General features: G+C 36.0%; 3 protein-coding genes across 3 annotated transcripts; 1 reads left to right on the top strand and 2 right to left on the bottom strand.

Annotated features, from left to right (window-relative positions):
- Positions 1 to 16,108: 16,108 nt before the first annotated feature.
- On the bottom strand, positions 16,109 to 23,853 carry MEPE (matrix extracellular phosphoglycoprotein; the record flags this gene model as incomplete). The annotated part of the gene is made up of 2 exons (XM_081304817.1): positions 23,770 to 23,853; positions 16,109 to 17,587 (listed from the first exon to the last, which is right to left on the bottom strand). Exon 2 carries the CDS (start codon positions 17,363 to 17,365, stop codon positions 16,109 to 16,111), a length of 1,257 nt encoding a protein of 418 aa, XP_081160943.1. The 5' UTR covers positions 17,366 to 17,587; positions 23,770 to 23,853.
- A 15,293-nt stretch (positions 23,854 to 39,146) lies between these two features.
- LOC308655013 (mitotic checkpoint protein BUB3-like) lies at positions 39,147 to 41,082 on the top strand (the record flags this gene model as incomplete). Its single annotated transcript, XM_081304784.1, has 1 exon — positions 39,147 to 41,082. The coding sequence occupies one exon, from the start codon at positions 39,147 to 39,149 to the stop codon at positions 40,125 to 40,127; it is 981 nt and encodes a 326-aa protein (XP_081160910.1). The 3' UTR covers positions 40,128 to 41,082.
- An 8,507-nt stretch (positions 41,083 to 49,589) lies between these two features.
- Positions 49,590 to 56,686, bottom strand: IBSP (integrin binding sialoprotein; the record flags this gene model as incomplete). The annotated part of the gene is made up of 6 exons (XM_081304706.1): positions 49,590 to 50,126; positions 50,686 to 50,850; positions 52,589 to 52,654; positions 56,321 to 56,398; positions 56,490 to 56,540; positions 56,633 to 56,686. The coding sequence occupies 6 exons, from the start codon at positions 56,684 to 56,686 to the stop codon at positions 49,590 to 49,592; spliced, it is 951 nt and encodes a 316-aa protein (XP_081160832.1).
- Positions 56,687 to 72,089: the final 15,403 nt, after the last annotated feature.

Genomic DNA, 72,089 nt, shown 5'->3' with positions numbered 1-72,089 from the left:
CATTTTTATTTGGACCAGGTTTCATTAAGTATGTAGCTTATTCTATCTCTTTGTAGATCCTTATAGTTTTTTATTCTACTAATAACAGCATTCCTATACTAGTCATGATTCTCCAAAACGCATAAACCATAGGTCTATATAGATCTATATAGATCTATGATATATTGATTGATCTATAGATAGATAGATATAGGTATACAGATATATATATATATATATATATATATATATATATATATATATATATATAAAGATCTAATAGATAGGTCTACATAGATACATGACAAAATGTATTACCAGATTTGACTCACATAATTATAGAGGTTGAGAAGTCCCACAGTATGCTATCTCCAAGCCAGACAACCAGGAAAGCTGGTGTTAACCCATCCAAATCCAAAGGCCTGAGACTTGTGGGGATGCTATGTAAGTTCCATAACCTGAAAATAAGGAAAACTAAAGTCCAGGCCACAGGAAGACAGATACCCTAATTCAAGCAGAGAGATAATTTTAGTCCTTCTTTTCCCTTTTTGTTCTATTTTGTCCCTCAACAGATTGAATGACACACATCCACAATGGTAAGAGTAATTTTATTTATTTTATTGATTTAAATTATAATGTCTCCCAGAAATACCCTCACAGACCCATTCAGAAATAATGTTTACAAACTATATGGGCATCTTTTATCTCTGCCAAGTTGATTCATAAAATTAATCGCCATAAGACTTTTTGAGAGTTTCTCCTCTGAACAGTTCTCCTCTGAACTGGTCATATTAATCTATTAAACTTGTATTATAATGTTGTATTGTAAAGATTCTTGGGGCTGGTCTGTATGAGGCAGTTTATGAAAATTATAAAATGGTGTTTATTATTAATGTCAGCATTAGTGATTCTAAAATTGAGACTACCTAAGAGATGAAGTTACCATGGATTCTGTCAAATGAAGTTACCATGGATTCTGAAGGAATTTCTAAAAGATTTCAAAAAATGTAGCAGAGAGAGCTGGGGAGGTGGTTCAAGCGGTATGGCACTTGCCTGGCATGCGCGGGATGCTGGGTTCAATCCTCAGCACCACATACAAATAAAATAAAGATGCTGTGTCCACTGAAAACTAAAAAATAAATATTAAAAATCTCTCTCTCTCTCTCTCTCTCTCGAAAAAAAAAAAAATGTAGCATACAGTTTCCCAAGATGACTATATCAAAGAGATTTCTCTTGGAAACATAAATATTGGTAATAAGGAAAGCCAATCTTGTTAGTATATAATCATAATTACCAAAACAAAGTCTATAGAACCTAGGTAAAGCAGAAGTCTTGCTAACTGATTTTACATCTTAAAAAAATAATTAAATTTCTCACAGACCTGTTTGGAGTCAATAATCTAACTGAAGAATGTGCAACCTCTAATGACAAACATTATCAGCTTGGATTAACATCAGGTCCAGGAGAGATGTTTTGAAATAGTCAATACATTTAATTCCTGAAAAGAGTGTTTTTATTTGCCTCAGTTCCCTCATTGGCCACTTTGTCTTGGTGGGTTTTGCTGGCTCTCTAACTTCTAAACTTCAGCATGACAAAGTGTTTCAACTCATCCTTCAACCACTTTTCTCTTTTCACTCATTCTCTTGAAAATCTCATTAATTCTTGCAACCCCCAAACTGTCTATATATTGATAACTCCCACCATTATATCCTTAGCCTAAATCCAAAAGTTTGAGCTTCAATCTCCTTCCCTGGTATTGTCTTTTGGGTGTCTAATAGGTATTGTCTAGAAGCAGACCAAGAAAGGATTCAAGTACTAGTAGATTGTGTTGTTATTTTTGTTTGATTTTTGAGGATAAAGAGATGAAGGTAAGGAAATGGGAAAGTGAGGAAAAGACATGAAGAAATTCAATAGAGGATTTAATATCAAACCAGCTACTACCACGGACAAATGGTACAACTATGCTGACAAAGTTCTGGAGATGAGAATAAAACATGAGCCTTGGAGTTATTTTTAGCTAAGGGTTAACGGAACTGGGGTATTTACACCCCAAATATTTCCAGTAGTGGTTGACAGCTGACCCTAGAGGGCATGAACTCCCTAGTGTTTCCAGCCACATTTGTTGGTATCAAAAGACAGTTTTCAGGCAAAGATGGGAGTTTCTGGCATTGGAAGTTGGGTAGATGTGCCCTGGATTGGGTGAGAAGATATGTGGGAGGCATTGACCACTTTGTTCACAGGCACTTCAAGTTTAACATGTCTTCTGATATTCACTGCTTCCCGTCCTGCTCTTCCCACCGGGATTCCTCATCTCAGAAGCACAGCTTCACCCTTCTGTTGCTTGAGCTGAAAACCTAGGAGTTACTGTTGAGCTTCTGTTTCTCACAATTCAGATCTAATCCACCAACAAATTCTACCCACTATGCCTTTAAAATACATCCTGAATCCAGATTCTGTAACTCTCCAGCTACTCCAAGCCACCATCACCTCTTGTCCAAATTGTTGTGATACCCTCCTCACCTTTCTCACTGCATCTGCCTTTGTAGCCAAGTGACCTTTTAAATTATATAGGTCAAATGGTGAACTGTCCTGCTCACAACACTGTGGATAAAAGTTGAAGTATTCCTCGTGACCTATAAAGTCTTATGCTTTAACACTCACCCCAGTCACTCATTTATGTCTCTTACCTCATTCTTTCTGACTACTCTTTTCCCCAGCCACACAAGTCATACTAGATGTTCCTCAAACATGTTGGGCACATTCCTACCTCAGGATCTTTGCGTTAACTATTCCTTTTGCTCAATGTTTTTTCCATCTGATTTCATAACTTATTTTCCTACTTTGTTCAGATTTTTACTCAAAAGTCACTTTTTCATCGTGAGCTTTCCTTACTACCCTCCATAAGATATTAGCCCTTCTTCCATGCTTTTAACCTCTCTTCCCAACTTAGTTTTTTCCCATATATTTTATTCTATTAGATTTGTTTATCACCTACAAACACCCTAAATGTAAATTCCTAAAGGCAGGAATTTTAGCTTATTTTGTTCATTGCAATATTCTTATTGCTTGTTTTCTTGTTATCTCTAAATATATACATTTTGAATAAAAGAATGGAATTTATACTACTATGCTTTTTTGAGCTCTTTCAAATCTGAATCATGAAACATTTAAAATGAATTTATATGCAGGTACAAACTGCACTTTAACAAAGGTCCTTTCCCTATGGCAAGAAAAATCATTCAGTGAGAGAACAGACAAGGCTTGTGAGGAATTGATGTAATCTGCATGGCTGGTGTACTTTTTTAAGGGGGAGGAGAAAATGGCTGCAGTATTTCCATTCCTCTAACCACACCCTTTGTTCGTTATGTAGTTGTTGCTTACTTAAGTGGTTGTGTGTCTCAGAGCTTGGCTTTGTGATTTGCTTTTTCTAATGAGTCACTGGCAACCAACTTTGAGACAAGGAGGGGACTGGAAAGTGCTTACACAGGCTGTTGTGAGAGAGCCTGAGCTATCCTGCTGGAGGAGGAAAGGCCACAGATATAGGGGCGACAGCCTGCCAAACACCAGGCACTGAGGACAGCTGAGGAAAGGTCAGCTGAGCAGTCTAGTCTGGAAGAACTATGCAACCAAGTCAAAGGCCTATCATGCTTTAAATCCCTAAGATTCAGGGTGGTTTGATGATATTTATAAATATATTTCCCTGGAGACACATATCTTCATTGGTTTTCTCTTTTTTTGTCAACTATCCTTTAATTCCTATCATTTATTATATTTATTTCAAGTCCAGAGAGGCTTTTAAATCCCTAAGATTCAGGGTGGTTTGATGATATTTATAAATATATTTCCCTGGAGACACATATCTGCATTGGTTTTCTCTTTTTTTGTCAACTATCCTTTAATTCCTATCATTTATTATATTTATTTCAAGTCCAGAGAGGCCTCTACTCAAGTGAACAAGTCCACTACCATAAGTCCTATTCAAATAGTTAAGAATTAAGTCTTACTTAGTATTTGATGTAGATACCCCATCCCTCTGCATTCGAACCACATGATTTGACCTTTCTGGCAAGCAATAAATTATCACTATACAAAGAGGATTGATTTAATATATTATAAGTACATAGTCTATAAAATGTATCCTAATTACTTACTTTTTATAACAAGGATGCTTCCTACTTTGTGACTGTGAATGACCTAAGTTGATTAAGCTCCTCACAATTATCAGGTCCTTCTGGAAATTATTGGTCATATACAATAACTAGGAGTGGCTGGGAACTATGGAACTCCTTCCCCACAGAAGAGTGAAAATGGTCAGATAGAATTTTGTTTCATTTTCAAGCATTAACTAGCAAACCCCAAGATATTCAAAATCCTGTTTCTTTAGGCACAATAAAATTCCCACTCTCTGTCCTTTTGTTATCTCCAACAAGCACTTTGCATGAAAGATTCACTCTTAGGCAAATGCAATAACATTTTGATGACAGTTTCTGCTAACCTTCTAATTGGGTCAGGAAATAGAATCCTTCACTAATTGGGAGATCAGATGACTTTACTCTAGAAGAATTAGGATACTGAGTGCATCAGAGTCTCTTATTCTATTAACTTGGAAAGAAGAAACCTGCCTGAGCTTTCTAGTTTGCTGGAGGTTTCTTCAGGTTTATACTATCTGTAATTTGTTCAGCTTTTGAATCTGTAGGTTTTAAAAATGTTTATTTTTGAGTTTAATAACTGTACACATTTGTGGGGTACAATCTGACATTGCAATAGATGTAAACAATGAGTAATGATCATTGAGATCAGGATGATTAGCAAATCCATCATCTTGAACATTAACCTTTTGTTCATATTGGTAACATTCAAGATTGTCTCTACTTGCTCTTTTGTAATATTCAATAAATTGTTGTCAACCATAGATAACCTTACTCTGCTACAGAACATAAGAAATGATTCCACCTAACCAACTGCACCACTGTACCCATTAACCATCCTTCTCCATCTCTGCTCTCCCACATCCTTCCCAGTCTCTGAGAATCACTATTCTATTCTGTATTCTATGAGATCAACTTTTTAGTTTTCACATACAAGTGATATCATGCAATATTTGTCTTTCCAAGCCTGACTAATTGCATTTAGCATATTGTCCTCCAGTTCCACCTACATTGCTGTGAATTACAGGATTTAATATTTTTATGACTTCAGGAAATTATTTTATGTGTATACCACATTTTCTTTATCTGTTCATCTGTCAGTGGACACCTCGGTTGGTTGATTCCATATCTTTGTTATTATGAATAATTCTGCAGTGAATATGCAAGTGCAGGTTTATCTTCCACACTGATTTCAATTCCTTAGGATACATATGCAGTAATGGGATTCCAGGATCTTGTGGGAGTTCTATTTTTAGTTTTTTGGGGGAATCTCATTACTGTTTTCTATAATGGCTAGTATTAACTTACATTCCCACCAACAGTTTATGAGAGTTTCCCCTTTCTCTATATTCCCACCAGCAATTTTTAATAATAGCTTGAATTTATAGGTTTTTGTTTTTTGCAAAATTTGTTTACAGTTTTCAGCTTTTATTTCCTCCAATACTTTTCCAGCTCCATCCTGTTTTTCCTCTCCTTCTGGAACTCCAGTGACACAAGTATTAGATTCCTTTTTGACCCCAAAGGTCCCCAAGTTTCTAATTTTTATTTCTACACTATTTCCTCTTTGTTCAGATGGAATAATTTCTGTAGTTCTCTCTTCTAATTTACTGATCCTTTCCTCTACTCCCTCCATTCTTCTCTGTACTGATTTTTTAAAAACTTCCAGTTATCCTATTTTTCAGTTTTAATATTTCTACAGGTTCTTCATTATATCTTGTTTCTTGGCTAAGACTTCTTATTTTTCCCTTATGTGAAGTGTATTCATAAATTTCTCCTTGAACCATTCTTATAAAGACTGCCTGACAATGACCTGTTAGATAATTCTAACTTCTCTACCATCTCAGGGTAGACATTTATCATTTTTTTCCCAATCAGTTTAAGATCTGTTTCTTTATATGATGAATGATTTTCCCAACTGAGTCCTGCATGTTTTCGTATTATGTTGTGAGATTATGGGTCTTTTTAAATTTCTGTTCTAGATGGTTTTCTATGGTACCATACTCATGAGGTTTAAGCCCAGGTTTTCTTTTTGATCTCCCTTGCCAACCAAGCTTGTGTGTACTTGTGGGGTGGGAGCCTTGTTACTCCAGACAGGGCTGGAACACCCACTCCCAACATGGTCTCTAGTGGCACCTGGGTGGGTGGCATAGTTATCATAGGGCAATGGTTAAAGTTCTGATTCTGTACTAGACCTCTACTATCCCTACCCAGCAGGGAGATGCCCATTTGGGAGTCTCCATTGATACCACAGGGCCAGCTCTTCACAGACTAGCTGGAAGGGAAGTCCCAAATGCCTTCTTAGCCTCCTCTGGTGTTGGTGGTGTTTGGTGGTGGGTTGAAGTGCCTGTGATGGCATCTTGGAGGTGGAAGTCTGGGCTCCCACTCAGTCTTGGTTGGCATGAATGGGACCACAGGTGTTTTTTCTGTGGTGTTTGACTGGAGTGGAGAAGTTATTGTCTAAAAGTTTCCAGTCTTGCTGGACTGTCCCTTTCCTGTTCCCTTGGCTACAGTGTGCAGAGTTTTCTTGGGCTTTATTTACTTAGTTTTGTCTGTACTTGCTGGCATTTCTGAGTTACCAGTTTCTTCAGTTCTGAATCTGGGACATATGAAGCAAAAAGGAAATGCAGAGGATTTACCATCTATTAGTCTTAGGGTCTTCAGATCCCTGGCTATGTCTGTCTAATTCTTTTCACCTTTCTGAGTTTTCTTTGGTATGCTTTACGTGTATTCAGAAATTTAAGCTGAAATTAATAAGAAATAGGAAAAGCTACCTCTACTCTACCTTCCAAGAAGTGGAAGTTATTTATTATTTCAAGTCCACATTCTTGCAACTTTTGTATTGTTTCGTTGCTAATTATATTTTAGTATTGGCCTTTAGATTTAGAAAATACTGTAAAACTCAGCATGTTGATGTGAGCAAGACATTTGACAATATTTTTTTGGAAAATCTAGGTTGGGTAATAATAGAGCCATATTTATAATTAGCTGAGCAGCCACACCCTCAAAAAATATTGATTAATGGATCAGCATCAGTCTACCGGAGAGCCAACATCAAAATGCCACAGGACTCAATCTTAGCTTAACTCCTGCCTTGCTCAATATCTCTACTGATAGCTGAAATGAACACTCAAACACCAGAAAATATTGGCATCTCAAAAACAGGGAGTGAGAGTAAATACATAAGATTATAAAACTGAGATTCAGAAACACCTGGGTAAAATAGCATCAGAAAATGTACCATTTGTTTTTGGTTTAAAAATAAATGAGGTATCATGATATAAATGAAAGAGCATATCCAATGTTGGTCCTTGTGGAGCAAGCAGACAAACCCCCGCCCCCCCCCAAAAAAACAGAGGGAGGTATTAAATTGAATTGAATTTGACCTAAAGCTGCCTCTGTTCATATTTTAAGTCTGACTACAGGTTTCTCCACAATCAGTGAACTATAACCTCACTTGATGTGTAAACAGACTGTAACATACTTTTATAACCAGTCAATCACAGGATCTGACCTTCAGTCAACCACCAGCCAACTGTTGGAAATTCAGATATAGCAAATGCCAACTGTTAACCAGTAGAGCTATCTGTACTTCCCTTCTGCTCTCTATGTCACTTCCTTTCCTCTGGCTATAAAAGTAACTTGCACAGGTGGTGAGGCGGAGCATTCTGAACCATTTTAATCCGTTTCAAACCATTCCCAGAATGCTGCTGCCTAACTCTAGAGTAGCAAATAAAGCCAGTTAAAATCTGCAACACCAGGTTTGTCATGACATTCCTTTTAATGGAGGTTAGAACTTACATAATTAGAAATTAAATAAGAAGCAAAGAAAACTGATATGAATTCAGTCTGAATTTAGGGCCAAATACTAGTACAGGCATTTTCTAGATGTCAAGGAATTGAACACAATCTTGGACTCCAATAGCAGAATAAGTGGCCAGAATAAAGGAGGAAACTGTCACACTATTGCTGAAGTGCTAGAACAATAGGTGAAATATTAGGCCCAGCTACGTAGAGGGGATGAGTGTGTTGAGGGTCACATGAACAGTTGGAGAACATTGTTTAGTTTGATGAAGAGAAAAGTAGAGAACATAAAAGACATCGTGTGGAAAAAGAATCATTCTGCCTAGCACCAGGAGTGACAACGAGATAAGTTTCCTTGAGTATATAAAAGCTGTGGCAAAATTACCCATAAGGGTAAAACTAGGGGGTCCCACTCTAGGTAAGCACATCTGACCTCTAAATTTCCCTCCAAGACTCTATGTACCTCTCTAGAGTGAATTAGAAAAAGAATGACAAAGTGTTAATGTCAGGGGGTTTAGCCTCGCAAAATGGAACACAGTTAATCTATGGAGTTTTTGTGTACCAGACATTAGTAACAAAAGAGATATTTTTAGTTAAGACAAATTCCAGCTATGATCTAAGGAAACAGGGAAATCAGAGTTTCATAAGAGATGTTTGTGCAAACAAAAACTGGATTGAAAATTTCTAGGGGCTTATTATTATCCTAACAAAAGAGCTCTTGTTTTTGATTATATAATTTTAAAGTAATGGGATGTAGGCATTATAAAAGAGAGGACCTGCTTGTATATTTTTTAAATAACCTCCTACAGGGAAATGTCATTTCCAAATTTAACTGTGAATGAGAGTAATAATGTCTCTTTCCACTTATTTTTTCCAACATTTTTTTAAGTGAATAGGTTGCCATCTAGTGACTATTCTCTGTTTTTCAACTTTAAAGACGAACATGGGTCTCCATGGTAGTTGTTCTCAAATCTGCCCGCACATTGATATTGCCTGGATATTTTCCTAAAATAGAGATTCCCAGGACCCACCAAACAATTAGAATTCGTAGTGGGACTCCAAAAGTTGTGCTTTATTGTAAAGATCTTCTGATGATTCTTCTGGGGTATATGTGTGAGAGATGAAGTGTCCTTCACAAAATACAATACAAATGCTCCTTGACTTGAAATGGGCTTACATCCCCATCATAAGTTGAAAACATCAGAACTTGAATGCATTTTGACACACTTAACCTACCAAACATCATGGCTTACCTATTCTACCTTAAACATTAACATTAACGTAGAGTTGTATATAATCATTTAATAATTAATTATTCTATAATCAATTGCTAATTATTTTGTGTAATTTATTGAGTCCTTGTACCCACAAACACAATGACAACACATCACATTGAGGAGTACCTCATTACCCTTATGATCCTCTGGCTAACCAGTAGCTGCAGCACACTGCCACTGCCCTGGGTCATGAGAGAGACTGGGGAAAGATCAAAACTCAAAGTACAATTTCTACTGCATGCTTACTGCTTTTGCACCCTTGCAAAGTTGAATAGTCCTAAGTAGAGCCATTGAAAGCCAAGGACCATTTGTATCTATCTACTAGTCTTAAGAATCTGGTTTTAGGCATATGAAACTTAGTGTGGCACCTTTGTATCTGATATTTAAAATTTGCTTGGCGTGACTAGGAATTTGTTTATCTTATTGCTATTCACAAAGACACATGATCAAAGACACTCCTTATAATACTGAGTTTAATAATGATTAACTTAAAATCAATAGGGATCTAACTAAAAAGGACAGTAAGTCCAAGCAGTGAAATTCTATGTAAGCCTTTAAAAAGAATGGGTAGACCTGCTTTGGAGGCTGAGGCAGGAGGATCACAAGTTCAAAGCCAACCTTAGCAAACTGGTGAGACCCTAAGCAACTTAGTAAGAGCCTGGAACAAAATTAAAAATAAGAAAGGGTTGGGGATGTGGCTCAGTGGCTCAGTGGTTAAGTACCCCTAGGTTCAATCCACAGTACCAAAAAAAATACAAAGAAAGAAAACTTGTCAACAAAGCTACAAAATATTGTGAATAGCAATAAAATTTATAATAGAGAATACCTGGGAAAACACGAAATATCCTTCAATAGTAGATTAAACAAATTGTGTCAGATTTATATAATGAAATTTAAAATGATTTAAAAATACTTAATTAGATATAATAACACATTAATATAACAGCAGGATGCCAAGAGGAATGTAAAGTATGATTTTAAAATGTGTATGTGACATAAAAAAAGACTGGAAGAAAAAATGTGGTAAAAGTATAATTTTCCTTTATATTTTCTGGTTTTTTTTTTATTTTTGTAATTTTATGTGCTGAATTTTGTTTCATGGTGAGAAAAACTAAAAATATTATTTGGCAAAGAAATGCATGCATTCGATTCAAGGCTTGCTCTCACATGTTTTCACTGACAGATGAATAAGCAAAAGTAAGTTGAAATAACAAAGCCTCCTCATTTACTCAGCAATCCAGGAAAGACCACGGACCATGCTGGAGAGTCAGAGTAGAGACTCATTTCCATTGACTACAGTGCAGCCTTGGGGATCGAGGGGACTTTCACCCCTGTCTCCTCCATCTCCACTGAGCCCAGCAGTCTCCCAACACTTGTTATGAAACACGATGGCGCAACTGTGGGGCCTTCCCTGGAAAGGGTTCATTCCCCCTCAACAGTCTGGATCTCTGTGGAGACAGAGCTCCAACACTGAATAAGAACAAAGGCAGATTGTGTGGAAGAACACCACAGATTCATGGATCATTGCTCAAAAATTCTAACTGAAGTTTCTATTCACAGGGAACTGTCTTCTAGAACTCAATCCTTTGTGCACTGTGTGGCAACAAGCTCCATCTCAAATCAGCACATTCTGACTCCTTCTCCTTTGCACTATTAACTTTTGCCCTTTCAGTTCCTTCTTTGTCTCCTTGTCACACTCTCTGTTCTGTCTTTTACAGGAATGTGAATTTGAACAGCTACGGTCATATCCTGTTCAAGTGACCAATTTGTATATGACCTATGTGGCACACCACAGTTCTGTAACCACCAGACTAATTTCCACAGAGTAGCGAACTGTGGAAGCCACATAAATATACTGTGAACAATTTCTATTCCACAAGAGCCTATTTAGGTTCCCCTTTTACATGGTATCTTATAAATTCCCTTTTATTTCTATTTTCACTAATTGTTGATATGAGATATGCACAAAGATAAGCTATCTCTTTATTCATCATGGATCAAAAATACTCCCACAACGCCAATCATGGCTATGACTAGCCATGGATCTACAGGAAACTCAGAGCAGTGGTTTGAAGGTGACTGAGAAAGATGCCCCATGCTAGTGATTTCAAACTTGGGCTTTCATTATAATCATTTGAGGAACTTGTTACAAATAAAAATCCTGAACCCCATTCATGACTTTATACCACAAATGTTATTTCAACCACTCACCCATGCAGTGTTTTTAAGATCAGTGTCAGACCATCTCCATCAGAATCACCTCTGTGCTAAAAATACAGCGTATTTTCTTTAATTGATATTGGAGATTGAACCAAGGGGCACTTAACCACTGAGACACATTCCCATTCCAACCTTTTTTGTAATTTTTTTAAAATTTTGAGACATGGTCTCACTAAATTGCTCAGGGACTTACTAAGTTGCTGAAGCTGGCTTGGAACTTGCAATCTCCTGCCTCAGCCTCACAAGTGATTGGAATTAGAGGCGTGTGCCACCACACCCAGCAACAGCTTGCTTTCCTCAAGCAACATACTTGGCATGTCTTTCAGAAGCTCTTCAGCTCATCATTTTAAGTAAGAATTGTCTAAGTTAAAAATTATTTAAATTCTGCTACCTATCTATTAACCTGACAATCACAACAATCTAGTTAAAATTCAAATATAGTAACAGATAGACTTCTAAATGGTGCATATGTGCTACACTATGACTTGCCACTCCTCTAGTCTTTATTATTCAACATCTAAACCATATGTTCTCTTCAAGCTTTCCTTGCAGATATTGTGTGAGTTCACTCCTTACTTTTACTTCTCATCTGTGTTTCTGACCTTGAGGTTGTATTGGACTTTTGCTTTCCTTTCTTTCCTGATTTCCTCATTAAGGTTTTTCTAGTCCTTTACTTCCCCTCCCATTTCTCTTTCTGTTTCTAAGTCCCTTTCCATATCTTCCAACCAAATCTGTCTATTTTTCTTTTTTTTCCCTTTGGGCCATCTAATGCTATATATTAACACTTATGATTCTAAGAATTAGTATCTTGGCTAGCAGAGTTCACAGAAGTTGTTCTTGAAAGATGGGCTTCTTTGAAAGCATCATAGTACCATTGAACCTTGTGTCATCTTGAGCTCCTGCATAGTTCAAAGCTGTTTCAAAAAACTGAGTGTGGGAATGTTATTGTGCTTATTATGGACTACAGCAATAGTGTGTTGAGTAAATGCCTATGGCTTGTATTCTTTGTTCCAACTCTCTTGACCCTGCATTACCCATTGCCACTTAACTGTCCTCTGGCTGGGGTCATCTTACATAAGTTCTACAATACAATAGTATGACTTGAGGATATCAACTGTGAAGATGTATCATCTACAGCCCCTCTCAACCTGTCATACCTGGAGGAAAATGTATTTTATGATATCCTTACTTGTCCCATCCTCAAAACTCCTTTATTGCCTTATTTAAATTTCTATTATTGGATTTACCACCTTCTTCTTAATATCATTTGTGTGCCTTTCTCTTTGACAAAATTAGACTCTTGATAAGGGCCAGGGGCATCTCTTCTCTTCTTCTGTTGATCCCCATGGAATTTTATAAAATGTGGACATTCAATACATGTTTTTCAACTGAGCTGAATGTTATGCAAAAAAAAAAAAAAAGATCAGACAATTTGTCCCAGAAGTCTGGCGTGATCGAAAATAGATAAATTAGAGTCGCAAAATGAAGGTATATCTTTATAAGTAGAGAAATCTAGGGAGATGAAGATAGAAGGAATAGCAGGTACACAAATAAGTGATAGAGTCTAGAACCTGCTCCCAGGCCTGGTACCAGAGAGCTTTTCTTTTGGGGCACAAGGTGGCAGAATGTGTCCATTTCAATCATCCCTTACAAGGCAACTCTAAGAGGCTAAACTTTTCTGCTCTGTTTTGGAAACCTATGTTTATTTTTAAATACAGTGAAGATAATGTAGTTTAGTGCCTGAAACACGGGTTTAGATAAAGCACAAGCTCCACAGTCTGATTTCAGATTGTCCTTGAGTGTCTCTGATCTTTCTGTGTTTGAACTAACTCCTCCACATCTGTGGAAGGGATGAAGAAAATATGAACTTTGCCAGTGCTTTGAAGAAATGCCCATGAACACTGAAGTTTGAAGAGAGGAGACAAAATCTGAGCAGAAGGTTGAGATGCAGTTTCTCCACTAGAAGGCAGACTAGGACAGACAACCTGTAATTACCCAAAGAAAGCATTCACATTCTCTATCCATTCATGCTTTTCTTTTACAACCCCAAGTGTTTTTCACGTGATCAGATCATTCACTTGTAAAAGTCCAATATAACCTGAAATAGAAGCAACCTTTGGTTTCTAAATACTTATTTGCAATTTAAATTCTGATATGATAGTCTTTACTTCATTAACTGCCTCCAGGTTTATTTTTTGTTTTTGTTTTTGTGTTTTTGCCAAAATTATCTTATACTTAAAAAAAGTACTAGTAATAGTTTATTGGTTGATTATGAAATTCTGCTGGTGACATTCCATGATGGGTCTTTTCATCAATACTGACATCTGTTAAGTGCAAAAGTTAGAAATGAGTGAGAGAAAAAAAAAAAAAAAGACATTCATTGTTTTCAGGTTCCAGTTGGGATTTTTTCCCCCCAAGTTTCCTCTCCCTTTCTCTCTCTTTCTCTATATGTATGTTTTAGTCAGCTTTTTCACTGCTATGTCTAAAAGATCAGACCAGCACAACTGTAGGGGAGGAATAGTTTATTTGAGGGCTCATGGTTTCCGAGGTCTTAGTTCAGAGAAGCCTGGCTCCATTCCTCGGGGCTCAAGGTGAGGCAGAACATCATGACAGGAGAGGGTGGCAGAGGAAAGCAGCTCACATCATGGTGATCAAGAAGTAAAGAGAGAAACTCCAGCTCCAGATACAAAATATATACCTCATAGCCACGCCCCAAATTAACCTTTTCCTCCAGCCACACCCCACCTGCCTCTAGTTACCACTCAGTTAATTCCATCAAGGATTAATTAACTGGTTGGGTTCAGACTCTCACAATCCAATCATTTCTTCTCTGAAATTTCTAGTATTGTCTCACACATGAGCTTTCAGGGACACCTCATAACCAAACCATAACAATATGCATATTATATATATATATATATATATATATATATATATATATATATATATGTAAAATGAATTATGTTTTATGTATATCTATGTAATATATGGCAGTAAAGTGAGTTTGACAATAAAAATTCTGGAGTCAGGCTGCCTAGGTACAAATCCTAGCTTACTAGTTAGAAAACTCTGTTTAGTTATGTATAAATTGTAAAAATAACCATGCAAATTAAAGAATTTAACAGAGCATGCCACCTGGCAGACCTTAGAGTGGGTAAGCCACTATTATTTGTGTGTATGTGGAGAATCTCATTTATTCCATGGCTTATATTGCCACTTTTATTTGGAAACAAAGCACCTTCTACCTAGTGTTGGAACTCAGGATCTGTTTAAGGTACCATAATGCCATATGGGCATTGACCCATGTCTACTGTGTCACACACATTGTTCAACTTGACAGTGGGGGTGCCTCACAGAATGCCCCAGTCATAACTGCTGCTGTTTTGGAACTTGCATCCTAAAGAGACTAGAGAATAAGTATTTTTTTCTCCATCTTCTTCTCCTTTTCTTCTCTCTTCCCTTCTCATGTAGAAGATGTCAGTGACAAAGAGGTATGTCTGTTAGGAATTCAGTTCAGCTATAAATAACAACAACAACAAAATAAATGGTGGTCCAGCATGAGGAATCATTCTCATAGAACAAGGACACTGGAAGCAGAGGCCTGATGGGTCTTGTTCTATTGTATTGCCATGATTATTTTGTCCTTCCCAATGGCCACAAAAAGACTTCGGTGCCTTCGGTCAGCATGTTCAAGTTAAACCAAGAAAAAAGCCTTAGAAGAAAGGTAGTACCAGCTGTATAAGCTGCTTTTATCAGTTGGGGTAAAAACCCTTCCATAATTCCTCATCCTTCCCTAACAGGAGACAGATTTTGATTCCAAAACTGTCTCATAGGACATCATTAACTGAAAAGGCATCTACAGTAAAGGAAGGGAGAAAGAAATTGGCTCATAATAATTTGGAATCCATCAATGAACAGTATGTTTAACTACGTTTTTATTTTCCCTTTTCTTATGTTGAACTACGTTTTTATTTTGCCTTTTCTTTTGTTTCTCCTCATATTTTCCCATTGCCCTCTCTCTACTCACTTATTCCCTTTGGAAGGAAGTAGAATTGACAGATGTGATTCCATAAGATTTGTTTCAGGAAATAAAATATGACTTATAGTTGTGCAACAGAGAAAAGAGCGTAGATGGCTGTGAAGTAGGAAATCTCCATTAGAGCAGAAAGAAGTCAGGAAAAGCTGGCATAGCAATGTGAGCTGGAGAAACACGTTCAGGGTTTATCCAGCAGATTAATTTCATATGCACTTCCTTTGCTGGAGGCAAAACTAGTTTTGTTACCTCTGAAATAATGCACCACAATGTACAGAGTTATCTCTAGAACATTTAATTACAGATTGTCCAAGAGAAATAGTGTTTATTTTCAGAGCAAAAAAACATAGGAAGACATTTGCAACATTCACAAGCTTTTTAACCATAAGAACTATTCAAATATTACCTATTATATAAATCCTTAATAAGTGATTTTTTTCCTTTAGAAGTGTTATAACCTTAATTAGAAATTCATATATGACCATTAAGATAGTAAAAAAAGAAAAAATTCCCCTGAGGAGACCAGGCTTCTTGACTCTCTCATTCCCAACTCTGTCCTCTCTCCCTCTGGTCTGCTGTCCGGGCCTCTTCTCCACCACCAACTGGCAGATGACTAGATATACCAATGGTTCTGCTGGGACTTCTAGTAACTAGTCACCGTCACTCTCACTTGAACTGCCACTGTCAGATTCACTACTGTCGTCCCTTCTAGGGGGGCTAAAGTTCCTACTGGAATGGGGTTTTCTGTAATACCAGGAGCCTTTCCTTTGTGACATACTCTTATTCCATGTAGAATTATTTCGTCCATGGGGTACATAATGGCCTTTTCTGCTCTGCATTATTGTATTCCCTTCATTACCAGGGCCATTATGGGGACCTACTTCATTTTTGATATCATTATCAAGACCGTGAGAAGGAACAAGCAGACCCTGGCCTTTGCCCTGACTAGAAAATCTTTGTTTCCCATTTGTGGTCACTCGGTTCCTGTTAGATAGTTCTGTACCTTTTCTACTGCTACCTCTGCCATTTTTTGGTATTTCGTTGTAATTGGCACTTTCCATTGTATCGCTGCTGCCTTCTTTTGATCTCTCTTTTGAGGGCACATGAGGATAATGGAATTCTACCTTCCCCTGGTGAGCATTTTGGCTGCCAGCATCCACTCTGTTCCCTTCCTTTCCAGGGAGTTCCTTAAAATTGGTGGTGCCTGTGATGTCATTGCTGCCCTCCACCAGGCTGATGTCAGCAGTCCCTGCCCCTTTCCCTGTTTGATGCTTGTCTCCAATGGCGTTGCCATCACTTTCTTCTCTCTCTGGGATCTCATTATAATCTGCCCCCCTTATGTCAGGGTTAATAGTCGCAGCTTCACGTGGGCCTGGAAGTCCTGTTTGAACACCTGTACTTTCTGGGTCAGGACTGAGAGCTCCTCCTTTGCTAGGAATGCCCTTAGAAGGTTGACCGTCCCCACTGAAAGGAAAGATATCATTGTCCCCTCTCTCCTGAAGATCTGTGTAACCACTGCCTTCGAAATCACTGGGGATTTTCCGGGCTCGGGAGAGCTGTTTCAGGTACTGAGTGTTGCGTCGGATGTGGGTGTGACGAGCGTATTTGCTTTTTACTGGGCTCTTCTGGGCTTGGGGATCTCGTTGATGATTCCTTTTATCTTCTGAGTGGGCTTTGGCATAGTTGACACTTGATGGGATTTTGCTTAGAACATTCCTGGGTTTGTGCTCTTTGTTTTCTTCTCCCCACAGCTCAGTCACAGTCACAGTCGCTGGCCTCACCCCATGTGGCATATTACTTCTGATGAGAGCCACACCATATTCTTCTTGGTCGTGCAGGTTGCTGATGTCATCATCTCCATCCTCAGCCCCTTTATTCCCAGTGGATTCAGGAAACATGGACATCATTAGGCCATCCCGAGCTTTTCCTATGTTACGAATACTATAGCCTTCATTCTGTCTATTTGCAGAAGGAGTTGTGGATTTATTACTTTGGTTATTTCCATTGGTTTCCAAAAAGGACACATCTTTCTCTCTTTCTTGGATAATGATTTCATTAGATGATGGTTCTTGATTTCTTCTCTTTTCAAAATGATGAAGAGCAATGTTGTCTTTGCTTTTTTCTTCCTGCTGAAGTATAATTTATAGCATAAAGTGTTTATTTCATGCTAAATTTTTTAAAATATAAAAATTCTCAGGCAATTTTTTAAAACCATATGTTTAATTAATGTAGTCTATTAACTCAATAGAGGCTTATTGGTAGAGCTCGTTCTGGAATGGCCAAACCAGATTTCATGGAGAAAGAAAATGAGCAAGGTTGGAAGCATGAGTATGATTCAGATATACAGAGGGGGTGAGGATATTTTAAGGGTAAGTGTCAAAGTCAGTTATTTAGAAAAAGATAATATGAATAAACCTACATGGCTAGAGTGGAAAGATCCTAAGGAAGAGAATAAGAAATAAATTTTTAAAATATAGATTAAGGCCAAACTTTAAAAGAAGACCTAAACTTAAGAATGTGATAGAAGAGTGTGATCCTCATGTAGTGAAGAGTTAGTCACAAGTGAAATGCATTTTACACTTTAAATTATTCTTTGGGTCTTGGGGTTGTGGCTCAGTGGTAGATCACTTGCCTGGCATATGTGAGGCACTGGGTTCAATCCTCAGTACTACATAAAAATAAATAAAATAAAGGTATTGTGTCCATCTACAACTAAAAAGATATTTAAAATTATTAAAAATTTAATTATTCTCTCTCTCCCCTACCCCTTGCCTTTGCCCTGCTCCTCAGAGGCATTCATTCAGGTATGGAAAAATTTTTATTCTTCACTCTTCTTTTTCATTTTTCCTTCCTTCTATTCTTCCTATTTCCCTCCCTCAATCCCTCCCCTGTTCTCTTTCTTTCTTTCTTTTTACAGAAAATCTACAAATAGAAAACTATAGGTAATAATCAGCCTTTGACTTTCAAAAAACAAAAGATTTTGCAGCAAGTCTTGTGACAACAGCTATTATTTGAAAAAGAATTCATTAATTTTCTTCTCTCTTTGTCATATAAGACAAATTTGACAATCGGGATAGGTATTTCCATTCTCAATTTAGCATTTACCAGAATCATTTGGAAGTCTGTTGAAACAAAGACTGTGGGGCCCAAAGGCCAGGTTTCTGACTCAGCTCATCTGAAACAGAGCTTTAGAATTTGCGTTATAACAAGCTTTCAGATGAGGTAGATTTTGCTGGTTTAGGGACTACAATTTGCAAACCTATGATCCAGAATGTATGTTTGGAGATCTAGGCAAGAAAAGAGACCAAGAGAAAATGGATGAAAAGGAGAAAGTAGAGTCAAGCAAAGAGCTTACACCTGAATCTCAATTTGTCCTTTCTTGTGGGAGAGGCTTGTGAAGATGCCACTTTTTTTCAAAGCTGGGGTGCAGCCAGGTTTCAGTAAGCATGCAGAACAACGTGGTTAGGAAGAAAGGGGCTGAGACTGGTTTTGCCACATACTACTTATTCTTTCTCTCTGGCATAGGCAAGATATTGCAAGGTTTGAGCTTCTGTTCTGGAGCTATGAAGAGGGTGATTGCATAGGTGGAGTGAGGTAGTTCTAAAAGGAGCAATGTAGATGGAGCACATATACTAGGGACAGATATGCGTCATATTTTAAGAGGATATCAAATTGCCTGTGGAAGCCAAGAAAGCCCAAATCACTAATGGGTCCCCATGGAGACTACAGTGATAGTAGGTAATGACTTCCTCTTAGGAAGCCAGCAGGGCAATTAGCACTCAAATAGTCAACAACACTGTTCCATGGTTGTCTGAAGAATCCCATCTTCTCCCCTGTGGTGTAAGCTGGGTTTGTATTTAATAGTGCATGGCTTATAGCAGCTCAATTCACAGTAGCCAAACTGTGGAACCAACCTATATGCCCTTCAATAAAGAAACTGTGGTATATATACACAATGGATAAAGAAACTGTGGTATATATACACAATGGAATATTACTCAACAATAAAAGAGAATAAAATTATGGTATATATACACAATGGAATATTACTCAGCAATAAAAGAGAATAAAATTATGGCATTTGCAAGTAAATGGATGGAATTAGAGAATAGCTTGTTAAGCAAGCCAATCCCATAAACTAAAGGCTGAACGGTTTCTCTGATAAGTGGATGCTGATCCATAATGGTGATGGGGGGCATGGGATGAGTGGAGAAACTTTGGATGGGGCAAAGGGAAGGGGGGAGAGGGGATGGGAGTAGGAAAGATGGTAGAATGAGACAAATATCATTACATACATCAGTATATGTATGATTGCACAAGTGGTGTGACCCTACTTTGGGTACAACCAGAGAAGTAAAAAATTGTGCTCCATTTGTATACAATAAATCAAAGAGCATTCTGCTGTTATGTATAACTGACTTGAACAAATAAATAATTTAAAAAAAAAAGAGTAATTGGGGCTGGGGAGGTGCCTCAAGCGGTAACGTGCTTGCCTGGCATGAACGGGGCACTGGGTTCGATCCTCAGTACCACATAAAAATAAAATAAAGATGTTGTGTCCACCGAAAACTAAAAAATAAATATTAAAAACATTCTCTCTCTCTCTCTCTCTCTCTCTCTCTCTCTCTCTCTCTCTCTCTCTCTTTCTCTCTCTCTCTTTAAAAAAAAGAGTAATATGTTGGTATTACAATTCCAATTTAAAATAAGTACACCTGTGATTTTAAGCTTAAACCTTTTTAGGAAAAGGTGTTTATTAGTTAAAAAACATACTTAAAAAGAAAGCCAAATATATGAAATTTATATACTCAATTTAAAATAATTAAAAGAATTTCATGATTCATTAGTAAACCAGAACAAAAATTAATCAAAGGCCCCCTTATATGTGTTAAAATTTGACTTTGAAAAAAAATTGTAAATTGAAAATAATTAATTAATTAAGAGAAAAAAAAGTAGTGGGTGGACTAAGCCATGCCTGTATACCATCTTAGAGAAGAAGGGGAAGTGAGGATCTGAGCATTTTTATCTAAAAGAGACTAAAGGATTTACTCAAAAACTATTTACATTATTAGATAATCTTAAGTCTAGACAGGTTAAAATGAATTTATGTGCATTCCCTTGTCCCTTTATAAACCCATTGGTAGGATCTTTTGAGCAACAGAATAATTACAGAAAGAAAAAATTCCATAGTTCTTTACACCCCAAATTGAATTTATGCCACTACATAAGCCTTCAAACTGGTGAATAATATAAAATCAAAATAAGAGATATTTATGGAGGACTCAAGATTTGTATACAATTGGGCTGTGTGCTGTATGTTCTAAGCAAAACCTGGTGAATTATTAAATGGCAAAGACATCCTGTAGGTACAAATGGTATGTGTAGCAATTTTTCTTCTTAGGCCACTGTGTTCATATCCATCACCTGACTATGGTTATGGGGTCCCATGTCAACCCCAAACTCTAATGTAGTCTGATCATCCCCAGCACACAGCATCTGTCACTTTTCTTGCCCTGGCCATAGCCCTGTATTCACTACACAGCTTAATTTTGTCTTATCTTTTTGTAACCACGCTTCAATCTTCTGGCTCTTGTTGAGCACGTGAACATCTTCTTGGACATGTTAATTAAAGATGTAAACATAGAGATATCTTATTTCCCAGATAGAGAAGCAGTCAGCTGAAAACACACACTTTGGGAGCAAGGTTGTAGGGAATATATCGAAGAAGATAGAAAAAACAGATTCAGGGAAGCCAGCACCATTAAGAATAGCACCAGTAGAATAGCAGACAGGAGATGACCATGGTCTTTCTTAATTCTTCACTCCAGTGCGCACTAAAAGTAGTTGAATTATGAAAAGAGCATGGATATTACAACCACCTGCCTGACTCTTTATTGACTGTATGACCTTGGGAGCCTTATTTAACTCTTTGAGTTTTAGCATTTTCAGCTATAAGATAGGAAAAATGATACCTACCTTTTAGGATTGTTGTGAGAATTAAATAATTTTATTAAATGATATAATGCATGTAAAGCATCTAGCAAAATTCCTATCATTAAACAAGTCTATATAAATGATAGTAACAATAATTTCTTATGGAACTGTATACAACTCTTTGTGGAATGCTTTCTCACATAATGTTAATGATAGTCATTTGATATAGAATGCACGCCTGTCGTCCAAGTCCCTCGACCGACATCTCTAACATGGTCATAGAGGCAGGTAGAGATAGAATTTTTCTGAACACTCTGCCCATACAATACCTGAATGTTGCCCTCTGGCTGTTGGTTCCACAAGCATGTGGCCCCTGATGACATGTTACTTAAAATGAGGTTCTGACAGAACTTCTTCTCCCGACCCCTCTCTGTCTTTCCCCTACCCCCAAATAGAAGCACGGTTCTAATGGAAGGACCACCAGTTATTAATTATTTGGTGCAGTGGGGAAATTGTTGAATCGGCTCCTACTCGAATCTCAAAATAAAAATGGTTTATCTAAATGTACTTCAATTGCATAAAGCTTGCTAACATCTGCAAAAGTGCCAACTTGTAGCAATTTTAAGATTTAATTTGAATTGATTTATTTGTGGAAGTTATGACATCATTAATGACCAGTATGACACCATTATTTTTTATATTCCCAAGTATATTCTAAAAGTAGGCAAGACTTTGCTATGAAAAGAGAGAGAGAGAGAGAGAGAGAGAGAGAGAGAGAGAGAGAGAGAGAGAGAGAGAGAGAGAAACTTTGCAGTGAGTTACTTCTGAATAAAAAGTACTAGAAACAGTATCTTGCTTTAAGTCATTTAGTTTGGGACATTTATATTGTCCATTGCAATCAAGCTTATTTACTCATTGCTAATATAGCCTTTTGAGCTAAATAAGTGGGCCAGAAAAAATAAGTAGATTTTAATAATTCCTTCTTGATTTTTTTCTTTTCCTATTCTGAACTAGGTAATTTTTTTGTTTGTTTTTGTTTTTTTGTTTGTGTTTTTGTGTTTTTAGTGCTTTTACTAGTTTCAAAAGAGTAACATATTTACTAATGAATTCTATGCATGTCATTAGAGAAATTAATGAGATTATTTTATAATGGAAAACATGAAATAACTTTTGAACTGTGGTATGTAATAGCTAATCATTTCTAACCATGCATCAGAGAAAATGTTTTAAAACCAGAAAAACTTGCTTTTTTGCATTTGCTTATGTTAAGTAATGTTTGGCTGCATATTGGTCTATGAATAAGTTAGCTGGTCTGATTTTGTATTTTCATTCTTCAGTTCATAGTATTCTTTTCTTGGAGAATGGCCTCACCCATTCATCTCTGTTTTCTCAAATCCTGCTCATCCTCCAAGGCCCAGCTCAATAATTCCATTATGTGGAGTTCCCTGAACACCAGGCAAACAACCATTTTTTTTTTCTACTCCAAGTCCCTAAAGCATGATTTAAAAAAAAAAAAATCCCTTTTATATGGCACTTTCCACATTGCCTCTTGGGTTCTAATGATTTTGTAAGTGTCTTTTGTTTCTTTTCTAATTCCCAAGATCCTGGAGAGAAGGAATTAAGTATTTTACATAGTACCTTACACAACAGAAATAGCTGAATTTTTTTGTTACTACAAGTAAGTTCTGACTGATTTTAATAGGCAAGTGGATGCGGTTTTAGAGATGGCATGTAAAAGATACCAAACAGAAGAAAATAACATTTCTGAAGGGAAACTCCTACTTCCATGGGAAATGAGAACAGATTTGGAAAAGTGAGTAGTACTTCTGCTGATGGTATTGAAAGCTGTTTCCAGCTCTTTGACCAACGTATCTACAAGAAGAGACTGAGTGAAAAGAATTATTGTCAACCCAGTGACAAAGGCCTCATTCATTCTCTTCTGAGCATCCCAACACAGATTGAGTCATCCGTGGAATGAATTAAAGACACTAAAACATGTCCCTCTTAGGCCAAAATGATTTCTCCTATTAACTTTCCTCTGATGAGATTCCCACCATTAGAGCATATGGTGTCCAGAACATCTCCTCACGTAAGATCAAACCTTACTCAAAATAATGTGGCAATCCATGGGTGTCTGTAGCTGCAGGTCTTGAAACAGACAGGATTTTGAGCCAGGGCATGGGGCAGGAGTCAGGAACACAGAGTGGCATTAGTAGAGAGGACTAAGGAGCCTAGGAGTATGGGGGAAGGGAGGAAGGTGCCAGCCAGGGACAGAAACCAGAGAGGAGGCAAAAATAAACTTGTCTCTCCTACAATTTCCCCTAGGGTTAGTCCAGAGTTTGGCTTGCAAAAAGAACCTTCACTCAAAGATTCTGCTTACCTTTCTGTTGGTTTGATTTTCCTTCCCAGATGATGTATTAACATCCTTAAAAATATAATACCCATATTTTTCATGGTGGCCCTTGTATGTTCTCTACAAAAACACAACATTATATTAAGGTGAGTGGTCATTCACTACAAAGCTTCCTGGCTTCCTTTCTGACAGCATGAGATATTTTTTAACTTGGGAGAAGTCAAATTCTGCTTCTGACAAATGGTAGTGCTTCTTGGAACCACAGGAGGGAGTGCGTCAGCCAGCCTCTGGAGACAGCCACTTGTTCCTTCTCTTTTATCTACTTATCTGTAAATATGTTCTCCCTGCATATGACTGTCAAATGCTTCACCTCCCAGGGTGTATCAATTTTTCTTCAAATTTCAATGGAAATGGAACATGCAGAAATATTTCAGATGAGATGGCTGAGGAGATCATGAGGAAGGCAGGTTTTACAATACTCTAATATCCAAATGGAAAAACTCACAGCAAGAATATGCAGCCTTTTAAATTTGCAGTTTTAGCCCTTTGTAATTTTCAGTTCAGATAAGGAACAGAAGATTGTTAGTTCTTAGAACAGAGTTTTCTGAGAGTGCCAAGAGAAACTATGGCAGGCAGAAGTAAGCTGCAATTTGGTGATGTGCAAAGCTGAGAGTATTTGGTGAACTTTCTGGATGGATGTCGAAAACGAGTTCCATGTAAACTAAATTTTCCATTAAAACCTGTAAACCAATTTCCTCTTTTTTCCCTTTCATTTATCACTTTGCTCTCATGTGTCCATGTGGCAAAATATAATTTGCTAGTTACAATATCCCAGAATTCTTCCTTATCCCTCTGAAAGTTGCCTAGCAAAACATTATTTCTTGAAGGAAGAAATCACACTGAAGAGAAACAAATCTATATTCAGAATGGTTTCTTACTTTCCTATCTCACATAGTGTGAATTTTAATACTTGATTAACTAGAAAGTGCCAAAATGATGTTGCATAATTTTGCACTCCCAGTATAAGCACCCAAAAATATTTTGGCAGTTCAAACTTTCTCTTATTGACGTTCTTTCTTTACAGAGCTAAAATTGAGTTATTTGAGAAGAATAATTCTATTTACCCTGTGTTCTTCCACACAGCCTTGCCGAGGTTTCACAGTCTGTAGTGGAAACGTCTGCAAGGAAATGAGGGACATTTCACCAAGTGGAACATTCTTTCATCCATTTCTTCAAACAACAAATCATTTATTTTTCTCTCACTGGGTTGTACTAGTCAATGTGGAAAATCATTCTAACCAAAAGAAGGTGGACCCAGTTATCCCTTCACAGTTATTTTGGTATTAGAAAGGACAGTGCCAGCTTTATTCTCCCAGAGGGAAACAATGCCATCTCCATTTCAGAACCAGATTCCAGCACAGAGAACCACCACATGGAATGGCAAGAAGAAGGCAGGCATGATGCTCCAGCGGAGGAGCACAGATGCCATTGTTATTCACTGAAGAGAGGTTTTCACTCTCAACCTGGAATTGTTGAGTGCAAGAGAACTCAGAGTTCAGTGCTATGGACTTATGGGAAATGATGGTATAAATTCAACTGTTGATATGATGAGTTAAGTTATGACAGTGCTAGTGGTCCAGGAAAAGTCCCACACCACAGTCCTGCATGGAAGGAGTAGGATTATACCCCTTCTCTGTCCTTACTGTTGCCAGCCTCCTGGCCAGAGGTTTTATTCAGGGAAGGTGAATGGAGGTGGTCAGCAGATTAGAACAAATTCTTTCTCTTGGATTGATATGAAAAATGTCAAAATTTATTGAGAGGTCCTGATGGTGAGGGGTTGCTATTGAAGTGGAGGATGATCAGAAAATAAAAAGGAATAGACCTGGGCAGCTGTCCCAGGCCTTTGAGCTGAAGGCAGAACAATATCTAAGAATCCTGGAGCAAGTTTTCTGCAACAGGAACAAGTATATGGATATTTAATTGTCAGTATTTCTATTTCTCTACTTACTTTTGAAAGCCCTAGCTTATCTGTGATGTTGAAAGGGGAACTACCTAGTAGAACATGTTTGTTCTTCAATATATATGCTAAAGTAGAAGCAGGAGCCATGGTGGACTGGTTATAGAAGAGAGAAACCTTCAAGGAAAGATCAAAACAGAGGTAAGCAGTTTCAGGGGCTAATAACAGTCTGCCTGATAGCAGTCCTATTCACTTAGAAAGTAGTTTCCTAAATAAATCTTATTTAAAAACTTTAAAATAAACCTTAATGTCATGGATTTTCTTAAAGCATCTTAAAAATATAAACTCAAAAGTTTACTAAAAATACCTCAATGTAAATCTGTCTAATATTCCATTTTATTCTAGAAACAAACAATAGTTTCTCAAGAAAGCCTTATATTCATATAGCACTTCACAGTTTATAAACTGTGATAGGGATCTGTCACACAGATTTGCATAGAAATCTCATTTGAGTCCCACAATAACCTGTGTAATATAGGTAATAGAAGAAGCCACAATGCCTATATGTACAGAGGTGGTAGTAGATGTAGAGGAGATACATTAACCTAAATCCTCTCTCTCTCAAAGCCCCAGGATTACAATAATAAATTTTAAGTAGTTACATAAGAAAAAGCATTTGCTGATAAAAAAAAAATGTTCCCAAAGCTTACATTAACCTCAAGATATATTTTACAATTTTATTCTTTGTTGTATTTTTTAATGTTCGTTCTTATATGATCTTTTGAATGTAAGTTAGATCATTTCATCATTCTTTACTAATGTAAGAACAGCTAAAATAGTTCTGGAAATGGGGTTATTGGAAGAATAAAACATAAAAATGAGTTGGGTAGATATAAAGCAAAAGAAACGAAAGCATGGGCATCTTCTTAACAGAACACAGGCACACTAACAATCACATGCATTTGTGTATGGATTAAAATACATACATGATGACACAGAGTACCTTGGTATAGCCATGATATTCTGTAACTTAGAACAAAACCTTCCTAGTCATATTGCCTACTGATGAATTTTCATGGAATTGCACGGCCCAATGACCTTTTATTTCTCATGTTTTAAAATTGTTTGGAATTTGGCTTACAGTTCTTAGACATACATAAGTTACACAGTATATATTACATTTTATGCTAGCAATCTATTATTAAATACTTTAGATAATTGCTAAAACAGAATCTGTGTATCTGTGAGAAAACATCACATTTTACCTTTCGCAATGCCAAATTTTGTACCCTTGCTGAGACTCTTTCATTTGAATCTGTACCCTTCCCTCTTCTCCCAATACCCAATTGGTGGTTGATCTGGGCTTGAATGTGGTTCTGTAATGGAGATGGCATTGTCTGCCTCTGGGAGGAAAGTTGGCACCTTATTTTGTCCAGTGGTCACTGGATCAATGTTGACATAGCATTTTACTGGAAAATGGTCAGAAGCATCACTCCAGCTGTTCCTTGGAATGTAATGCTCAAAATAAACTCATCCTCAGTTGGTTAGATTGAACTAGGTCAAATAGACCCAGTCCATCACCATCATGCCTAAGGGCGTGCCTCTACAGCCTTGGTGAGCTAGGTGATGTGGATTGGGCCTGACACATGTCTGTTTTAAGTAGGACAGCCCCCACAGGACTCTGTGAGTACGTGTACTAAGAGGGGTGTATCCTTTCCCCAAATTCTGCTGTCCTTGCCAGATGGTATGGTTCATCCTTGTCCCTCTGGTTACCCAACTGGTCGCCCACTCACTTAGGACCTATATTTAAGCATGGTTGGCAACACAATGATTACTTGTTTCCATAGTTGTCCAACCAAAAAGGTTACTCTGAGAAGTTAGGATACTGTTCAGACATTATCTAATTAGCGCTGTGTCTGCATTGCAGAAAATGTCTGTAATGCTCAGCATTGTCACAAGACAATTTGGTCACATCCTGAGTACTCATCTGGGTGAATCAGAAGAAAAGACACAAAGGGAAATAGAAGCTTGAGTTGGGCTAAGTTTAGGTGGCAATACTTCATATCTATAGCCTCACTGAAGAAGAGAACATGTTTAGCAAAATCCCATAGCACTAAGGTGTTGAAAGAAATACAGAAACATTTTGTACCTTTGCATTGCCATCTGTTTACAAAATAGTGTTGGTGAGCTTTAAAACATTCATCGGGAGTTCTTCATTTGGATAATATACTAATGTAGCATAGTATGTACATATTGGAGTATATATAGTAAAAAAGAAAAGTTTGGGGCATGATATAATTTAAGTCTTTGAACATTAATCATTAGCCTTAGCTGACTTGAAACACTCTTACTGGCTTTCAGTTCTCTCAAAAATACTGCTTTAGGTGCTCTGTAGAAAGTAACATGGAGATATCACATGTTTATTGAAAGGTTCCTTAGTGATAGATGTTAAGTGCTGGATTTTTTCTATATGCTTGATACGTTATTGTTACTGAATTAGATAAATTCTACTAATGTTAAAAGACATGGCTTAAAAGAAAATAAAGTAAGAGATTCTATGAACATAAATGAATTTTTAAATGCTTACTGATGCTGCCCAGGTCACACTAAAAAGCAGCAGTCCCACATAGATACCTTGCATCTTGGAGAATCTCTGTGAAAAGACAATAATATTTTACCCTAAGGCATTGCCAATTGTGAACTGCAGCCATAAACTCAAAAGTACATGTAAAATCCTTCCACCAGAGCGTCCATTTCCTTTATGTCTATTAATAATTATATATTATTATATATTATAAGTATACAATATTTATATACTGGCACATGTTTTATATAGTTATATCTATAAATTAGCATATATATATATATATACAAATATTTTGTATGGCTTTTTTATACCCAAATGTGGATATTTTAAGCTAAAAATTTTAAAGTCTAATTATTTCTATGTGAAAAGAAAATTGTTGACTATCATTAAAACAATAAAGTAAGCTACAGAAATGATTTAGAGACACATTTATTTGCTCTATTGTTAGTCCTACATTTTTTTCTCATCTTTACAAAGAAATCATTGAGTATTTGTATAGTTCAAAGTGACAGTAAATTAATATAGCAGCTTATAATAGACTCTTCAGGTGTGTCAAAGTAGCAAACGCCACCATGAGGAATAAAATTCTATTTCAATCCAGGCTGGTGCCCCAACATACGTCCCCATATTCATTAGCAAAGTCTCTGAATTCACCGCCATCTCTGGGCTGGAGAAACTACTTATGTGACATTTACATTAATAGCTAGCAATTTAAACATTGAAATGAACTAAGGACTGTTCTAAGAATTTCATATGTATTCAATTATTTGAGCCTCACAATAATCCTATAAATGAAGTGAGTCCTATCCTATAGATAAAAAAGGTCAAATAACTTGCCCCCAAACTCACAGTTATTAAGGGGCAGAACAGTGATAGCTATCCAAGAAATGCAGCTATAGAGGCAGTGTTCTTAGTCAGTACTATGTGCCACCTTAAATAAGTCTCTATTCTTTAATCTTATTACAGAAGTATCTACACATAATTGACTTAATGACAAATCATATATCAGACTCAACAATGTAATGTTTAAAACACAGTTATGGGTAAAAGTACACGTTTATACTTTGGTAAATATATTGACAGACTCCAGTGAGCCCTTGTAAGTAGACATTAGATTGAAAAAAATATATATTGTCAGAATATCTTTGGACTAACAATTTGTTGATTTTCATGAGCATTAAATATTTTACTAATTATACATACACATATAGCAACCGATATGAAAATAATATTTCATTCCTTGTGATTAGTTGGGATAAAACACTTTTAAATGAGAAAAGTAATATATAAATATTCTTCCAATCTTTAAACATTTCAAAGCAAAAATTTATTTGTAGAAGTAAACAAAATTATTGAATATATTCTGAAATTTTAGACTATTCTCTTCCAAACTAATATAATTCTAAGGAATTATTTCAAACTAAAGTTTATTTCTTCAAATATTTTATATATCCAGACAATATAAATCAGTTATCAAATAACAATGCTGAACAGTAGAAATATCAGCACAGACAATGTTTGAAAACATAAACATGATCAGATTTTCTTTATTCTGGTTTGTAAAGGATACAACCAAATTTACAGAGGAATAGAGTAGAGTTTAAGTCTTTGTGTTACTGTGAATCTTGATTATGCTGATAGTCAAATCAAAGAGGAAGGTAATACCAAACCATCAATTTGGTGATTAGTTGGTGATTTCTATAGCTTAGTAACACACTTCTTATGTTATAAAATAAAGCACTGAATACTACACAGTTGTGCAAATTGTAGAGAATACCTTCAATTTGCATTTACTTTCAAAAGCAGTAATATGATCAGAGTGCCAAGCATCCTGAAAATGTAAACAGCTATGATATAAAGCTATTTGCTACCAAGAAGATTGAGAGAACCAAATTACCTGGTATGTTTTACCTTCAGAAAACCTGGTTTCTTCTGCAGATTAGAAGTCTCTGAGCATTTTGCTGAAATTTAAAGTTTGTTAGAATTCCCAGTGTCCAATCAGCACTGGCCCACTTTGCACTAGCAAACAATTTGTTACCAGTGCCCACAGATAACCACAGGGGGCAAAGTAATTTTAATCTAAAAATGTTTTTGTGGTAGAAAGCTGCTATCAAATGTTCCAGAAAGTGGAATAAACAGAAAATATAAATACCTCAGTTTGAATATCATGTTGTCAGATAATTAGAATTGATTTTAAAACTATTAGGACAGAATACCTAACAAGTTTAGAGATAGAAAATATTTATAAACTAAAAAGTTTATAGATGCAAATTTTTTATTATCTTTTCATACAAAAAGTCTCTAACCTCAATTTTATCTGAATGAAACTCAGAAACATTAACAAAGATGTTTGAGTGCCTACTATGTGGCACCCATTGAGGAAATAATAGTGAGCAAAATGGACAAAATAATTCTTGTTTTCATGGAACTTAATGACTCAGTAGAGAAGACAGTAATAAATAAGATAAATAAGTAAACCAGTAAACCATTTTATGTTAGATAATGACATAGATGAAGTCTAAGTATAAAATGTACTGCAGGGATAACAAGCATTAGGATTGAGGACTCTAGGTTGAAATCTAGATAGAGTTTTGGAAACACTTTATTGAGAAGGCAACTTTTGGGTAAAGACTTTGCTGTGATTTGAATGCATGTGTCCCTCTAAAACCCTTTAAGATTTGATTAAGTCATGGGGGTAGAATGTTCATGAATGGGATTAGCAACTTAATAAAAGAGCTGGAGGGAATTAACTAGGCCATTTTTGCCCTTTCACCTTTCTGCCATGTAAGAATGCAGAATTTATCATCTCTGAAAGATGAAGTCACAAGGCACCATCTTGGAAGCGGAGATAACAAATCCTCATCAGACACTGAACTTGCAGAATCTTGACCTTGAACTTTCTAGTCCCCGGAACTATTAGAAATAAATTTCTTCTCTTTATAAATAACACAGTCTGTAGTATTTTGTTATAGCAGCATGAACAGATTAAGACGTCTGTAGCCACAGGACTATCTATAAGAAGAACATTCCAAGCAGGAGGAATAGGAACAACAGAGCTTCAGTGACAAGAGCCTGCTGGCTTGTTCTACAGAAGAGGCCAATTTGGCTAGAGGAACTGAGCAAGGAGAATAGCAGCAAATGAAGTCAGAAAGGCATTAGGTGGCAGATGATATGGGGCCTGAATGTCATCACAAGACTTTGGACTTTACCCTGAATGAGAAAGAAATCCTCTAGAGGTTTTGAATGGAGAATTGACTTAAGGAGTGACTGGATTAGGAAAAGGGCAGAGATAGCATCCTTAAAACTCTCATGATAATCCCAAAAAGAGCTGATGGGACTTGAACTAGAGTGTGGCAGAAGAATGATGTAAATGGACGTATTCAGAGTATATATTGAAAGGCAAGCCAGTAGGACTGCTGGTATACTAGATAAAGGCTGTGAGAGAAAATCAAGAATCAAGATGACATCTGTGTTAGTGACCTGCAACTAGAAGAATTAAGTTGCTTTATATTGATCTGGGAAAATATTCAGAGAAGATAGTTTTGAAGGAAATATTGTGAGTTTAGAATTGTTCATGAATGTTATACAATGGTCAAATTAGGGATTTCTTTTTATTTGGCAGTATTAGGGATCAAATTCAGGGCCTTGCTCTTGCTAAACAGTTGCCCTACCACTGAATTATAACCCTAGCCCAAGAGTACTGAATTTCTTAATGAAACAAGTAGCATACCCATATTAGAGTAAGCCATTCATGGTTATTGCCTATTCATCTCTATTGTCCGCACTGGCTGCCAAATTCATAATTGTGATAGTTAAGGGGGTTCCATTCAATCTAAAAATATAACAACCCATGGGTTTTTTACATTGAAATTATATGTGAAAATATGTATGAAAAATTGTGTGAAAATTATTTAACCTATAGTTTGTGATAAGAACTATCTATAGTTAAATGCATTTTAAAAATTATAGATGACATATGAGATTTAAGTATAAGCTCTAATTTCTCCCAGCTCACCAAATAGACAAAAAAAAAAAAAAAAAACAGCAACAAAAATAGACCTTGGGTGCCTTAGGCTTAGAAAAGGATACCTTTTGTAGTTAAGGCCAAATCCCACTTTCTGCCGTACCAAATTCTGCATCTTATGACTGTCCTGGGCTGCTTTTTTTTTTTTTTTTTTTTTGGTTTTTGGCGGACACAACATCTTTGTATGTGGTGCTGAGGATCGAACCCGGGCCGCACGCATGCCAGGCGAGTGCGCTACCGCTTGAGCCACATCCCCAGCCCCTGGGCTGCTTTTTCAAACACCTGCCAAGGCTAGAGTTTGAGCTATTGACCTGGGGCCACAATGATCCAACCTTGAATTTTAGAATATTTGAATACTACCATTGAAAATGAAGGCATTTAATTCTAGGAATTTTGAAGCCAAACTCAAATAGATCTGAGTTCAAATCCTGATTTTACTAAGTGTTCATGTGGTAAATTTCTTAACTAAATTGAACTTTGCCTCAATTTCTCCAACTAAATATAGGGATCATAAATGAGCTAAATTTTCATTAGTACTATGACACAAGCATTGTTCTCTGTGTTTTTACATTAATTCATTTTACCCTCATAACAACTTTGTGATGTAGGTATTATTGTTATTATACTTACTTTAGCAATGAGACAAAATTCTCTTAAGCGACTTTCTTAGGGTCACATACTCAGCAAGAAGAAAAGACAGAAATTGCAACCAGGCAATTTGATGCCAAAAAAAAGCTTTAAAACCATCGTACTATACAGCATAAACATTAAATTAACCAGCTCTACAAGGTGCTTAGTTAGCCCAGTGCCCACTTGTATAATTAAAGGATAGATAACTACGCATCCCACCCACTCTTCCCATCATTAATAATAATCGGGTATTCAGGTGATGGATATGTCTTCCATATCTCCTTTCTGTCCTCTGTTGATTACATGTCTTCTTCCATAAAGTACTTAATGTAAGAGTAAAGTCAGTAAAATATTGAGGGAAATAATATGGCTAATGTATAAGAGAACATGGTGGAGTGGTCTATTTCTCTAGACATAATAAATATTTGTGCCTATGATTTCACCTATTCAGGTGATAGGGAAAAAGCTAACAAGAAAATCAAAGCCAAGGAAAGAAACACAACAAATGAGAATGTTCAGTCAACTTTGAGACTGAACAGAAATATAGTTATATAAACAGTAGACAGATGTGAAAGCACAAGAATGTTCATCTTGAACTTCAAGTATTCCGTAAGACCAATGAATAATTTAGCAATTTCTAAAACAATTGACAGATCATGTTGTCTTAATCTTTTTCATTTTTGTAACATTACTTTTATATTTTGAATGATCCAGGGTAAAGAGTAGCCACCTGGCTTTTGCTTCATATCTGATATAGCCTTCTAAAATATTTGTGGGTTTTTCATTGCTAGAATCTTAAAGCTGTTTTCAGATATATCTCAAATGTGCGTCCCTTTATTTCAAAAAAATTTGAGTATGAGTGTGAGGGGGAATATTTCCCCTTCACTTAAGTGATGGGAAATATCTAATTCTGATCTAGAAGAACATGTGTTCCAGGAAGAGAAAATTTCATAGAATTTTAAGAGAGGAAAAATAAAACTGACTTAGCTTCTAGTCCTACCAAGTAATATACAGGCAGGAGCTAAAAATACATGCTCTCAAAGCTAAAATGAATTCATAGCTAAAAAGAATTAAACTTGAGGCTTAAATTTAGAACCTATAATTGACAAAGGCAAAAAAAAAAAAAAAGCAAGACCCTATTTTGGCTAGAAGTTTGCAGAGAAGACACTGCAGAAAAAAGTTAGAAGAGCAATCATTTGCTAAATTTCTGTGAAATAAAGATTTAGCTTTTGGCCCCTTGAAACTTTCCCCTTGTTAAGTTCAAACTTTAAAACTCAAAAAAAAAATGTACTAAGTGATTTTGTGTAATGAAGAGTTTTGCGATCCAATAACCAAAGGTAAAGACCAGAGTTATGTAAAAACAACAAAATTTTATCTAATCTCACATCATGTTTTAAATATATTCATTCATGAGTATCACTCCAAGATAGAAAAAGTTCACTTTTTCTAAAACATCACCTACTACCAACTTTCTCATTTACCCCCAAATTATTTTTATTTTTAGTTATTACTTTTTTCCTCTGAGAAATACATAAAAAATTCAATTAGATCCAGAACTGTGGAGGGTCACAGAACAGCAGGAAACTCTAAGGCTACTTGCTTACCCGTTGGCTATTACTAGCAGAGAGGACATGTCAATATAATTTGCCTTTATTTTTATATTAGAAAGAAGTTTTATTACACCTTAAAATGTAATTTAGAGGATGTAGTTAAAATGTAATTATAATGATACCAGCCTTTTCCTTCAGAACATGGTGACATTGCTGGAAGTGACTGCAAGACTTTGTTGTGTGACCTCAAGGGGAAAATAGCTCTCATTCTCAAAATAGTATTTTTCAGAGGTTGTGTTTTCTTTTTCAGGACCAAGATTCTTCTCCACAGGAGACAGAACACATTTACCAGTGAGTTATTCATTGTATTGGATACATATTAATACTTTCTTACTAAATTAGGGCATATCTATTCTCCTCAATTTTTAACTTTTTACTTCATGTTTAGCTGCATTCTGCTATTTTATTTTAGATTTCCTTTCATTACTTTCTTAAATCTCATGAACTCAGGTTTTTCTCTATGCTTGTCAGTTCCTGTTCTAATCAGTTATTTATTGCTATTTAGCATATCACCTCAAAATTTAGTAGTTAGAAACACCAAATTGTTATTTTCTCTCCAGGTTATATGAATTGACATGGCTCCTCTATGAAATTCTCCGTTGGGATCTCTCAGAGAGGTATGGTGAGGAGTCATCTGAAAACTTGACCCAGCTGTATATCCAAGATGGCACCTCTGTGTTTTTGCATATGACTGCTCTCTCCAGCAGAATGGCTGGACTTCCTACATAATGGCTCAGGACATAAAATATTCAATGGACTGAAAACTCATTAGCTGGATTTATGTCCCATACTAATTACTTTTCATTATTCTGTTCTTTATTAGGAAATTCTCTTCTTCTACTTTGTGAGTCCCAGGTCTCAAAAGCAGAAAGCAGAGATTGCCAGGACATTTCTGTGGGCTACATCTGCTGTGGAGACACTCTCAGAATGTTGGTCAAAGCAGTCAGAATGAAAAAGGTACAGAAATGGGCTCCACACCCTGATGGAAAGTGACAAAATCACATTGCACAATAGCTTGTAGAATGGAAGATAATGCTGCAGCAACTTTTGCAGAATAGAGTGTGCCCAACACATTCCTAGGAGCAACACAGGTATTGAGCATTCACTGTAAACTATTCTTAACAATGTTTGGTATGCTGTGTCTGATGAGAGTTCATTTCTACAACATGAATAATTGTTCTTGTTGTGCTGTTGATTTTACATGACTCTCCCACAGCTAGTATCAAGAGCAAGCTTTTCTTCAGCTGAGTAAGTAGTGAGATATACCTAATAATCTTATTACAGAATTTCAAAGGATAGTTGTGACAGAGCTCCCCTCCCTCCCTCTCTCTCCTCTCCCACTCTCTGTTTTAAATAAATATATGTATATTTATTTGAATATTATTCATCAAAGATAATATATCTTGCTGTGTTTAGGTCCAGGAAATGTCAAAGCATTGTATAAAACAACTGCAGAAAGAAGATAATACACAGATTTCTATTAAAAACACCAGAAATTGTACTGAGTTCTAAAACAATGAAGAACAATGAACAAAGCCTCAAGTCAAAAAGAAAGAAAGAAGAATAAAATGCATTTGTGCAATTTATTTACATTCTAAGTGATTAACAAGAGTTTTTTTTGAATAATCAATTCTTTATAGTTTATGACTGGTTTTATGCAATCATCTAAAAAAGGAGGATCAATAAACTATAGCCCGTGGGCCAAATCACCTGTTTTTGCAAATAAAGTTTTATTAGAATACAGTTGTGCCCATCTGTTCATTGTCTATGGATGCTTTCAGTACAGTGACAGAGCTGAGTAATTTTGACAGAGAACAGATAGCCTATAGCCTGCAAAATCAACAATATTTACTATCTGGTCCTTTACAAAAAAGTTTGTCAATTTTTTCTTTACAGAGAAAGTTTGTTGACCCTTAAATAAAATATTGAGGTTTGAATTTGTATTTTAAAATGGGATAATGCAAATTCTATACATGTTGATGAAGGTCTTATCTTCTTGGATCTTGGAAGTCATAAAATTAAGGAGAGAAGCCTCTTGAGAAAGAAAAGAATATAATAAAATTTAATTTACATAGGAATTTTTATTCTCCAAACAACAAATCAAGTTAATGCGTTTCTACCCTGCTGAGCATTTTAAAGATCTAAGGGTAAAAATATACAGCACTGCACTTGGATAAACAAAAGATCTAAATAATTGTTTCACTGTTTACTTTTAATTAAAGCTGTTTTTTTTAAAGTGAGCCTCATATTTCTTGACTTCAGATTTTCCTTTACAAAAGAGAATGTGTTCACTTTTCTTTTTCATACTACCATGGTTTGTTCTCTTATTCAGTCAGAGATTCACATTGCTGGAAGAAGGATTGGGTGTTTTGTTTGTTTTGTTTTGTTGTTTAATAGAAAGAGTATAAATGGAAAGAAATTCAACATTTATTTCTTTACTGCTGGAATATTCTCGAAGCCCACATCAGAAGCAATAATTTTGAAAGCCAAAGCTCTACTTTTCCAAAAGTAAACCTTTGTTAAGAGAAGGAAGAATGGCCCAAAAAAATCAACATAGTCAGCATAATAAATGTATGATCCAAAAAGGAGCAGGGACATTCATGATCCCCACATATTAAATCTGGATCACCCAGGCTGCCATCTGGGGAGGATATTGATTGAGGCATTATGTTGAAGAAGATAAGAGGGACTTGAAATGAGGGGGAAGGATATAGGGAGAATACAGGGAGAGGGGTAGAGTCATCTTTGAGAAGCAGTTACCCTGTGACCACATTAATACCCCCAGACCATCCTTTCCCACAGTGTGGCCTATTTAGCATCATAAGGTGGGCTGAGGATGTCCTGAAAATGTCATGGGTCATATTGTGAAAGTTACATTCTCTCATGATTCAAGATTTGACTTAGCCTGTCTGCATTCCCCTATGTGGCCAGTTCCCTTTAACGTCCAGGACAATCAAAACTTCCCAAATTTGGGGATCTGAAAGAGACATATAGGGGAGCAGCTCTGCTGCAGCTTCCTGACAATCTGGCTTGACTCTCCACAGACCACATCTACATGGATTGCACATGCGGCAGGATTTGACTGTAGTGCAACCTGAGTCTTGTCAAGATGCCCTGTGGTTTCTCAAGAAGCAACAAGCAGCCTGGCAAAGACACGCTACAGGTGGTTTCTCCTCCACCTGCCTATCTTATGGGAGATGACCGCAAGGCCATTTCTCATCCACCTCTTCAGTTTCAGTTGAACACAGGACTTTTGATCTTACCCTTTTAGAGTTCAACCACAGCTTTCTGTGCAAGTCCATCCGCTCAACAATGGGTTAGAATAGAATGACCTACCATCTGTGCCATCTGTTAACTGTCCCCTCTGGTTCAGTGTCACCTGTGGGACTAGGGATGTGGGGAAATGACAGTGTGCTGATCCTGCCTGTGCTCTGCATGAGTAATAAACTTCAACTCTTTTTGAGCTCATTGTCTCCCTACTGGAGGAATTTATGGAAGTGTGGTGTGTGAATCTAATAGCTGCAGTCACATGCCGTGGCCCTGTCCTCAACCACACTGCTGCTCAAGGACCTCTTGACTGCTTGACAAGGGGAAAGGCCTTTTAGTTCACACTCAAGTAGAGGTGGATAATTATGAAATCAACCCTACATATACAAGTTACCCCCAAACTAACAGAGTTATACTGGAAATCTTGCGGAGTCAGGTGATCAGGCTTCCAACTAATTTAAAAATGCATTCTGCTCTCATGTATAACTAATTAGAACAAATTTAAAAATGTAAATATATAAACAAAACCAGTCTGAGACTAAGGACTGAGTGATGAGTAGAAGTTCTCCTGCTATGAAAGAAATTCTTTTCATCAGGGAGAGCAGACTTTGGAAGGTAAGACTCTGGGAAGAAAAGGAGTTGAGGTTTTTAAAGTCAAAACTCCCTGTTTGGCCCACATTAGAATTGAGGGTTGGTATTGGCAGGTGCTATCTGGGCTAACTTGCTAGGCATCGGGTAAGGACTGAGTTGGCCATTGGTGGTTGCTGTAGTCAGTGGTCTTCTGCTGCCTTTTTTGTATGTGTGAAGTGCCTCTACAGCACAATGATGCTCAGGGGTCTTTTATCTCTCCAAGTGGGTCACTCCCTAAAGGATTGTACTATCATGTTACCTCTCTCTCCCTTTGCATGAACATCTCCTGTGAGACTGTGGGTCTCCAGTTCCCTTTGGGGTAGAAATAAGAAGGTACAACCATTAGAAGGTCAGGCAGTCACATTAGGATTTTTTTAAGTTCCAAAAGCACAGGCAACAAAAGCAAAGGTAGACAAATGAGACTAGATCAAACAGAGAGTCTTCTGCACAATAGAGGAAACAACCAACAGAGTAAAAAGAGAACTTCAGAATGGAAGAAAAAATTGGAAAATATTCATCTGAAACAGGATTAATATCTAGAATATATAAGGAACTCAAAAACTCAATAAAAATGAATAGTCCAATTAAAAAATAGGCACATGATCTGAAAAGAAATATTTCTTCCAAGAAGAAATACAAATGGGCCCGCGGGCTCCGCCCTCCCACCCGGGACCCTTGGGGACTCCGTCTGTTCCGCAGATGACCGGTTCTAACGAGTTCAAGCTGAACCAGCCGCCCGAGGACAGCATCTCCTCGGTGAAGTTCAGCCCCAACACCTCCCAGTTCCTGCTGGTCTCGTCCTGGGACACGTCCGTGCGCCTCTACGATGTGCCGGCCAACTCGATGCGGCTCAAGTACCAGCACACCGGCGCCGTCCTGGACTGCGCCTTCTATAATCCAACGCATGCCTGGAGTGGGGGATTAGATCATCAGTTGAAAACGCATGATTTGAACACTGATCAAGAAAATCTTGTTGGAACCCATGATGCCCCTATCAGATGTGTTGAATACTGTCCAGAAGTGAATGTGATGGTTACTGGAAGTTGGGATCAAACAGTTAAACTGTGGGATCCCAGAACTCCTTGCAATGCTGGGACCTTCTCTCAGCCTGCAAAGGTGTATACCCTCTCAGTGTCTGGAGACCGGCTGATTGTAGGTTCAGCCGGCTGCAGAGTGTTGGTGTGGGATTTACGGAACATGGGCTATGTGCGGCAGCGCAGGGAGTCCAGCCTGAAACACCAGACTCGCTGCATAAGAGCATTTCCTAACAAGCAGGGCTATGTATTAAGCTCTATTGAAGGCCAGGTGGCAGTTGAGTACTTGGACCCAAGCCCTGAGGTACAGAAGAAGAAGTATGCTTTCAAATGTCACAGACTAAAAGAAAATAATATTGAGCAGATTTACCCAGTCAATGCCATTTCATTTCACAATATCCACAATACATTTGCCACAGGTGGTTCTGATGGATTTGTAAATATTTGGGATCCATTTAATAAAAAACGACTGTGCCAGTTCCATCGGTACCCTACCAGCATCGCATCACTTGCCTTCAGCAATGATGGGACTACACTTGCAATAGCATCATCATATATGTATGAAATGGATGACACGGAACATCCTGAAGATGGTATCTTCATTCGCCAAGTGACAGATGCAGAAACAAAATCCAAGTCCACCTAATCATCTCGTGAAAATGGTTTCTCTATGGAAAGCTTTGTTTGCTTCCTACAAATACATGCTTATCCCCTAAGGGATGTGTTATAGTCATTGTGGACATGTTATTTAGTATGTGAATTTGTTTTTTGTTTTACAAGAAATTTGCCTGTTTATTTTTTAATAGATTGTTTAGGATGAGGAGTCTGCCTCCTTACGCAGTAGTGTGAAGAATTCCTCCCATCATCCCCCAAGTAAGCCCAGTTGCTGTTTATGAGCAGTTCCAGTTTTTTTGTAGTATAATCTAAACCTGTTATTTCCCTGCTGTATAATAAATCAGATTCGGAACACTTAAATGTTGGATGTTTTTAAATATTGGTAATGAATGTAATTTACTACATAAAAAGGCTTCTATAAAGCAAAACTCTTCATCAAGGGCATGTTGAGGATGACATTTTACCTTTAAGTCCACTGTGCCTCATTTAATTATGTCTATTCTGATGTATATTGGGGCTTCAGTCCTGGATAAAGTGATGTGTTGGAGTTCAGCCATTTTCCTGGTGCCCCTTTGGAGGCTCCGCAGGGCCCTGAGCCATCCCCTGGCCTCCCTCAGGATGGGCCCTCACTACGGCAGCCTCTGGTCTCCTCCTGGCATGGTGTTTTCTTAGTGGTGCCAGTGCTGTGGAGCTCATGCAGCTCATACATCCCTGTGCTGATGAAATCATCGTCCACATGTAGAGAGCCAAATGACAGGCCCTTCTGGACTTATCCATCAAATGCTAAATCAAAGTGAAGCCCTTGGGATGGTAAATAATGTAATAGCCAGAGACTAACTGATGGTATTGGTTCTTTAGTGTGATTATATGCTTTTAAAAGTCATAACCACTTGGTTGAGGACAGAGCATAAATTTAAAACATTGTATAACTGAAAGAGAATTAATACAGTGTTGTTAAAGGTGACCAAATTAAAGCCATGTGTGGACCTGTTTCTGAAAAAAAAAAGAAATACAAATGACCAATAAATGTGAAAACAATGCTCATAATTATTACATATCAGGGAAAAGTGAATCAAAAGCACAATGAGAGATCATCTCACCTCAGAATGACTATTCTGGAAAAGACAATAACAAGTGTTGGTGAAGAAAAGGGAACTCTTATGCATCATTGGTGGAAATGTAAATTAAAACAACCATTATAGAGAACAATATGAAGTTTCCTCAAAAAAAAAATAGATCTACTGTTTAATCCAGCTTTCCACTTTAGGGTAAATATCCAAAGGAAATGAAATCAACATATCAAAGAGATACTTACACTCTCATGTTTGTTGTAGCACTATTCATAATACCTAGGATATGGAATCAGTCTAGGTGTCCATTGAGGGATAAATGGATAAAGAAAATGTGATATATAAACACAATGGAATATTATTCAATCATAAACAATGAAATCCTGTCATTCACATCAAAATGTAATTGGAGAATATAATATTAATAAAATAAGCCCCCAAAAGAAAGACAAACCCTGCGTGTTCTCTCATGTGGAAGCTGAAAAAAGTTGATCTGAATATAGAACTGATTACTAGATTCTGAGGAGGGTTGTTATGGTTTAGATGTGGTGTCCTCCAAAAGCTCTCGTGTAAGACAATGCAAGTAGGCTTAGAGGAGAAATGATTGGGCTTAATCTAATCAGTGAATTGATCCCTGATGTGATTAACTGAGTGGTAACTGGCGGCAGGTGTGGTGTGGCTGGAGGAAGTGGTTCATTGGAGGAATGGCTATGGAGTATATATTTTGTATCTGGGGAGTGGAGTCTGTCTCTCTGCTTTCTGATCAACATGTGAGCTGATTCCCCCTGCCACACTCTTCCACCATGATGTTCTGCTTCACCTTGAGCCCTGAGGAATGGAGCTGTCATTCTATGGACTAAGACCTCTAAAACCGTGAGCGACTGAATAAACCTTTTTTCCTCTACAATTGTTCTGGTCAGATCTTTTAGTTGCAGTAGCAAAAAAGCTCACTAAAACAGGGATGGAGGGAAGAGAAAATGGAGGGAGATTAGATAATGATTACCAAAACACAGTAGCAGTTCTAGTGTTCCATATCATGGTGGGGTAACTATAGTTCACAATAGCCTGTTATATATTTTATGAAGAACTAGAACAGAGGAGCTTGAGAGAAGGCTCCACAGAAATAATAAGGTGGAAATTCCAATTAGCCTATTTGATCAGTACATATAGTATGCAGGTGTTGAACTCTCACACTCTACCCCACGTGCCATTTGTATGTATTAATTAAGAATAATAAAAAAATAAAATGTGTTTCAAAAAATTAAAAATCAAAAAACCAAAGTATATTTCAGAACTTTCATTTCCACAAAACAACAATGACAATAATGGAACAAAAATATTTTTATCCATCTTCTTTTCTTAATCTAGTTTCAAAAATCTATGCAAAAGACATAAATTCAAACTATATTTACCTCAATTTTTAAAATAAGTTGTTATTGGTTTTGAAATTTTGGAAGTCTAAGTCTGAACATCTACCTTTTTCTTTTTCTGGTGGGGAGTACTAGTGGAAGGGCAGGAAGGTACTTAATGTGTTTATGTAAGTGGATAAATACGGCCAGAAGAAACAGGTGCAGACATTCCCACCTTGAGTATATAACCATGTTGTAAGGACACGATCTCTTCTCTTACACACACACACACACCCGAGAGAGAGAGAGAGAGAGAGAGAGAGAGAGAGAGAGAGAGAGAGAGAGAGAGGGGGGGGGGGGATTTTTCAATTTCAGCTTGAAACTCAGTAGCTGTATGTAAGCGATTGATTTGGTGAGTGATTCCAGGGCATGGAGCAGTGAGGCAGGCAGGAAGGGAAGGAAGTTAACAAGAAGCTGATCTCCACTCTGAACAATAGAGACTCATTTAGCATGTCTAAAGGCTCTGTAACACACTGACACACTCAGCCATCCCCCTGAGGAGTAAGAGGCTGGAATATATCCACCAACCGCCATTTCTTATTGGTTAAGGATTACTCTTAGTGTTATGTTCTCATGTTCTTGGGCTGAGAGGTGCAGGAGATTATGGAGACTCCTAACCTGCATTCTAGGATGTGTAGAGGATTATATAGGTAAAGTAATGATAGATTCTGCTACCAGTAGAAATTCTAGAGAAGAATGGGTAGTAAACTTGTTTAAAGGAGCACTAAAAATGCAAAAGAGACTTTTTAGAGATTCAATTTTAACATCTGAGAAGCCCTTACCCATTCATATTCAGGTACACATGCAATTATTAATGGAATATTTTAGACCAGAACTTGTATCTGAATAAATGGGTGATCAGTGTAATCAAGGACATCAGCATAGATGTCAAAGTAGAGGTTCTAGTAGAGGAGACCAACGTCACAGGAAGATCCTCTTGCAGGCCCCATGAATAGATACAGGTGGAATAGTATCAGTAGTTATCAGGGATGGATAGTAGTCTTTGAGCTATAAAGTTATAGAACAACCAATAGAACATCATGCCCAGGACCCAGTTAGAGGATCCTTGGTGCAAAGTGAGAGCCAGATTAACATGTCTCACCTAATGCTAAATGGGTCAGCCTATGCCAAGGTACAGGACAGACCAAAAGTTGGGGGTGGGGACTGAAATGTAAATGTTGAGGTGAAAATACCTGAGATGCATAGGCTTGAAAATTGGCATCAGAGGCAGGGAACCTGGGGTTCATCCAGCAACCTCTTGCCCTACACGTAAGTCAGAGTTTCTGTCCAGTATTAACACCTTCATCATAACCCTGGGAGCCAAAGAGGTCCCTGCCTTGATGTAGTTAATTTTTGCAGTTCATCACCTAAAGACCTACATTAGAATACAGTGCTTTTTGTTGAAAGGTGTAATCGAATTCCTACTTATACACTGTTGCTCTTTTTTGACAATGGCGTGGAAGGATGCTTTCCTCATTTGCTAGCAATCTGTTCTGACTCCCCTGAGAACACCAGAGCGTGATGTGAAACCTATAAGATGACATCTTATTAATTCCAAAAGACAAAGAAGTTCAACATCATTAGGTTGTTCTGTGTGTTCTTATCTGAAATTTCCTCCTCTGGTTCCCAGGTAAGTTCACTTGTTTTAACAGGCTAACCTTTCTATATAAAGAAACTCTGAGGTGTTTCCAGAGTGTGAATCCTGGGTCAGTCTCTTCTCTTCCACTTTCCAACTGGATCATTTAAAGAAAATGAAATATCTCTGTTATTTCCTTCCCTTGCCTGGAAAACAGTAAACTTTTAGTAATAGAGCTGTGAATGAGGCAACATATGCAAAATGCTAGAAATAGCAAAAACATGTGGTAAGGGTATAATAAGCAGTAGCTATTACATCAGTAAAAACAGTGGTTATCACCTGGAAGGGCATTGGAACTACTGGCCACCTCTGGATCTTGACTGGAGTTCCAGAATTTGCATTTCTAACAAGTTTTCAGATGATGCCAATGCTGCTGATCTAAGGACTGCAATTAGAGCACTTCTGAGTTAGAACACAAATTGTTTATAATTAACAGAGACCTACAATAATAGTGACTTAAAGAAGATAGAAGTTTTTACACATTGGTATACAGGGCAGATGTGGCACTCCTTGGAGTCAGACTATTCTCCAGCTTGTCACCTGCTATCCTAAACTACTGCCTTCATGTACACCATCATAGGTGGCTCTCCATCATGGTTGAATTCCAGCCAGTAGGATAGGGAAATTGGGGTGAGGGAAAGGGGAATAGTCTCTCTCTTCAGAGACCAACCAATAATCTGGTAGGTTTTTAGGAGAAAACTGGTAATGCATGCAGTTGAAGTAACCAACAGTAGCAGAGAAAATTTTCATTACACCAGTACAAGTGGGCAGTCAGCGAGGCTAACATGTATACATGCATGCCTCACAAGTATATATGCACAAAGCTTAAATAAAATTATTTATATCTAATTATCCAGGAAAGTGAAAGCCACATGCCCAGCTCTTTAAAAGACAGGGAATATTCTATTATTTTTATGAGAGAGGAAGAATGGAGAATGGATATTTATATGTATCTAGGACTCTACCACAGCTGCAGAATGGCTTCTGTTTGAACAATCGCAAAAGAATTTTCTATGAATAGCAGGATACAAATATTGGATTTCATGTTCCCTCCAAATATGAGCATGGCTTGTTTTAATTTATCTTTTCTCCATTTAAAGGAATCATTTGATTCATTCTCAAAGGAAGAAGTATCATTCCCTGGGAAGAATACAATCATTTTTCTTTCTACTCTAATAATTGGAATTCTCATCTGGTTTCTCCAAGCTGGACCATCAAGAAATATTATCAGAGAATACAGGAAATAGAGCTATTGTGAGAGAAGGTCAAAGGGGATGAGGCCAGGAGGCTAGTTAGCTAGGAAAGCAGAAGGAGGTTGAAATTGAAACCTAGGGTCCTAGGTAGGAAAAAATATTTCAACAGGAGCAGGGCTGCCATACTGCAGGTATTCTGTAATTTGGCTGAGAAAACCAACAAAAAGGTCAAAGCTGGAATCCATGAAGGTGGGTCACATCACAGCCCTCGATAGCCCATCCCTTTCTTCCTTAGGAACTTTATGTTGCCTTCATCTAGGCCCTGAGTGACCAGTGTCCATGGGCCTCACTGATTACCAACTTGTACTGGCGAAGGCATGGAAATCTCCTCTGCTACTGTTGGTCATTCCAAGTGTGTAATGTACCAGTTTTCCTCAAAAAACCTACCAGATTATTGGAGACTCCTAGATACTTGAAGTCTCAGAGGGAAGCATTCTGCACTTGAGGACGGAAATGAGCTTGCTCAAATCCTTTAGGTAGTAAAGAGAGGAAACCTACATTCCATGGGTCAAAAGCTACAAAAGAAACAAAGAACTTGACAGCTTTTACAATGTAAAATGAATAACTTCTGAATATTAAAAAGTAAATACACTTCATAAAGTTTAAAGATCTTTCCCAATCTGACTTGATGATTCCATGATATATTGAGATAGCTAAGGATGATAAGATATTTAATCTAACAAATAGTATTGATCACACTGGTCCCAAGCCCTCAATCTCATCACAAACTTTCACTCTAAAAAGATATACTAGGGCAAGAAAAAAGAGTTGTTCAATTTCCAAAAGCATTCTTTTAATTCCTGGATGATTTTATTGCAATATACCTAACTGTTAAGAGGGAGCAAGGACAGGGAGAGGGGGAAAAAAGGACCTGTGTGCTGATGCTGAGTTCCTCATGACGGGTCAGACCTGAAGAGTAGTCCACTGAAGACCATCCTCACATAGGAGATGAGGGAATAAAGACTAGAGAAGGAAATTCATTTACTGTTCATAAGACCATTATTCAAGCCCATCTGATTCCAGAGCAGATACACTATAACAAGCTTCCTGTACAGAAAGATACACCAAAAACTGGAGAAGATCCTAGATATGAAAATGTCCTTTAGGATTCATGTCATACAATATGGTTGATTTTTGAGAAAATTGTGATGTAAGACAAAGCACATTTTCCAGTAATGTTCTCATCATTAGTGATTTCCTGCTCATCCATTGCTGATGAATACATACAAATGTGCATTGCATGGCGGTACAGAACACAGGAGGTGCCAAGCCAGTCTGCCTCTGTTTAACCCTAGCTTGACTGCATGTGATCTCTTTGTGTCCCAGTCTTTTCATCAGTAAAATTGATTATGATAATAATACCTACCTGATAGAGTTTTGTGAAAATAGGATGAGTTTATAAAAGGAGGCAGTATTGGGGTAATTGGAAAATTTTGAATATGCATGCGTATTTTAAAATATTGACAGTTGTGGTGGTGCACACCTATAATCCCAGAAACTCAGGAGACTGACGCAAAAGGACTGGAAGTCGAGGTTAGTCTCAGCAACTTAGCAAGACTTTCAGCAACTTAGAGAGGCCCTGTCTAAAAATAAAAATTAAAAATGACTGGGGATGTATCTCAGTGGTGAGGTGGCCCTGAGTTCAATCCCTAGCATCAAAAAAATGCATGAATATAATCTAATATATAATATTACATATTATCACATACTATATGATGTTTATATAGTACATATTATGTAATAGTATATGATCTATGGCATCAGATATCATTATATTACATATAATAATATAAAATATATATTATAATTATTATAAAATATATAATATAATTGTGGTATATAATAAGATGACATAATAATATATAATCTAAAATAATATTATATATAATTTTATGTAAATATTATATTTGGTTAAATGATTATATTATATTCATATATTATTGTATAATATATAATACATAATATAGTGATATCATATATAATTTTATAATGATGTATAATAAAATATATCATAGGCTGGGGATGTGGCTCAAGCGTTAGCACGCTCCCCTGGAATGCGTGGGGCACTGGGTTGGATCCTCAGCACCACATAAAAATAAAAAAATAAATAAAGATGTTGTGTCCACCAAAAACTAAAAAATAAATATTTAAAAAAATTCTCTCTCTTTAAAAAAATATATCATATGTAATCATGATATATTTTATAATTACCATAATGTATTATATTACAATATATAATTATATAAGTATTATATATAGTATCATATATGTGTGTACCTAAGTATATATATTTTATATATGAATATATATTGTCAGGGTTGCCAGATTTAACAAATATAAATACAGGCTATCTAGTTAAATTTGGATTTATATAGTATAAATCTCCATATATGTGTGTGTGTATATATATATATATATATATATAATAACAAATATAATAAATATAGAATGTGTAGTTAAATTTGAATGTCTAGCTAAATTTATAGTATATATGTGTCTATGTTAAATTTCTTGAGAATGAGAATGAAAATGGTATTGTGGCTATGTTGGAGAATTCTTTGTTCTTACACCAAATTCTGAAGTATTTAGGGATAAAGCATCATAACATTTGCAACCTCTTCTTTGATGGTTTGGCAAAGATGTGTACACACAAACCACACACAATGAGGCACAAAGAATGCAGAACACAGAGGTGGCAAAGCATTAACCACTCGTAGTCTAAGTGAAAGGTAGAATAATGATGCTTATGTACTATTCTTCCAACTCTTCCAAATGCCTCATATTTCTCAAAATAATGTTAGAGGCAATGAGTAGGTGATGCATGTAACACATTAACACTGGTAGCTATCAAACTGAAATCATTCTGAGGATAAGGTTCTTTATTTGTGTGTGTGTGTGTGTGTGTGTGTGTGTGTGTTGTTTCAATGTCTAAACACTGTCTAGACTCTATTGATGTCCTTACATCTTGTATTGAATAAATTAAAGGTGAATTAATTATTGTTCTTTTTACTTCTTCTGACTATTTTTTTTACTACACACATTTGAAATTTTCTTTCAGGCTTATGTTAAAGGTGTAAATTACTGCTAAGCCTTTGTACATCAGCTATGTGTGTGTGTGTGTCTGTGTCTGTGTACATGTGTTTAAAATTTTTTCCCTATCCACCTCCTATCCCAGATAAAATCAAATAGTGCAAGGTTAAGGTTGCCAGAAAAAAACACAAGATATCCAAAGCTGAATATTAGATAGTGAATCATTTTTTTAGTTTAAGTATATCCCAAATATTTCACAGAGGCTAAATATTTGCAGGACATACTCATACTAAAAATTATTCATTGTTTATCTATTTATTGTTCAAATTTAACTAGACATTCTATATTTGTTAAATCTGGCAACCCTAAGAAAAGTCATTCATTAACCTAATGCCTATCGCTGACCCTGCCCACAAGCATGGTAAAATTTTAGTTATGCCAATGTATTCAAATGTTTACAGTTCCTTCTAGTTTTAAACCATATTGGAAATAAACTTTCCTCCTTTAGCTGAATTGTTCCTTATTTAATCTTTATGCATTCTGAATCCCTCATTTTTCTTCTTTATCACAACATACTTTAAGGATTGCATTTTATTTGTGATAAAACTCATAGAATATACATATAGATCACATAAAAAGTACATGAGAATGATATTTGAAGTTAATATACAGTGTTAGGTAGTGTGATTAAGAACTACACATTTATTGAATACAGTGCCGTTAATCTCAATGGATCCCTTCTTAGAAGCACTTCTTGTACAAAGAATATATTTAGGCAGTTAGCAATAGTGCAAACAGGTTACAAACAGTATATATAGGGCTACATCCTCAAAACATTCCATCTAATTCCATCTCACGGATTGGTGTACTGCTTGATAAATGGCTTTGATTTACAACAACCTTTCAGTAACATCAGAGAAAAGCAACAAGAAACCCATTCCTCACAGAAGCAATTATAGAAAATCACTTTGGAACTGTATTACCATTCCACATTGTAAGATGCCCATTTGTTATATAGCACCGTCCTGAGTTGAACTTTAAAAATGGCAGCCAGATGCAGAACGAAAATGGATGAATTCATCCCAGGCTGAGCCTTCACTGATGGTAATAGTAATTCTGACTATCATAGCCACCGTAACCCTGCCCCTTATAGTAGCTGTACTCATCCTCGTAGGCTCTGTAGGTGTCCCCACGAGGCTCACCATTCTCATTGTCATAGACTTCATAGTCATGGCCATATTCATTGGTGCCCATTTGCTCGTACTCCCCCTCATATTCAACAGTGGTGGTTCTTCCAAATGGCGGGGAGGTGGTCCCATAGACCTCCGGTGGTGAGGTTGTGGGTTGAAACCCACCATTTTGAGGTGTTGTTGTCTTGTAGCCGCCATTGTTCTGCTGTGTGGTTCCTCTGACATTGGCCCTGGTGACACTTTCTTGCCCACCTTCGTCTTCCCTGTTGTCTCCCCCACTGCTGCTGTTGCCATTTTCTACCTCTGTGCTGTTGGTGCTGGTTCCATTTATGCCCTGCTCATTTTCATCCACTTCTGCTTCGTTTTCTTCATTTTCTTCTTCTTCCTCCTCTTCTTCATCACTTTCCTTCTTCTTTGTAGCTTTGTTTCCTATATCGCCAACCTGAAAGGAAAGGTTTGAAAGAATCCAAAGATAGCTGTAAAAATTTTAGAGGTAAGTCCATGCCTTCATCCAACACAATATTCTGTTCTGACAGCCTTGGAACAGATGACATTTTTTAATTGAGGCCAATTTAACTTACAAAAAGAATTGGAGGGGACTTTAAAAATTCAAAATAAGTAGCTTTGTGATGGTTTCATAAGGACAAAATGTTCCTGACAGGCCTTCTCTTGGGGAGATATTTCCAAAAGCTTTGCTATTCACTTTCTCTGTCTTGGAATACCCTCCTCTGAAATTCAATGGCACCTCTCAGGATTTTTATCCATTTTTTGATGCTTATCCTTAATCTTTCTTTATAATGTAAAAGGAGCAGTGTGATAACACCAGCAGAATTTGCCTGGGAGAAGATCTTTCCTTATTTGTACAAAAGGAAATTTTATTTGTCCTTGATTCTTCAGTGAGTGAACAAAGATAGTATAAAACATTGTGTGTGTAGTGTTAGGCTTACCTTAGATTGCAGCAAAAACATAATAGCAGACTTAACAATTGGGAAGATTATTACCTTCTTTGGAAGCTGGATTGCAGCTAAGCCCATGTTCCCTGTTCCAGGTGTAACCTCTTCCCCATAGCCAGGTGTTGTAGCAGAAAGTGTGGTGTTCTCAGCCTCAGATTCCTCGTCTTCATTTCCATTAGAATCTTCATTATTTTCTTCTTCATTGGAATTCTCCTAGTGAAAATATACGTAGTTAGAATAATTATTGTAGCTGGAAGATAGCGCTTGCACTCCCTCTCTCTCTTCCTCCCTCTCTTTCTCCCTCTCCACCCTCCTCTCTCTCATGTGAGAGAACATGTGCCCAAGTACTTTCCTCTTTCCTCATGTGAATATAATTCCTGGGGGCTATATTTAACCTAAATTGCTGATGAAATTTTAGGTAAGAAATGAGCAAAAAAGCATTTTCCATTCTCTTCAGGATGGAAGATCCCAGTTATATTTATTCACACACTTTTCCATTATTACTTTTAAAGAATGATCTTCGGAGCACTTATTCCTCTTAAGTTTCAAATCTAAACTATCGAATATTTACTGGGCACCATATATTTATGAAACTATGGTAGTATGAGGAGATACAAAAGAAGGCACAGCATAGGTCTTCACCCAAGCCTTATTCTAGTCTAAGGGCCACCGAGTCAAGATGGTTTGGTGGATAAGATCTGGAAGGATCACAAATATTCAGAGGTGGTTGACAAAATGTTGACTGTGCATGGGTTCATCAGACCCCCAAAGGACACCTAATCTTTCTTTCTCTGTCCTCAACCATCAGCACAACAAATGAAGAATCACTGATAAAATGTGTGCATTCTGAGAAGTCTAGTGTAAAGGTAGTTTTACAATCACTGAACATCAAGTAAATGAAGTTAAATGCATAACGCTAGCTCAGTTCTTATAAAGATTGCTTGTGGAACTCAAGGCAAAATTTTGTGGGATTTAGTAGGTAGTATTTTCCTGGTACTGCTTTGGCATTCCTGTAAACTCTACTTTCAAGCTATTAGTGTAATTATGGTACAGGGAATGTTACTTAAAAAACTAAAACCAAACTAATGATTTGCCCCTTTTCAAGTTCCCACACCATTTTGTCTTCGGCACTTATACAAGATCCATTTTTGACAGTCATTGTCTGTTCATAAAAGCCACCTAAGAATCCCTGAATTTAGAAGGTTCCCAAACTCCTGGACAACTATAATTGACTATCCAGGAAAGTGCAGCCTAATTTGTATGTTTCCTTAGTTTCTGTTATAAATATGATGCCACAATTTCCGAGGCATGTAGATGAATTTTAGCCATGGTCTACACTAATTCATAGAACTATATAGGAAGGTATTTGTTCATCTTGATTATTTTTATTTCCATAAGAACATGAATTTTGTTACTAGGGAAAAAATGTGAAATTCCATTAAAAAAAAGTCCTATTCTGTACATTATGAAAGGCAGATGAGTCACAATACCACTCTTAAAGAATTGGCTTTTACATGCCACACAACTAGGAAACTGAATTTCTGAAGTTTATTCCTTAAAACAAACATTGCACTGAGTTTAGAATTATTTACTTGTCTTGAACCATCATGCTTTATTCACCTGAATGTAAATACTAACTTCTGTTTCTTTTTAACAGATTTTATACTTTTTCACTGAAAATGGAGACAATTTTGTTTTTGTGTACCACTTAGAGGTAGCTTTAACCCCAAACTGCAACAGTGTTTTAAACAGGTTATTTTAGTTGGTGCTAATTAAATAACATTTCACTTGTCCAAAATAGGAGATGTGGGCAATTGGTAAAGTGGTGATGGCTATTTGCTAAGTCTGGATTACAGTAGACTAGTTTCCTATTTGTTTTGTGTGTGTGTGTGTGTGTGTGTGTGTGTGTGTGTTGCCTGATGTTTTGTGAAAAGATTGAAAAGTTTCTTACCTCCTCTTCCTCCTCCTCATCTGAACTATCACCATCTCCATTTTCTTCAGAAGAGTCACTACTTCCCTAAAATGTATAGATTGTATATATATATATATATATATATATATATATATATTACATATATATAATGTGTTTACAAATATATTCACAGCAATTAAAATTTTCTTCTGATTAAAATAAAATAAAACACACATACATAGTTACATAAACTGATTAGTATTACCAGCCTGATTGGTTTATTTACTTAGAACAGGTTTCATATGCTTGTGAGAAAGATATTAGGACATTGAATTAGAAATAAAATGAGGCTAAAAACAAAGAGGTATTTATAATGATCAAGATGTGGAATAAAAAAAAAGATGTGAAATACCCCATTTTCAATCCTCAAAGCATTGACAATATGTCAAAATATGTTGTATATAAAAACTGTAACAACAAATCATTGAATTGTCTAATTCTGAAAGAATGAAGGAATTATTAGTCCCAATTTTTAAAACTTTATAAAGAAAGAGTCAGAAGCCTCCAAAATCTATAACTTCCCCCAATCTATTAAGGAAGATTTTGGACTAAGATTGTAATTTTTTAAAAAATATAAATGAAATAATAATTCAACTTTTACAAAATATAAGTTGTTATTAAATGATTCTCTTAAATGATGAGCTCTCTTGGTGAATTTAAATTATAGTTTGATTTTAAATATTAAATCTACACAATCTAATTAATGCTAATTCTTAATTTTTTAAATAAAGTTATATATGGGAGATAAAAATATAAGAGAAAAATTTACTCATTTACTCATTGAGTACCATCCCTCTGATAACCTTAGTATTAAATTAGGTTAAATTAAACCAAGGATTCTATATATAAAAATACAAGTTAATGAGTTGCACTTCAGTGTGTATTATGTGTGATGTTGGGGACCAACTCAGGGGCCTTACCCAGTTATCCTAACACTGAAACATATCCAATCCCAAACTTGACTATCATTTGAGAGGAAATCTAAATCTAAATGTTTGTTGTCAGAACCTTCAAAATAGTAGAGGAGATTTTCCACTTTTCAACCAAAGATAACCCCAACTGAATTTTCTTCCTTTCTATAGCTACCTTTACTGGCACCAGGTATCACAAGAATACCTGGCTTCAGATTCTGTCATTTCCTGCCCTGAAAATTTTATCTTTGATTCTGATGACTCAGTTAAATATCCTGAACTTAGAATATGGCGGCAGAAGGACCTCTCACATCTGGTTAGAAATCAGATGACAGAAAACACTCATGTCCTTATCCCACTTAGGGCTGTTCCTGCTGACCTCATTCTTCAGACAGCCATTCATCCATCCAAGGAAACGAATGCTTGTCCCTCTGAGTCAAGAATAACCCACTTGAATCAAACTGTGAAATATGATATATTAAGAACTATGTAATGTTTTGAACAACCAACAATAAAAAAAAAGAATAACTTCAGGTGGATAAGAGAATAATTAGAACCTGCCCTTCCACTGCCATGACCTTAAAGGTTGTGCCTTTCCCAGCCCAGATAGTGAATACAGTTTATTATTATATTTAAACTATTTCTATTTAGTTAAATTAAATATAGAGGACAGTATATTTACACAATAAGAGCTGTTTTTCTCAGTTGGAGTGTTTCAGCCATTTTACAGGCTTTCTTGCCTCTAGCTTTCTCCCTACCTTAACATCAATCACTCTTCAAATAGTGTCTGCAGTGAGAACAACTTAAAAGCTATTTGGAATGCCTTGAAGCTTTGACATTTGCTTTTTTCCTTTTATTTCATTTATGCCTCATTTCTAATTTGTCACTAGGTCCTACTGATTCTTTCAGAAGTGTTTCATGTATTTACATAGATATGTGAAGGATATACAGGTGTATGAAAGTCATCTTTAATGAAAGAATTCTGAAAACCTACAATACTTCCATCTTAGCTGAATCCGATAAAAATGAAATGAGCTTCTTGCCACCTAAAAGTTCACACATTAATCAAATACCATTTGAATCATAAAAATATTTTTTTCAATTGAAGCAGCTTAGAATAGGAAGCATATTTATACTTCTGTAAATACAGCCTGGCAATTATGTAAGCTATAATACACTTCAGATGGTTTTGTAATCTAAATGATATATTTCATGTAAGTTGGTATTTTAGAAATGATTGCATATCAACACATATTTATTTGAATAAACCTGAATTTCAAAGCCAATACAGGTTAGTGCATTCTAGGGTAACAATTTTGTACATTAAATGCCTATCTACCTTAATATACTTAAATGAAAACAAACTATAGAATAAGTCATAAATACTAGGTCAGACAGAGTGAGAAATATATTTTTTTATTTTGAAGCAGCTGTCTTACAGTTCTACAATAGATGAGCCAGACCTATCTGCATATAATTTGAGAAAAATTTATATGTTAAGATCTATAGTTTGGGGTCTATCAAGAATGAAAACTGTAACTTTCTCCAATATCATTTCACTATGGACATTTGAGTTGGACCACACAACTATATCTATAAAAATATCCAGGTAAGAACACATATATTTAAATATCAGATACTTCAGAAAAGTTGAGGAACTAGTCAGAAACTTGAATTTATTGTTTTTATTTAGTTTCAGAAAGAGAATAAACTTCCAAATGGGCACTGTTTGTTTCTGAGCCTGAGGTGAACCAAAGAATGGAAGACAATTCTGAAAACCCACAACTCTTGTATCATTTATGTTCATATTTCTGTGGCCACACAAATTCCACATAATTATGATGGTGCTAGAAATACTTTAAGATGATCATTTCCTACCATTGTATGAGTTGGAGATGGGTTAACCCAACACATGGTAAGAAGCAATGCCAAGCCACTGTGCTGACCCATCGTTTTAGCATCCTAACTGCTGTTAGTGTCCCAGGAGTCTTGGGTTAAATGGCACAAAATTGGTGCTCTGAATCCAAACTGCATAGTAATAAAAATAGTGCAATTGTGGTTTGTTGCATATTTAAAATCAACACCACACCCACCAGTTTTCAAAGGCCCTTTCACAGGTAACCCAGCTAAAATGGAAACCCTTATTTTTAGTTTTATTTATTTTTCATTTTTGTTTACAAATTTTAGGGATATTTTGTTTTTCTCACAAGGTTTTTACTGCACTTCATGAATTTCTCTCTTTCCTCTGCAGTTCTTAGGCAAACGCTTCCATTATAATCATGCTCCAAAGTACGATATATGATATATCCTGGTCACCTCCACAGGTTAAGCATTCAGAAAGTCTGCAGCAATTACCAATGATTATCAAGATATTTTTTTAAGGCCTTTGCTGTTCATCAAGTCAAGTTTTTCTCTACCAATTGACTTAATTATGAGCTATAAAGCAATTATATTGCATATTGAATCAACTATAATGACAATTAGTGAGCTTACCACTGGCTTAATGGTCAATGATTGATAAAATTATCCATTTTTGTCAGCATGTTAGACAAAATGCCTTAAATTAATGTGTCAAGGTGTTTGTTTTATTGTGCCAATCTGAAATGGGCCCAAATGACTTTACTCTGTGTGTGCGTATCTACATTTCAAAAGAAGGCTTGGAGATAAGCTTTATTATGTTAAAAAACAAACTTTCTGTAGTAAATGGCTTACTTTCATTGAGAATTGAGGTGTTAAAATATTAAATTTGATCCCCTTTAAATTACAAGGGATGAAAATGAAAATTAACTCATATACTTACCTGAACTGGAAATCGTTTTAGAGGGGGATAAAAGTAGGCGTGTTTGTAAAGGTAATATCGTGGCCTGAACTTAAAGACCTGCACAAACAAAATAAATATTATATTTACATTTAGTGTGCAATAAATCTAAAGTAAGTGTAGATTTAGGATGTATATTTAAGTTAATTACCCCATTTTCTTCAGAATCTTCTAATTTGATCCTTCGATGCAAATTTTTCATCTGTTTAAAAGAACATTTAATTATTACATTCCCTTTATTATACATGAAAAGAAAAACTTGAAAAAGATACACGTTTTTAATAAATAACTTACTGATAAAGCACAGGCCATTCCCAAAATGCTGAGTAAAATTAAAGCAGTCTTCATTTTGGCAATCGCTTCTGAAATTAATGAAGCAATGTGGTTAATAAACATAAACACTAACTACATAACTTTTTTACTCATACTCAAAGATGAAGTATTTATTTTCTCTCATTTCTGTATGATTATCAATTGGAACAATTAAACCCAAGTTTCTAGAACTTAGGGATGTAGCTCAGCAATAAGGTGCTTGCCTAGCTTACCCACCCCCTGGGTTTGATCCCCAACACTGCAAAAAATAATACAGAAATGTAGTGTGTATACACATGTAGGACAGAAAAAAATTATCCATAATATATGAAATACTATTCTCATAGCATGCAGCACCCAACAAGCCATGCCTAAAGATAAATCTATGAGAAAAGTTCTTCAGAGTCTCATCTTGGAATATCAGGGGCCATTTTCCTCTAATTAGATTGTTCTCTGGTTCCTTTTAAGTTTTCATGTGCTAGTATGGGAGACTGAAAATAGAATGGATCAGGGTTTCTCCAGGTCATGGCTGATGGGCAGGTATAAGGTTTTAATTCCATGAAACAAATTAGATGCAACTCTTCAAATGGAAATAGTTCCTGAACAGAGCTGGATATTGAAGGTATGCAAAGATCCCCAGTCCCTCAATGATTCCTCATATATATATACTATTTTAATTACATTCTATCTGAAAATTCTATCATTTAGAGGTTGAATAAACAGCGTAAAGTCTACTAACACCTGCTAATTTGTATTTTCATATATATATTTAAGTGATAGAGCTGTCTCATCCATAGTGACAATTTGGCAACATTTTAGAAACAATATGTAGTGATCATGGCAATTTCCCTGTAAACACACTTTGGAATTCAAGTAACATTTAAAATGTACAAAACCCTGCAGATCAATTTCTTATTTTGTCCTTATCACTCAAAATTCATTGCCACCATATTGATTATCTGACATTACAATAAACATCACACAGAGTAAGGTTTGAGGCCTGGAGAAGCTGCTGTGGATGCTAACTCACACTTTGGGGCAGAGTGGTCTTTCGAATTCAATGCCTATACTCTTCTTTACAGCCCACCTGATCAAGAAGCTTTTGTGGCTACTGCAATGTTTAGAATAATGCTTTGATTTTTGTGGCCCATGGTGGAGCCAACCAGCAAACAAGATTGTTGTTTTGCAGCTCTGTGAAAATCACTATCATATTTTAAGAAACTGAAAGCTTAAATACACTGAACTTAGAAAGAGTTGTGAATACATCAATTTCTCGTAGCAACATACAAAATAACCAGAAAAAAAACATGGCAAGGATAATAATACTTTAAAAAGAACCAAATGATTCATGTAGTCAGCAATTGGCTGCCTACATAAATATCATTTGATTTACTTCGTGATTCATTGAAAGCAAAGAGCTTTATAGGGATAACTACTAACTCAGCAACTCAAATGTTCTTAAAAGAGAGTTTTGAGAATTTAATTATAAGTTTTTATTGGGAAGAGCATAAATTACTCCAATTATTTATTTTCTAGTACTATATATTTTCCATAGTGCTATAGGATGTTAACATAATACATATTGAAAATGTATTATGTATAATTACAGTACTGACCAAGTATATAATTCATGAAAAAAATCTGCATATATCTAGGCATATTTGCAAATAGTATTTGAATTAGAATACATCAAAATGAGAAAAACAGTTATCTATGATGTGCAGATATAGTAAGAAGCATAATTTTCTAGTTCATATTCATAATATTAAGAGCTTATTATATACTTACTCAGTGTAGCAAGCTTAGCCTTTTGGAAAGAATCTAAAATTGGAGATCCCTGTTTAATAGTAAACAACATTAGTAAATCACACAGCCATTCTACACAATGCAATAGGATCCACAGTTAAATAAGAATTCAAAGCCAAGTCCATAGCTGTAACTATGGAGTGTCTGATTGTAAGATAATTAAAGTGTCATATTAAATCTTACCCTTTGGCAGTCCTGGAGTGAGGAGAGTGAGTGGCACAGATTGAGGATTCCCTCTGTTCTCTCACTCACTTATTCTCTTGCTCCTGCTGGCTATAAACCCTTCTTTGCCTTTCAACAGCCAATCACTGTCATAGCCAAGGTGATGTCAGAATGTGGATTCTTACCAGAAAACCCCGAAACTTCAACACATTTTTAAGACACAGGTTCAGTTGAATAAACATGAAACGTGGGTCTAGTGCCAAGAGGTTTGCATTGTGGAATTTAATTGAAGGTTAAGATGAAGATGAATAGCTTGAGTTCTGAATATATATAATAATACACTGGATTTGAATTAAAATAAATAGCACAAGCTTTTAACCATTTAAAGATTTCATGATGACACAAGTTTTCACTATGTTGAAATAAAGGAAAACTTACTAACAACACATGCAATCCTGCATTAACTAAAAAAGAAAAGTAACCTAAAAAGAACAAGGGAAAGGATTTAATGGACATTAATATTTTAATATGAATTATTTTATATTTCTTCCTGGAATATACTTCAGTGACTCATAAATTAAAATTGATGCAATTAAATCAGTCAGACTTTATAAGATACAGTGGCTTTGCTAAAACACTGCTGAGTATAAAGTGAGAACTTTTGAGGATCATTTTAATCTTTTGTAAATAAACTTTTTAAAATCATCCTTTTAGGTAGCCACTTCCTATCGTGCAAATTAAGTCAGCTCATTTTATTTTCTGGGGCTTCATATATCTTTTTCTGCTCATATTCATATTTAATGTCTTTTCCTATCAGTATGGAGTGATGTTATTGAAATTGTTTATGAAAACTGAATTCACAATAAATGGCTTGATAGATCAAAGTACATTTTTTTTTTAGTTTGCAAAAGAAAATCTAGCTTAGTAGTTTGCATGTTCTGTTTAATTAATCATTTATTTCTCCTATATCTACAACTGGAAGTTTTATTTAGTCTACTTCATAATATTAGAGAAAACAAAAATTAATTAATGTTATCGTTAAATTTATGCCATTCCCCCCGTTTTATTCTTTGGATGGCTTATCCAAAGAAAGTATTTCAGCAAAGTTATTTGGAAAGTATAGAGTCCTAAAAACAAAAGTCAGATAGGCCCTTTCAATTCAACTCAACCCCATAAATTTAGTTCAACTGACCAGTCCTGGAATTATTGCGCTTTCCATTGATCCAGCCTGTGTCATAGGACATAGCAAGTCAAATAAAATAAAAAAAAAACTGGTCCTTATCTTTAAAAATTTTTACAGTTTTGTAGGGAGAAAAACATACATAAGATTCAGAACTAAAATATCTACAAGGCTCAGGGATACTAAGTACAGGAGTTTAATTCTGACTGTAGAGTAATTGGGTGCAGTCCTTAAATGAGAATGGGAATATATTAGGTTATCAAAATGAGAATGGGAATATATTAGGTTATCAAAAGGGAAGAGGAGGGGTTCGTGGGGAGGACTCAAAGGATATGAACATGTAATACCACCATTTCGTGGTTATCTAGTGCTTATGTGCTAGGTCTTCCATTGCACTCTTTCACTTATTCCTCACCCAAAGAAAACAATTCTATGAGATTATTCCCATTATATAGGTGAGGTAAGTGAGGCCAAGTGATGGTAAGTATACCTTGGATTGCACTGCTAGTGAATGGGGTAACCCAAAGATCAATGCTAAGTCTTTCTAAGGATATGTACAATCACTACATATCCTTGCTGACACATTCAGATAATTTCAGTAATTCAATAAGGCTGAAACATAGTGAGTGGAAGTAGTGACAGAAAATTGGTTAGATAGGCAAAGTCAGATGATAGAGAGAACTATAGGTTATACTGAGTAGGATGGCCTCCATCCTGGAAACTGAAACACCAAAGGGTTAAAGCAGAAAATTACATATTCATATTTGCAGTTTCCAAAATCTTTTGATCATAAGGCAAAGAGGGTTGAAGAAAGCAAGCATGTTACACAGGAGAGGCTATTTCAGAGTTGAAAAGGCTATGTACTGGTCCAGGAAAGCAGTGATAAAGGTTTGAACTCAGTCAGTTGTGCTGGCATGGAAAAGAGGAAACAAATAATAAAGAGATTATATAAATAAAATCAGTAGGACTTAACAGAATTAGGAGATGTGGAGAAGCCTAGGATGACTTGTGGATTTCTGGTTTGGATTATGTTGTGATTGGTGGGACTGAATTTTATGAAATGCCTACTGGAGTACCCGCTATGGTATAGTCACTCAGCCAGCATTTGATGACAGTGATATAGTGATATAACGAAAGGAGCAGAGACTGAGAATCAAAAGACTAGAGTTTTATTCTTGACTCTCCCACTAACTTGTTTCTACCACTTAGCCAATTGGAAACTTGAATTTTAACTCATCTTTAAAAAATGAGAATGTTTTAACCAAAATTCAAAAAATTGCCACAGCTGCCATTGTGACCAGGCATTGTATGCCTCCATCACCCATAGAGCATTTTGGCCAAATAATTGAGCTTAAATTTGATCAAGACTTTATATCTCCCAGATCATAAGAAATACAGATATTAAAAAACAAGTAAAATGACACCATTGGGATGCATTCAGAAAAACCCAGAATATAGGAAATTGTTAGACACACTGCCTGTTTTTTTTTTTCAATAAAATAACAGGAAAAATAAAATAGACGGAAATGGAAACTATAAATTTTAAAAGACTTCAAAGATGGAAGTGATTGTGCAAACCTGTAATCCCAGTAAATTGGTAGACTAAAACAGGGGGATGGAAAGTTTGGGCAACTTAGTGAGACCCTGCCTCAAAATTTAAAATAATAATAATGATAACAAAGGGCTGAGGGTGTAGCTCAGTGGAAGAGAATCCTTGGGTTCAATCCCCAGTACATGTGTGTATGTGTGTGTGTATGATTTCAGAGACAAGCACAAGAAATTAAGAAGCAATTGGAAGAAATGTTGAATGCTGATGATCAGTTATTTTATGACATTATTCATCTGCCGTTAATTTTCTAGATGTGATGATATTATTATTATTTGTTTTTAAAAAGAATTCTTATCTTTTAGAAATGAAACAGTTATCTGAAGTGGAGACAATGATGAAACAAGGTTGGTCAGAAATTGTAGAATTGGCAATAGATTAATGAGGATTCATAATACTTCTCTCCACTTTTGTGTGTCTCAAATAGCCTAAAAACAGGTTTTTAAAGGAAATGATTAACTTAGACAATCTCTTAAGACCTTTTCAATTCCTAGCATTTTGTGATACTCTGTTTTTGATACCTTATTTAGCCAGAAATGCTCTGTAACTACCAAGTTGATAAGATTTATACATGTTTACTAATCGGAACATTCTTTCTAAGAAATAGTGCTAATTTTACTTCTTCTGTAATCAGGATGTTCCAGCATCACTTTGTAGTGCTCATTAGCATGATACTCTTCCTCATGAAGCAGATCATTGTGAACTGGTTTGTTGAGATGGCATATGAACACAGGCTCGTCTCACTTCTTGGCCATCGCCAGCTACACCGTGGCTGAGTCATTTCTGGGGAATCCCCACACTCACTGTGATGTACCCTCTTTCTTACCTGCTGCATGTTCTCAGTCCTCGAATCCTGTTAGCATCACCTCATCTTCAGTGTCTACTGTTCTCCCTCTTTGCTGTTGTTTTACCTGTGTTCAAATCCCGAACACTACTTCTCAGGCTACAGTAGTGATATTCTAATCCTGGTCACCTTTATTACTTCCAATATCAACTCTATGTCCACAAGGATTTTGGATCTAATGTTGGGGTTAAGTCTTCATGCTGTCTCTTACCAGCTTTATTTAAAAAAAAAAACTATTTTCTTATGGTAAGAACACTTAGCATAAGATCTACCTTAAGCCTCACACAGTATTTTTAACTACACCTGCACTGTTATACACCAGATCTCTAGAATTTATTCATTTTTTGCATAAATGAAAGCTATATCATTTGATTAGCAGCCCTGCATTTCTCCCCAGCCCCTCTCTCTATTCCATTCCCTGGTTCTATGAGTGTGACTATTTGGGAAATTTCATGTGAGTAGAATCACATTGTATTTGTTCCATTACTGGCTTGTTTCATTTAGAGTAATATCCTAAAGTTTCATCCACATTGCCTCATATTAGAGAATTTCCTTTATTGAGGCTGAATAATATTCTACTGTATATTACTTTTTCATTATCCATTCATTCATTCATGGGCATTTAGGTTGTTTCCACATGTTGTTATTATGATCAGTGCTGCAATGAACATGGGAATGTTAATATCTCCTCAGGATCCTGATTTCAATGCCTTTGGATAATACCCAGAAGTAGGATTGCTGGATCATAAGGTTCTATTTTTAATTTTTTCAGGAGGCTTCATGCTGTTTTCTGTAGTGGTTGCAACATTTTACAGTCCCAACAACAATGTTCAAGGATCCCAGTATCTCTATATCTTTGCCAACTTTCATGTTTTTGTTCTATGTTTTTCCTAATAAGTGTGAGGTACTATCTAATTGTGGCTTTAATTAGTATTTTCCTGATAATTTGTGACATTGAGCATCTTTTGATATACTTGTTAGCTATTTGTATTTTCTTTGGGAAATATCTATTCAAAAATGTAGTTCATTTTTGTTAGTATTTCTGGTTGTTTTGCTTTTGATTTATATTTGTAAGAGTTTCTTACAGATTGTAAAAATTAACCTTCTATGAGATACATGGATTATAAATATTTTCTCATTCCTTCAGCCTCCTTCTTATTATCTTTTGACTTTAAATAAAACTCTTTCAGCCTAGGAATTCTATCACTTCTCTTTCCAATCTCATATACTCCTTCTTGCCCACTAGAATATATTTCAGGTCTTTTTATAAGACTTGGGAATAGCCAAGAATAAAAAAGTAGATAAATACTTCAAAACATTTTTTTTTTTCCGCTGGCTCAGTGGCACATGCCTGTAATCCCAGCAGCTCAGGAAGCTAAGGCAGGAGGATTGCAAGTTCTCAGCAAAAGTGAGGCACTAAGCAACTCAGTGAGACCCTGTCTCTAAATAAAATACAATAGAGCTGAGGATGTGGCTCAGTGGCCTGCAAGTTCAATCCCCAGTACCACCTCCCCCAAAATATAGCATTTTTTTTCATGTAAAGTGTCTTTGCAACTCTTTAAAGATCAATAAATTTGAATTTTCTAGAATTAATGATGAACTTTCTTCCTTTGCTTTATAAAAGTGCTAAAATCTTGACTATTCCAATATTACATTTATTTCTTAATCCTCTACTATCCTCAGGTAACCTCCACTTTCAGTTCATTTTCTATCAAACCAAAGGGGAACAACCTGTCTTTTTTTGAGCTGCCCCTGGGTCATCCTATTACTCTTCAATACTCCCTCACTAGCCTTTGTGGAAAGTCTAAGATTTCACATCTCTTTTTTTAAATATATTTTTTAGTTATAGGTGGTTACAATATCTTTATTTTATTTTTATGTGGTGCTGAGGATCGAACCCATTGCCCCATGCTTGCTAGGTGAGCACTCTACCTCTGAGCCACAACTCCAGCCCTAGTTTCACATCTCTTTTTTTTTATTAGTTGTTCCCAGCCTGCATTCTTCCTTCCAACTAGGCTTATCTGTTCAACCTTTGCTTAATTTCTTTATCAATAATTCTCTGGATCTAGGACTTTATATAATTAGTCAATGACTGTTGCTCATTGAGCTCTTGGAAGCCTGAGTGGTGGAGCATACAGGAGACAGGTTTTATCCTCAGAATGTACACTGCAGACAAATCTAGCCCCCTCTTTCTTCCCTGGCTTCCCCTGTTTATGTGAGGGTAAATAATGTTTTTCCTAATCCCACCCAATTTCTCAGCAAAACTTTCATGTGTTCCATATGCCAGAAATAACAGTACCAAATTTCTATTTAATATAAATTCTTACTTAAGATCATCATGTTCTCTTACTATGATACTGTGTCCTTGTGCGGCAGTGGTGTGGTGGATGTGTGTGTCCATGTCATCTGTTTTTTATTGTAATGGTCTAGAGGGCAAGGACTTACTTTATTTAAATTGTTTTATGTGGAGTTAGGGAAGCCACATCTATGACTATTTACATAAGATTGGAAGTTCTTATAGAATTTGACATCAGGTGAACATTATTGAGATGTGTCAATTGATTCCTTGCCCTTCCTTAAAAAAAAAAAAAGTTGAGGTTGGCATAAATGCTATTTGCAATGGTAGATTCAAGGACTGGTAGACTGTTCTCTTTGATGTGGCCCCTGTCTCCAAGGGAAAACTCCTGAATTTGTCTCTCCTAAATCTTTATTATTCAAGACTATCTCTCCTAAATCTTTATTATTCAAGATTATGTATGAGTAAATGAAAGTTAACTCTTGGATCTATCTACAGCTTTCCCAAATAGCTTTCTCCCCCAAGTATATCATAAATTTCTCCCTACTGGCTCTCTTTCATTATCTTTAATTTTCAAGACTTTTACATAAAAGAAAGAAAAATCCTCTCTTACCCATATGTATTCCTACCTAGCTATTCACATCTCTTCCTCTTCCCCACCAAATTTCTTGAAAGTTGCCAATATCTGATGGCTCAATTTCTTTACCTCTCTACTCACTTTCAACCTACTGCAAGATGACTTTTGCCTCCACAACTCTCAAAGGTTACTAATAATAACTTCTTTCCTATTAACCAATGAGTCCCAGTTTGCAAATTAGAATGAATACTTTTTATGTAGTTTCTTACATGTTGTTTTTTTTAATAGCAGTCAATGCCACTATTTCCTGTTCTTTCAAAAGCCACCCACAGAACTGCACTGTCAGGTTTTCCTCTTTGCTCCCTGCTTTCTCTTCTTCAGTTGCGCCCCCTCGGTACTTCTCTTCCTTTACCCACCTTTTGGATGTCTGCATTTTCAGAGTGTGTAGCTCCATCTCTTCTTTTTGCTCTGCACCTCTTTGGTGATGCCCTTCATTCTGTGGCTTCAATTACGTATCTTTATTTTAATACAGATTTTCCTTTGCTTCAGGGTCATTTGTCAGACTTATCGTGGAAATCTCCATTTGAAAGTTCTAATTACCTCAAAATTTCAACTGCTTTTCCTCCTGTGTTCTTTGTCCCATTGCTCAACTAGAAACATGGATGTCATCTTTATTATCACCTGACTGGACTTCCCACCTCCCACCTTAATGCAGTGCTGTCAAATCCTGTCAATCCTATGCCCCTCAGACCTAACTTCTACCCTTCCTATGACACCTATGCACTTTTGCTTCACCTGGATTACATATGATAATGTCTTTACTATCTTCCCTCCAGTCTGTTTTTTACCCTGTAGCAAAAGTTAACTTCCTAAAATACCACCCCATTCATTCTTCCCAGTAAGCTCAGTCATTCCCCCCTGCACCCCATGTCTTTCCCCTCAGAGTCTTTGCACATGCTACATTTGTCTAACTCTGAACTGTCATTCAAGACTCAGTTCTAAAATCCTTTCCTGCAGAAAGCCTGCCTGATTCCTTCACCAACCAAGGCTAGGTAGAATAATTCTCCTACATATTTCTATAGCACCCCTACGATAGTACTGATCCTTCTCTACAGGGGATGGTTGCTTAATTGATGCCCTCTGGATAAATGGAGTGTTGTGATAGGACAAGATCTTATTTATTGTTAAATCTAAAGCCACTAAGCACACTGTCTGATATAGGACATGTGCTCAATAAATATTCTTGAAATAATGCCCAAATAATGAGTAATGAAAGAGTATCAGTGGCTTAATGCAAGTCACAATGCCTGTCATTCATCTGACTTCATCTCATCATATAGGTATTGCATCATCTCCTATCACAAGAAGGAGGGATTGGCTTATTTCACTTAGTAAGGTAGTTTAACAAAACAGATCAAAGAAATTAATATAAGATCTGAAACTACTGGAGGAAAACACAAGTGAAAAACTTTTAATTTATTGGCATGGACAACAATTTCCTGTATAGGACCCCAGTTATTCAGGAAACAATAAAAAATGGACAAATTTACACCAAATAAAAAAGTTTGTGCATAGTAAAGGAAACAATCAATAGAGTAAAGAAACAACATACAGGATGGGAAAAATCTTTACTGGGTATTCATATGACAGATTGATATCCAGAATATAAAAAGAACTCAAAAAAATTAACAACAAAAGAAAAAGCAATCCAATTAAAAAATGGGCAAATGATCTGAACAGATACTTCTCAAGAGATGAAGTATAAATGACAATAAATATATGAAAAAAATGCTCAACATCTTTAACCACCAGGACATAAATACTTCACTGAGATTCCATCTCACCTCAGTCAGAATGGCTATTATAAAAACAAACAAACAGAAACAAAAGAAATCTGGTTGGGAGGTAGATAAAGAGGAACCCTTATACACTATTGTTGGGAATATAAATTAGTACAGCCGCTATGAAAAACAGTATGTAAGTTCCTTTAAAAACTGAAATAGAATTCCCATGTGATCCAGCTCTCTCTCTTCTATATATATGTCTGAAGGAAATTAAGTCAGCACACAAAAGAGATGGCTGTGTGCCCATGTTTACAGTGGCACTCTTTATAATGGCCAAGATATGGAATCAGCCTAGATGCCCATTAACATATCATATATATGATTTATACACATAATAGAGTTTTATTCATCCATAAATAAAAGTGAAATCATGTCATTTCACAGCCACATCAATGTTTTTAGCAGTTCAATTCACAATAGCAAAGCTATGGAACCAACCTAGGTGCCCTTCAACAGATGAATGGATAAAGAAAATATGGTATATGTATACATAATGGAATATTACTCAGCCATAAGGAAAAATGAAATTGTGGCATTTGCTGGTAAATGGAGGAAAGATGAGACTATCATACTAAATGAAATAAGTCAATCCCAAAAACCCAAAGACAAATGTTCTCTCTGATATGCAGATGCTAACATACAATGGGGGACAGGGATAGAAGTTCATTGAATCAGACAAAGGGGAATGAAGGGAAGGGAAGAGGAATGGGAATAGAAAAGACAGTAGAATGAATTGGACATAAATTTCCTATGTTCATATACGAATATATGACCAGTATAACTCCACATCATGTACAACCTCAAGAATGGGAAGCTATACTCCATGTATGTATAATATGTCAAAATATATTCTACTGTCATGTATAATTATAAAGAACAAAGAAAAAAAACAAATAAATTATGTTATTTGCAGGAAAATGAATGGAATTGAAGGCTATCATGTTAAGTGTAATTAGCCACACACAGAAAAATAAGTATCATATGTTTTCTTTAATAAGTGGAAATAAACATGCAAAGAAACAAAACAAGCATGAACAATAACAACAAAAAAAAGATGGCCTAAAAATAGAAGATGTACTGTCAGGGAAGAGGAAAGAGAACAGAGGTAGGAGTGAGAGAGGGGAGTGGCATTAGGGAGAGTGAATATAATCAAAGCACAAAATATGAATGTGTGGAAATGCCACAGTGAAATCCATTAATGTGTACCACTGTTATAAGTGTACATAATTTTTTAAAAATGGAATTCTTTAAAAAATAAGTGGAAATAGTGCTTCAGGGTCAAAAATTAGCACCAAAAAAAGATGAAAATGAAGGTTTTAATAATATCAAACTATTTTTTTAAATGAAATATTATTCTTCTAAGAAAAAAGATATTTTGAAGGAAAGACAGAATGTTCACAAAACTTACTATACTATATTGTTATAATTGTCTTATTATTAATTATTGTTGTTATTCTCTTACAGCATCTAATTAACAAATTAAACTTTATCATAGATACATTTATATAAGAAAAATATAGTATATATAGGGTCTTGTATAGTTCACGGTTTGACATATCTACTGGGGTGTTAGAACATATTCCTAAGGATAATAGACTAATATATTTGTAAATTGAAGATATTATGATGAATCTACTGTTTTACGCTTCTCAGAATTTCTTCAGGGTAGGTATTATATTGGCGGCCAACAAACTAAAGACTTATTTAAAATATTTTTATGCCTCCCTTACCTGCCAGATTTATCTTCGGGCATGCCTCAGTCAGTTGGGCTGCCATAGAAAAATACTGAAACAACAAACCTTTATTTCTCAGAGTTCTGGAGGTTGGATGTCTGAAATCAAGGTGCCTAGGAAGTCATTGTCTCGTAAGAATTCCTCCTTTGGTTTACAGATCCGCACTTGGTGGAGATAGAACTTGTGTCTCTTCCTGCTTTTACAAAGTCATCAATCCCATCATAAAAGTCTTACCCTTGTGACTTACTCAATAATCCTAGTTGCTTCCCAAATATTTCACTTTCAAATATTGTCACATTGAGGATGAGAGTTTCAGCATATGAATTTTGAAGAGAAACAAGCCTTCAGTCCACAGCAAAGGCATTACTCTCATTTGATTTAAAATGAGCCTAACAAAAATGTTAGAATAAATGGACCCTCCGGAAAACAGAAATGCCATTTTATAACGTGCAATATACATATGAATGTGTTAAGAGGTTTCTCTCTAAAAATTTGTCTTCAAGGAAGAGGAATCTGAATTGCAAATTCTCTCACATATTATAGTACACTTTCTGACTTCCTATCTTACAATTTAATAGCTTAAACAAAACCTCTGGATTCTTATCCTTTACTTTATCTTTTTCAAATCCTGTACAGGTCTAAGAGGTAATATCTGCTGTTTTTCACTCTTTAGTAAATGGTTTGATTGGTAGTTGTTTGTATATCTCAAATTCTGAAGACCAAAGGCTAGTCAAATATGTCTGTGATTTTGCCATTAACAAGTGTGTCATATGAAATTATTTTTCTTAGGAACATTATTTGACAATAATTAGAGGTGGCAATTCTCAAATCTTTCAATATTTTCATCAAATTTCTTCACTAACCTTTAAGCTAAAGATGTAGTGCTTCCAGAATAGATAATTTCATGATCTAATTCTCATTCATTTATTCATTCAATATATACTTGAGTGTCTACCAACATGCTTTGCTCTTGGCTCTGGGAATATAATAGTGATGGAAATGTTCTCCATGTATTTTGATGGTGAGACAGACTGTTATAAATACAATAAACACAAATATATGCAGCATATAGTGTGATTGGGTAATAAGGAAAATAATAAGGAAAATATATGAAATGATAGAGGAAGGTGTTAAAAATCATCTGCATTAGCCTTTTGCTAAATTTTGGTAAAATTGTGTGATTTCTTGAACTTTTGTTTCAATATTCTTCCTCGTAATAGAAAATAATTTGTCTTTCCACTAGTATATTTTAGGTTGTGAACAATGATTAATCTTAATGATTATTCTTAAGCATTGAACAAAAAATAAGAAAAAAGTATATTCTTGCAAATTTCTACATTCAAGTTAACCAAGTAACTTTTATGGTAATCTTCTTATTGAGAAAAATGGAGACTGCCACTTATTCAAGGACATAGCACAAGCAACAAATAGTAAAGTTTATTGGTACACTTAGGCAACCTTCCAGAAAACATGGATTCCAACCCTGTTCTACCCAGCCACAGTTAAACACGCACATAGAACTTTTTCAAACTGAAGGATAATTGTGATCTATTCTTCTTGTAACAATTTTCTTTAATTCTGTGGAGTTTCCTGAAAGTGTCAGGATATTATCTGATTATTCAGTTACCTTGTGAATAAGCTGTTGTTCCAAGAGTGTTCGTGTTTTGTTAAAATGCATAATGTTTTTAACGGATCAGCACATTCTTTGGTGAAGGACTGAGAAATCTGTTCTCAGAAATAATCATTTCAAGGATTCCACAATTGTCAAATATAGTCTTTTAGTTACTAGCTGGGTTATATTTTTGGTATTACTTGTGTTTCCCACTACCTCGGACCTTCTGCAATGATCCACAATAATAATAGTTTATGATCCCACAAAAAAAAAAACAATCACACTCAGTCTTTACTTATGGTCTTGTTGCAATTTTATATGATATGGCTCATTCTATTGCATCAACAATAAAGATTACACACTACTTATACATTCGAGACCAGATGGTCACTTAGTGAACATTTATTGGGAATTGCATTAGTATTTTCTGTTTGAATGTGTCCAAGGTGAATTCTTAGGGATACCCTGGGCTAGTCATTCCAAGCAGGTTTCTACTTTTGGAAGCGTAGTCTCACTATATAAGTTTCATTTTCTCACATGTGATTTTTTTTCCTATCTGGTCTTTCATATGGACCCTCTATTCTAAAAATTTCCAGTTTTAGGGTATTTTTTGGTATTTTCTAGTCACTTTTCTCTGTTCTGAGATAACCGTATTGCTGTCATGGTACTGCACATATAGAAATAATTTTGTTGCCTGACTTCTTGTAGAAGTATCTAACTTCCATTGTCAAAGACAAGGTCTTCTTAGTAGGCCAGAATTTGAGAGAGGGACCAAAATTCTGTTCTTTTCTTATTCTTAAACCACTGTAAAAATTAATATATCAACTATTTATATTTAAAAGTTCTAAATGCCTAAAAATACATTCCTTAAGAAGTTTTATTTTATGATTAGCTATGCCTTTGTAGACTTGGGGAATTCTTATGTTCTGTGCAAAGGATGAAATGGCATGCTTTTTCTCAATTTTCAAAATGCAAAAAAAATTCAGACAGTTTGTAGTAAAGTCCAGTGGAATAAAGTGATGACTAGTTAAATGATAGGCCAATATCAGAAATAAGAGAAATCACATCCAGCAAGTAATTCAACAGCTCTGGATAATAGGAACCTTGTCACTATCAACACCAATACCATCAAAAATGTTGAAATGCCTATTTTTACCTGATACCTGGTAAAATCTTTGAAGAATAATAATATACATTTGAAAAATGTATATTTTCTTTTCATATAGAAATATGTAAAGTTTAAAAACTTACATAGTAATTTACTTAGTAATTCCTTGATAGAAATATGAAATTGAATTCAATAGTCCATTTAGACCAGATTCAGCATTCCACAGAAAAACATGATAATACAACTATGTCATAGTAGACTGGAGAGGCCATTAAAATGTCGAGATATTTCATCTAATTCTACAAAGTTAGAAGGCATTTTAAAACAGAACTCCTATTTTCTTTAAATCTGATGAGTTGGCATCAGGAGATGATGTCCTCCCTTGGTCTTGTGGCTTTCCATCCAGGGTGGGGGTCAAGGAATTTGTCTACAATTTCAGGCTGATTCAAAACCAGAGCCAAGTCCTCCTTGTAATTATGTTTTCCTGTAATAGCTCAAAGGCTCTGCTCCATATTCAAGTTCAGGCTTTATTAAGGTAAACTGGCAGAGTCCTTGCTTCTGTTGGTTCTCCTGTATCAAACAGTGAGAAGCCACAACCCTTGAGAGGCCAGAATTGGTCTTTGTGGTGGAAGGAGTGTTGGCCACCATGAGAGAGAACTTTCCTATGGATT

The sequence above is a fragment of the Spermophilus citellus genome (assembly GCF_964194105.1).
Source record: "Spermophilus citellus genome assembly, chromosome: 8".
NCBI lineage: Eukaryota > Metazoa > Chordata > Mammalia > Rodentia > Sciuridae > Spermophilus > Spermophilus citellus.
Note: the sequence above shows the minus strand (reverse complement) of the source record. Positions and strands in the feature narration are given on the sequence as shown.